Raw genomic sequence first — 72,089 nt, forward strand, 5'->3', positions numbered from 1 at the left:
TGGATTAATCGCCTCGGTGTGGAGAAAGAAATATGGAGGCAGATTTTAAACATCGTTACCAAGACTGTAGATGTAGTTATTCTAATGTCCTTATGATTATCCACCTGACAGTTCATGGATGCTGATGCTTTATTCATGGCGATCTAACATTTTCTACCGGGGATGGGTTCAATACTTTGCTGCACCTGGAAGAGTTTTGAGATTCCGATAAACCGGGCTTTGAACTGAACCAGAAGAGAAGCCTACCGCCCAACTACACTGAGGAGGGAGATAGGGAATGGAGCAAGTATGGTAATGCACCAGCGTCGTACAGCCTTTGAGGAGGGCGTTAACATGTGAAATAATAACAATTAGAAACTGCAGATTTACATATATATAGCAATTTATACAACCACATCACGTGCCAAAGATCTGTACAGCCACTGAAGTGCAGACACTGCTGTAGGAAACATAGAATCAATTATCCACAACATCCTACAAGGAGAAATGTGATAATAGCAGATGATGTTTTATTTTTAGTAATGTTGCACGAGAGACAAACATTAGACATGATACCAGCAAGAACATCCCAGCTTTTCTTAGAAAGAGTGCAACCAATATTGTAAGTCCACCTGAGAGGGCAGACATTCGAATATGACGTTGTATGTGGAGTACGACACTTCCGAAAGTTCAACACTCCCTCCGTATTGGACTAGAGATTTTGAACGCAATACTCGGGAATGGGTCTTAAACCCATGATCACCTGACTCAGTGACGTTAATATTACCACGGGACCACATGTTGAACAATAACAATACCGCCACTGTCACGTAGTGCTTATGTTACTGGACTACACATTTAGGTGTCTGGGCGAATGTTCCAGAAGCATCAGGTGAAACATCACCACCCGGGAAATACAAATTAAATTAGCCAAATGTATCTGAACGTGAAAAAAGACCGGCATGATTGTTAATGAAATCACTGGTGAGTCGTTAAAACCAAACACCCTTCATTGAAACAAATTTATGACCCATATCCAGTCTGGCGTTTAAGTGGCTGCAGGAATATAGTTCACTATTAACTGCCCTCTGAAATGCCCTATCAAGCCATTCCCCCATTCAGTTAACAGAAAGAATATTAAGGGTTAACAATAAATATTGGCCTTACCAACGACATCTGCATCTTGTGAATTAATTGAACAAAACACATTAAGCCATAAGCAGAGGTCAGCTATATGCAAATTGTAGCAGCACTTATATATGGTCCAGAGACAGACAGACCCAATTAATAACAACAGGACAACTTTCTAACTGGCCTTAAAATTTCTCACAGATGTTGCTTTTGTTTGGATTAGCATCGATATGGCGCCTTCACAAAATAACATGTAAAGAAAATACAAGGATGAAAACATAACTGAAGAGTTGCAACTATCAGGAAAGGTTGAACAGGCGGGTCACTTTTCTATAAAAAGATGTGGTTGAACGGGCACACAAGAGCGTCCTTTAAATTCATGAAAGATTTCGATAATGTTGGAGCAAGGTTTCTGCCTGTGGGTGTCCAAAACCAGAGGTCATAAGTGTGAAATTGTCACCAATAAAATCCACCAAAGGATTAAACATAAATTTATTAAACTAGTGACTGGTTGAAATGGGACCTCGATACACTCAGGCTGGCTGAAGCATTAACCATACATGTATTTAAATAGAACTAAATAAAAATCAAACGGCAAAATGGAAAAAAAATACGCTGATTGTATTAGATCAGGTAGTGTGGGAGAAGGTTAGTGTGGAGCCTTAACATCAGCAGAAACCAATCGGCCGAATGATATGTTTCTGCAAGACAATGTTACCAATAAGCTGTCGGGGGCAATGATATGTGCAAATCCTCATTATCTAACCTAAAAGGCACACCTATTGTTAAAAATAATGTCATGGCTGATCTTTGTCGATCAGAGTGACTCTCCCCCCGAGCCAGGTTTTTGTACAACGGGGTCGCTGTTGCTGTCACAGTGAGTGCCTGGATTACACAGAAATAGACCGCGGAGTCTGAAATCTTCGTCCTACTGAAAGCGAAATAGCCTCTCTTCTCGGCGATTTCAAGTACAATCTCCAATCGTCCGACCACATCTTTTCCCTTTCCTGTGCTGCTCATGACCCATTCCAGCCGCCCATTCGGACTCTCCCTGTACCAGAGGAAGGCGGATATCTCCGAGCTGGTGTAGCTACAGTAAAACTGCGCCGGATCTCCCGGCTCGACTGTTCTGGAAAGGGGCGACTGCAGCACTTCATCCGCAAGACTGCTCCCTGGAGAAACATGAAGAACACCTTAATAATGCTTTAACAATTTTGTTGGACTGGAAAACAAGAGGTTGGATTCCAGTCGGTCTGGAAAATTGCAAATCAACAATAGCTCATATGAAGACACAGAATACATTGTTCCGGACCAAGTTCACCACTTAATTTGCGAGATATCATCATAATTTTTTGCAGTGCATCGTTGCAACGCCGTCCCTCTGAAAGACACGCACTAGTTCCCTTTCTCTGCCTTTAGAACAGAGACCACATGGACCCTCTGAAATACAAAAAATGATCTGAGTTGCATAACCCCACAGTCTGAAATCGTTTATTGCAGTTATATATAAATATTATATGTAATATGCATACAATAAATATACATGTACATATACATATAATATACATATAATATATATGTGCATATTGCAATTTTAAAAACCATTGAAAGTTAAAGACAGCAAGAAATTGAATCAGAAAGGCAGGGAAAAGAAGAGAAAGAAACAGAATGAAAGGAAAAGGGGAAAAGGGAAAAGAGCAAACTAAATGAGGGATAAAAAACAATGAATAAAAGCAAGGAAGAACTGGGTTGAACTGATGGTTAATGTATGTTTTTAAACAGTTAATAAAATAATGTACCTCGACACTTTTAATGCCCTTCTTTAACTTCCTTTGAAATCAAGGGCGATTTTCTCTGGTCACTATATTTATAAAAGGAGATGATAAACAGAGCAGGACGATTCATTCTGGTTACTATGTCCAATGGTGTCTGAATTTTTTTTTGAATTTCAACCCTTCTTTCTGATAACAGAAATAATTGAAGTGGAAATTTAGGCTGCTCTGCTACCTTTGTCGCTGTTACAAAGTCAAAGAGGAAATTTTGCCTCTAAGATTTCGTCATTTGACCAAGGCGGGAAATATACTCTAAGCAACCGGTATAACGGAAGGAAAAATGTATCATTTATGATCCATGCAATATATCGGAGAGTGGACACATTCCTCCTGAAGTTTACTGAACAGGGTTGCTAAGAAGGTTTCGAATGTTGAAAATCCATCAAATACGAATGAAGTATATGATTCCCTGGTGACACTTTTTTTTAATTCATTGCAATCCTGACTGCAATTCGAAAGTCGTTCGTTGGTTGCAAAATGATTGTGGGAACCTCTTTCTCCGTTGCTTTCTTCCCCGTGTTGTTTTGCTGTGGCTGGTTGACTGTCATCCAACTTTCCAAGGCTTTTCACAAGGAGGAGATAGGGTATGAAGTCGGGCCTGTACTCAAACATTGTGGTCGATGCAGGGTAATAAACACCCCTTTCACTCTTCCTGGTCGGTGTCATTTACGCTGAAATCTGGATGCTGTGGATTTTAAAACAGCTCCGGCGCTGCTCTCCCTTGAATCCACAATGGGTGTAAACCAGGACCTCACATGACCAGTGGATTGTATGAACGAATGTTGGAGCATACACTGAACCCGGGCTGAATCATGACTGAATTCGCTTCCACTGATAATATTCAGAAAGGTTGAGAATCCTGGGCCAAACACTAAGCATCCTTGCGTGTAATTTGGCAATCTTTATATTCAGACCGTTATGAAAATCCAGTGATTGGAATGAGATATAGAATACTCACAGAATGGTAACAGCAAGAATACGTGAGTTACACCCATGGATGTTTCTCTTATTGTTGGCCGGTGACGACAGGTTGCGGCTCTTTTCTTAACTGATGATGGTTATTTTGGAGACCTCAGCATGTACAAGCATAAAAGCAGATCTAAAGACTCCGCCTCTTACCAGTTGCATTGCGCACACTACAGGATCGGAAGGAGATAAACTAGGAAAATAATATTCGGCATACATCAATAAAATATATTTTGCCGTGTAAAGATTATGGAACAGAAGCAATATTGCTCCCAAAAAGTAATGAGGGATTTTTACATGTGTATGAAAACTGGATGGAGAAATTTACTCTCTTCTGCCCCTTCTCAGTTAGTTGTAGCCTCTTGACCAAGAGAACATATATTTTCAGGTGTAGTTTATGACCATTCGACTTGACATTTAAATTGTTTCACTTTTGTTCAGTTTATAAGTTTAATGTTTACAGATCACTGCTCTGAGTCTGCAACATTTCAGGAAGCTTATGTATCAATCCTGTGAACTTTATCCACGATAGATGACGATAGGACATCGATTGGGAGGTAGGAGGAAATCTGAAAGGAAAAATCAACGTGAACAAGGTCATATTAAGCAGATTGTTTGAAGACAGCGAGGCCATTGCGAGTTAAGGACTAGGTTTCTTTTGAGCTGACATGCCAGAAGCAATGGAAATAGGTTCAACATGCTGTTTACGAATTCGAGCAGTCCGCAGAAACCTCGCATTGTACAGGTGGTAATAATTCGCCAGTTAGAATATTTTTTACACACATTCCTTCACGGGATATGGGCGTGGCTGACAAGGCCAGCATTTTTTTGCACACTGCTATTTGCCATTGAACTGAATGGCTTGCTAGGCCATTTCAGAGGACAGTTAAGAGTCATTGATGTGCCACTGGAGTCACAAGTAGGCCAAACCAGGTAAGAACGGGTGAACCGGGTGATTTCATTTATGACAAAAATTTAAATTAATCGCCAACATTACTGAGACTAATTTCAATTTCAACATTATTGTGAATTGCAATTAGATTCTACTGGCTGTTATTTGAACCCACGCCCCTAGTGCTCCAATGAAGATTCTAAGGAGGAATTGCCGAGGTGGAAATTGAGTCCGGCTCTTCAGTTTCAGGGATGGGAGTTAAGAAGGAAGCTAAAAAATATGTTTTCATTGCTTTTGATCTGGAAAAAGGGATCTGGTGGTGATATTTCAGAAATTTATTGCAAATTAAATGAAGTGGAAATGATTCGTACATTATAGTGTTTTAAATTAAGCAGCAGGGAAAAGTCAAGTGGACACAGATTCAAACTGATGAAAGATAATTTTAGAGCTGCTATCAGGATATTGTTTACAGAGAGAGTGACCGAGATTTGGAATGGCCCCGATTCTCATTTAATTGTGCAGGAAATTACAGAGAGTCATAATAGATTTTCATTGTTAATTTCTGTGACAGGCACAGAGGAAGTAGATGTAAGTCATGATTCTTGTCTTTCCAATGAACTCTGAGATTTGTATATAACTGCTGTCATTTACACTTTGTTCTGACTAGTTTTAATCGATTGTAAACGCAATTTAAAATTACAATCCATTCTAATTTAACGAGTGGGCCTCACCTCTTGTTATTGAGTACTCTGCTTCGTTGCAATTTTAAGAAAATCCCTATGAATCCCAGTGGAGGCTGTGTTACTGTTTCCGTTTATTGGTGTGAGTGCGCCCTTTGGTGAGTGCTAATTGGGACTCTCAGCGTGGGTCTCTTTCCAAGATACGTGATGTTGCTGCGTCAGTTTGGACTCCATGGCACAGAAATCCAGGACAGTGTGAGATCAGTGTGTTGGTGATCTTCAGTTCAGTATTTCTGGTAATTTTGTTAACATAGAAGAGAATAGATCAGTGAGTGACGAGTAGGTTCCTGTTTACATTACCCCTGGTAAGATAAACAATGGATTGTGGAGACTGGCCTTGTTTCTGCCTGTACCAGTTCACGATAGGTCGAGAATTGCTGGTCTTCAAGATACTACTATGTGTGAAATGACTTCCCTCTTCAAACGTTATTTTTGGGAAAGGCGCCTTCGTCAAAACAGACGCGTGGGGAATGGATTTTTACAGGGGGAAAACAATTCTATTATTTCATTGGACGGAGGCGTCACGGGCAAGGTCAGCATCTCTTGTCCATCCCGAACTGCACTTGACAAGGTGCTGATAAAAGTTCCTGAGCAGAGATAGAATGAGCAGTGGAGCAACGCTGCTCAGTTTGATGATGCCTGAGGCTGTAAAACTGCAGTCTGGTAAATACTGCAGTCTGGTAAATCCTATTTCGGGGCAGGAATTCAGATACTCGTCCCACTCTGCAGTAAGTCTAAACAATGTCAAACTTGGATAGCGGCAGCAATCTGTCCAATAGCACAGGAAAAGTAAGCTGGCTCAGATGGACAGCAACAAACGGAAGCTGTGGCTGGTAACATTTGCTATTTCAACCTGTTAGTTGGGACTATTAAGGGAAATATTTAAACTTGTATTGGCATCAGTGCAGATGGCTTTCAGTAAAAGAGCTGCTCACTGACAATTCGAGCTCCCCACAGCCTATATAAATGCCTTGGGATCCGCAGGGATTCGACACAAGGATAGAATGTTTCCAACAAAGCATTTCCATATACATTAGAAGGGAAGTTATTGAGAGGCTGAACCAGAATGCTAGAGTATTAACAGTAGATGAGTTCAATGGTGCTGAAGTAAGCTGCTCATTCCAAATATTTAGAACATATTGACGTTAAATATAACCATATTCACAATAATGTACTAACCATTAGGACAGAGTTCTCAGACCTCCATTTCAAGTTAATGGCTGAGTTTTAATACATTTTCTTAATCCTTTCATAACCATTATTAAAGAACACTGTTGTCAGTCTGTGCCCATTTCTGGCACGCAGACGATCAAACTTAGTCGTCTACTGCAGGTTCAGCCCAGCTCTTTGTCTCTGTGGGTCTCATGGCGCAGTAATACACCGCAGAGTCTCTCAGTTCTGTTTTAAACACTTTCAGCGGGACGGTGTGATTCACATAATCCAAATCTGCTGAAAAACGGTCCCCCGGAAATCTTCCTGTGTCCTCACTGTACTTATTCCTCTGCAGCAGATACTCCATGGATCCGCTGGGATACTGACGGTGCCGGAATAGGTAATAATTGCTAGTGCTTGTAGCTGTACAATTAGAGAACAGCTGAACATCGTCTCCTTCACTCACTGAGACTGCAGCCGGTATCTGTGAAACAGAGTCTACTGCACAATGTCCTGTAAGAGCCCTGAGAGATATTCAATTACACAATGTCACTTCACCCGTTACCCTGAACAATAACCTAAGAAATGAATCAGGGCAGCTAAACATGTATACATTTCCCGCAGCTCAGGGGCTGTACCGGGAAACTGTTTGGGCCGATTAAATGAATCTTCCTTTAACGAACTTTTGGCAACTTGTCTGGAGATCAGTTCCTAGCCTTCGTTTCCTGTAACTTGGAGGGAAAACTGAAAACTGCCTATGGGCTAAAAACGCGAGTGTTTGTCAAAGTCCATGGATACCGATTATTTATTTATCTGGAATCAATCCATTCTTACCTATGTGTTGAGCGAACTGCCCGATTAAACGCAATGTATCATGACGATGAGATACACAGAGCTGTGCAACTTGTGAAATTATCGGTTAAAATAGCTGCCGCTGTGAGGAATAAATACAAAGTAACAGGAGACATGTTTGCACAGAACTCGTGGCGGATTTGGGTAAGAGGGGCTGAAGTTGAAATTGCTTTAGTGAAGAATTGGGAAGAGATTGAGTAACATCCGCCACCCTGCTGATTGGTTTGGTCCTGGAAGCGTCAGCAGTTCACAACCAATCAGCTTAAAACTCTTTTATCTTCAATTAAACCGACGATCTCACAACTCATTGGATCTCCAATCCTTCGGCGTGGGGAGAAATGGACAAAGTGAATTTGTTCACCTCAATTCTGAGTACTGGGCGATGATTAAACCTAATGTTGACTCTTTAACAGATTCAATCTGCAAGGCAAGGACTGAGAAGAAAAACAGTTCACATTGTTCTGGTAGGGAAGCCGGAGCCCCCAATCAAAGGAGCTGCCTCTCTGACTATACCTACACCCCGCTCCGGATACAGGCAGCCAGTGGGGACTGAGGGATTTAAATACAGCAATGCGGTAAATAGAGAAACGCCGCATTTGAAATGAATTATATGGTGAAAGGGAGGGAATTGGCTGTTTGATAGATTTTAGTAGAATTGGAGTGTGTGGACAACGTATTGGTCTTTAGAAATGTTCATAGGAAATGTATATTGAAAATAGCCGAGTTCACATGAATATGTTAGTAAATAAACAGTACCACAGACGTCCATTGGATATTGATTTCTGAATTCAAAATTAAGCGATTAAAAAAACACGTCAAGCCTTCATGCCCGTAACCTCTCTCATCTAGAAGGACAAGGGCAGCAGATAGCTGGGAACACCACCACCTGGATGTTCCCCTCCAAACCACTCACCACCCTGATTTGGAAATATATCGCTGTTCCTTCACTGTCGCTGGGTTAAAATCCTGGAACTCCCTCCCTAACAGCACTGTGGGTATACCTACGCTGCATGGGCTGCAGTTGTTCAAGAAGGCAGCTCACCACCACTTTCTCAAGGGCAATTAGGGATGGACAACAAATGTTGACCCGGCCAGGGACGCTGAATCTCACTAAATAATAAAAATTCCCAATCTGCAATCCGTTTCGACCAAAACCACCAAATGAACCATCCTCCTCCTGCCATCTGGTGGCGAATGTTTGTAAACTTTACGAAGAGAAAGTGGGCGACTCGGAGTGATGTGCACCAATCAAAATCAGGCATAGCTGATATCGTCATTTATCAGGAGAAAATGGCAGACTTTCTAAATAACTATAAAAACAAACAAAAACTGCGGATGCTGAAAATCCAAAACAAAAACAGAATTACCTGGAAATACTCAGCAGGTCTGACAGCATTGGCGGAGAAGAAAAGAGTTGACGTTTTGAGTCCTCATGACCCTTCGACAGAACTTGAGTGAATCCAAGAAAGGGGTGAAATATAAGCTGGTTTAAGGTGTGTGTGTGTGTCAGGGAGGGTGGGGGGGGGGGGGGTGTTGGTTTGGGTGGGGGGAAGAAAAGTGGAGGGGGTTGGTGTGGTTGTAGGGACAAACAAACAGTGATAGAAGCAGATCATCAAAAGATGTCACAGACAACAGAACAAAAGAACACATAGGTGTTAAAGTTTAACACCAACATTAACACCTATGTGTTCTTTTGTTCTGTTGTCTGTGACATCTTTTGATGATCTGCTTCTATCACTGCTTGTTTGTCCCTACAACCACACCAACCCCCTCCACTTCTCTCCCCTCACCCAACCTCCCCCCCCCCCACACACACACACACACACACCTTAAACCAGCTTATATTTCACCCCTTTCTTGGATGCACTCAAGTTCTGTCAAAGGGTCATGAGGACTCGAAATGTCAACTCTTTTCTTCTCCGCCGATGCTGCCAGATCTGCTGAGTTTTTCCAGGTAATTCTGTTTTTGTTTCTAAATAACTATTTAGTTGTGATCTTCACAACTGATCAGATTTATTCCTGGCGTTGGCAGGAAGAGCCACTGCCGTGCGTAGTGGCGAGAGTTTCAGTGCGAATATTGAGCTGTTATTATCATTGTGAGTCTCAAGGAGCATAAATGAACCGAGATGTCGCTCAGCTGCAGCCCAGAGATTGCTGAAGTGTAAATTCTGTCAAACTGTCGACTTGTCCAGAAAAATGTGTTTTCGCAAAATCCGCTTTATCTTCAGAGCTGCTCGGATATTTAATAAGAATAAACTCTAGCTGTGTTTCAGGATGTTGATGGTCTCAATAAAAATTCGAGATGCCGCCCCAGGCAGTAACATAGATAAAGTTTAAAGTCACCGCTTTTTCTTCTATCTTAACAGCAGCCAAGAGGCAGAATCTCCATGACTCAGACCTACATACAGAAAGCGACGAATGTGTGAAATAACATCCCAGCAGGAATTGAAGACGACTAGTCCCCTCACTAGTTTAGGAAAATGATTGGGGGCACATTGGGGGAGGGAGTTAGAACCTCTCCGAATTTTTGAGACAAAATTGGCCGCATGGCCTCCCTCATTCTGAATCATCAAATTAACTGGAACACCATGAGAACCGTATAGTGTCTGAAATGAAAATACAAAATTCTGGAGATGCTCAGCAAGACTGGCAGCAGCTTTGGAGAGAGAAACAGAGTCAACATTTTGATTTATCAGAACTAGAAAGTAAAGGTACAGAAAAAAACTGATTTTAAGCAAGCACAGAGGCCGGTAAAGGCGGAAGGACAAAGCCTGAAATACAGTGCAAGGTGAAGGGGATCATGTCCCAGGAGAAGAACTGTGGGAATGGGAAAAGCAAATAAACAAATGATTATCCTGGCGAAGAAGTAATTATGAAAAGCAGATCCATCAGCAGCAGCAAAAATGCAAATAGGAGACATCAAAAGAAAAAAAAAACAGTGCGTGGAGGTTAGACTTGGAAATTGTCGAAAGGAATCTGGAGGTCGGAAAGCTGACTAGTGCTGGAAATCTGCATCTTGCAGTTCCCTGGCACCGCCACCAGAGGGCAGTGGGAGCCTATACTGTGTTCAGTGAGTGAGTTCAAGACTCTGAAATGTAACTTTATTGATGAAAAAGTGATTAAAAGAGCAGATGTGGAGAGAAAGAATTATTATAACGTTGACAAGAATTTTATATTGTTCAGCGTAATTTAGTATTATGAGCTGTCAGTGTTGTATTACTAGCGGTAGTTGCAAATATTCAACAGAACAGTTTGCATTGCATCCATGTCGGGAAGCACATTGGTTCAAACTGTAACATCAGATTTTAGGATCAATATTAGGGCATTGCTCTTGTCACACTGAGAATGATCCGTGTACAATAAAGCTTCAGCCAGAATGTGGGAGGAAAATACAACGGAATTGTTGGGTGCTGCAGTTGAAATCACGATGTCGAGACTCCATGGATAAAGGACCTATACCAGAGAGGAATAGCGATTTTCACTTGCAACTATCATTTGAACTGTAGCTTGGCGGGAATTCTCATGAATAATTGCAGCATGCAATTAACAGTAGGCACCGCCAGAGAGCAGTGTGAACCAGTGAGAAATATCGAATGTGGGCGGCCCCGTGTTAGCTCAGAGACAGTGTGAGCCGATGTCACTATGAATTAGTGAATGTAGGTGGCCAGACATGACCTCAGAGTCAATGTGAACTCGTGCTAGTGTGAACCCTGAAGCGGGTAGACCACAGGAATCAGCCTCTCTCGTTACTTCGTCACCAAGGCACCTCTGAGTCTGAACTGAAGCGGGCGTTTGGCTCCTTGTTGAATCTTAATATACATCTTCTAGTTCGCACGCGATCTCCGTGGTCAATTGCTTCAGCCGGCATTTCATGTGACCTAATAATGCTCTGGATTTACAGAGTCTGTTTGTTCTTATCCATTCTGATCTCCACTAAAATGACCCGTGAAGATGAGATGACGCAGCCCTCGGTGCGGATATTTGTTAGTAAAGTGGGAATCGTATGCATGAACTGCACCGTCACCAATGTGATGGACATAGTGCGTTGGTACAGGCAGTTCCCCAGTTAATGACCCCAACATCTAGTGATGGCCACAAGAGGAGCTGATCAAAACGGGAGGATCACTGCTTCAATCCGGAGAGACAGCAGACTGAGTATCCTGACTTTGAGGGACACGCGAGTTACAGACACCACCACCTATGTCTGCGCCATGAGCCACAGTGTAACAAGAAAACCGAGAGCTCGTACAGAAACCTACACAGAGTGGGAACTCTGCTCTACTGTGCTTCCACGATTGGCGTTGTGAGTGGCGTGTTAATAATAATTCAAAGGCCGGGTGGGGGTGGGCGAGGGGTGCTGAGTGGGGTTGAGCGCAAAAGCAACAAAACATATATAAAGATTTAAAGTGGATCAGAAATGATAAAATCAGAAAATGCTGGATAAACTCAGCAGGTGTTAGAGCATCTGTGGGGAGAGAAACAGAGTTAACGATTCGAGTCAGTATGACTCTTCCTCAGAACTAAAGAAAAGTAAAAATGTGATGAAATTTAAGGGGGGGGGGGTGGGTGGAGCAGGTGAAGCTGGTTAGAAGGCCAGCAATAGGTGGGGCAATGGAAATATTGACAAAGATGTCAATTGTGCTAGGTGTGATTCCAACCAGTGGAATGTTTCCTCCCTGATTCCCATTGACTCCAGTTTTGCTGTGCTCCTTGATGCCACAATCTGTCAAAAGCTGGCTTGATATCAAAGGCAGTTATCCTCAGCTCACCTCCTGAGTTCAGCTCTTTTTCCAATGTTTACACCGAGGCTGTAATGAGGAGCGGACCTGAGTGGCCCTCGTGGTGCCCAAACTGAGAATCAGTGAGCAGGTTATTGCAAGCCTAAGTGTACTTGAGAGCTATGGCAATGATATTTTACATCGCTTTGCAGATGATCTCGAGAAGACAGATGGGGGCGGCAATTGACCCATTTGGATTGCTCTTGACTTTAGCGGATGGGACATCCTAGGGTAATGTTCTACATTGCGGATAGATGTCGGTGTAGGAGGTGAAAGTGAACAGCCTGGCTCGAGGTGCAAGCAGTTTTGGAGCACAAATCTACAATGCTATTGCCGAAATATTGTCAGGAGCCTTAGCTTTTGTAGTATCCTTGCCGCATTCCGACTTTCCATTGAAACTCACTCTTCCCCCACAACTGCTTCTTACTCTTGTCTGGTAATCCTTGGACATGTTTTATAATCGTTCTACATACTTCACAGGGATTCTGTGAATCCTCACACACCTCCAGGCTCTATCGTTGGGCACCTAGTCAAGAGCCTTCTCTAGATCAACGATTATAATCTTCATGTTGCATTGACCTGCCCGATATTTCTCCATGACTTGTCTCAAACTAAAAATTGACAGTAAGATATTTTTCTGCTAGTGTTAATAAATTCTATCACAGTTATATACTTTAATGTTGTGGATAAAAGCCAAATAAACAAGCTTTGTGTTAAGTAGATAGTGTGACAATTCATTTAATGGCTCCAACACAAGGTTCTTCCTTTTGAATGGCTCTAGCTAACCCCGTCTCCTCACCTCCAGAAGCAATTGTGAGGAGTTCATGGAGCTTCTTTGTCACTAAGAGTTAGATCATAAGATCAGCTTCGTCTGCTGCTTCCATCCCTTCCACTAGCCCACCAGAACAAACTGTATCTGGAGCTCTTCCTTGTCTGAGCCCCGAACTCACATTTCCCTCCAATGTCTTTCTTACCTCCAGACGTGCCCTGTCAGAGCTCATCTTGTCTATGAGGCCCACCTTCTGCTCCATTGACGCTATGCTCAATAACCTGACGACCATCCAAATTCCCTATGTGAGGCGATATGAGTAACAATTCTCTCTGTCTTTTGGTGCTGTCCCTCTAGTCTTTAAATCTAACATCAGCCATTCTGGAAAAAGAAACAACCATTGTTTCCAGCACCTTTGCCGGCTTCCGTCCAATCTCCGATCTCCTTTTCCTCTCCAAAGTCCTTGAACTTGGTGTCCCCCAAGGATCTATCCTCAGCCTACTCCATTTCTTATCTACATGCTGGCACAAGACAACATCATCTAAAAGCACCGTGTTAGTTTTCACATATACACTGACAATGCCCAACTCCACCTCACCACCATCCCTCTCCATTTACCCCATATTGGAGAAGCAGAAATTAACTTCAATTTAAAATTGGGAAGGCTAAAACTATTGTCTACAGTCGCCATTAGAAATTCAGTTCCCTAACTCGAGGGGTCCAACTGTCTCGCAGAGGAGCCTGTGAGGCTGAACCACGCTGTTCAGAATCATCGTACCTACTTAATCCGAAGATGCGCATCCAAACATATATCCACACGATCACTAACAGCACATATTTCCACCTTCATGGTGTCACCCGTCCCCTCCCCACCTCAGCTGATCTGCTGCTGAAACCGCCTTACCTTTAGACTTGACATTGGCTTGGCGGTAGATATTCACGGTCTGATGCATCACTTCGTGGTCAGTTTTGAATAATTTCCTTTTAGCTGATCTCACAAAACATAATAACTTTCTGAGGTCTCCTGAGTCCTGTCTCAGTGTAAAGCTCCACACATGCCGAGACGGTAGTGCAGTGGTAATGTCACTGGACATTATCCAAAAGCCCAGGCCAATGCTCTGGAGACACGTGTTCAATTCCCTCTATAGCAGCTGGTGGAACTTAAAATTCTAATAAGAAAATCTGGAAGTGGTGACCATTGGATTTATTATCAATTGTCATAAAAAAACCTTCCAGCCTCCCCCACGCCACCCCCCCACCCCCCCCCCCCCACCCCACCCACACACACACACACACATTTGTCAAGACGGCTTACCACCATCAGCTCTAACAGATTGGCAACAAATGCTGACCTCGTGAAAGAGTAAAAAAGAAAAGCAACGGCGCTGGAGTGCACTCAAGGCTGAAAGATCTGTGATTGAAAAACGATCATTAGCTTCAGTCTTTCCATAGGACTGTATGAAAATGGGAGCCTTGTTCTGGTTCTGACGATGAAGATGCACGGGCTTACTCACATGGGTGTCGAATATATACAATTTATGCTCACCAAGATTCATTCCAGATATTGGACTGCCTGATTGAACCTCCAGAATTCATTGCTGCAGAAAATATTGCTGCTTAACCATGGAATCAGAATGAAAGAAGGATAGCAGATGGACGAACCAATAGATAGATAGATTAGATAACCTGCTTCTTATCTGTAATGACACTTTGCTCCGGAACCAAAGGAGAAAGCAAAAGTTTATTTGATAGATTGAGAGGGATGAGTGTTATAGCATGAGATATAAATAGACTGGGACAGGTAACCAGGTAGAGAAATTGATAGAATTAAACATTGATAAATAGAGGAGAGTTGCATCAATAATGGAATGGGCAAGCAGACAGATGTAAACATAAATAAGCAAATCAGAAAAAAAATCAAAAATTGAAAACACGAAACGTCATATTGGCAGCAGTCTCTTTAAACTGGAACACTGCGCTTCATCTAGTGTCTCAGTTGACGCTTTTGAACTGAAGGGGCCGGACTTGATGGGTTTCCACCAGCACATTGAGCCCCTGAAATTTCCTACTTCAAACTAAGAGCCCATTTGCATTGAGCTACCGGTGATCATGTTCGTGACCTGTGTGAATCATCACTGTCTGCGGCCCCAGCAAACGGGCTCCCTCTGCTGTTCTGCTTTGCATCTGCCATTTGAGCCCCCGACCCCAGGAATAAGGGAGGATGCTGCCTCATCCTTACCGGCCCAGCAGGCACAATGTCGTGCGCACATCTCAAAATTACTTCCACACAGAAATAAACCGTTCAATTAAAGGTTATCCTTCAAAGGGATTCTCATTCTAATCGTATTGAGAAGCAAATGCTCCCATTTAATGAGGAATACGTTTCTGGATGCGCTTATTGCTGAAATGGCCGATTGCATGGTAATGAAAATATAAAGCGATACCATTGCAGTGTCTCATTCCCAAAGTGTTTCACTGCAGAATCTTTGCTCTCAGAATTTTCTGTTTCCTCTTTCTATGACTGTTTCTCTGCTTGTGTGTTTATATTTGTGCTTATCTGCATGTGTTTCTATGTCTGTGTTTATCTGTTTATGTGCCTCTATCTGTGTTTGCCCGTATGTGCGTCTATGTTTGATTATATTTGTTTGCCTGCCTCTAACTGTGTTTTTATGTCTCTGTGTCTATGTTTATGTTGAGTCAAGTGTGTGTCTACATTTCAGCAGATGTTATTCTGTGTCAGTAACTGTGCTTACATGTCTGCTTGTCTACTTCTCTGTATTGGCATGTTTGATTATGCATTCTGTGCGAGGTTTACAGTGAACAATCTTTGATCACTAATTTTAAGACTTCTGTCGCAAGCAACTCAGCCGAATATATATCAAAAACCTCAAAGACATAACTGGCATTATGTTAGCACACATTTAATTTTATGTCAGCGTGTGTACATACGCCTGCATGTTTTGAAGTGTCCGTGTGTGTATATGCTTTTATGTGTATATGGTTGTGTGTGAATGTGTCCCTGAACGTGGCTGTGTGAGTCCGTTCCAATGTGGTTTTATTGTCCGCAGGAGGGCGCTGTCTGACCACTTGCTGAAGATCACGGTCCGCTTCGACAGGAAGCGACTGTTTAAAAAAATAAGGGTGGGCGGGAGAAGAAATCCTAGCCAATCGTATAAAATCCTCGAACTATTTTTTAATTTCGCCATCTGCAGCTCTGGTACAGACAGTGATCTCTGTTTCTGGAGTGCGGACTGGAACCATGGGGGTGAAACTCTGTCTGACTCTAATTATTGGCCTGATCACAGGTCGGTCTAATTGAACCTCCCTGCTAAATTCCGCAGCCCTCATTTTATTTCCCATTTCCAGCTCGAAGAGATTATTCTCTTTTTGTTACCCCTTCTAAGCCTCTTTGTGTCTGTTATTTATTTTCAGAGATGTGTAACGGAGACTCAGTGTCACAGTCAGAACAAGGAGTCGAAGCAAAAGCGGGTGAAGATGCAGCAATACCCTGCAAGTACTCTGTATCGAGTTCAGCTACAGACTATGGCTTGTTCTGGTATCGCCAGTATTCACACCAAGCTCCTCAGTACCTTCTCAGAGCCGATAGTTATGGGTTTAACGAGACGGCTCCCAGCTTTGAACACTTCAGCGGGGATCTCAACATGACACAAAGCACTTTTCACTTGTCCATGAAAGATTTGAAGATCACAGAGAGCGCCGTGTATTACTGCGCGCTGAGGCCCACAGTGAATGAGGGTCCCTCGTGCCTCGTACAAAAACTAGGCGCAGGTCGTCATCAAGAGTTTGGTATTAGGATAACACAAGGGGAAGAATCCCAGATAAAATATACAGAGATTAATCTCGAGAATACAGGCTGATGCGACCCGGTTTCTTTTCACTTTGAGGTTAAAGCTTGTCCATGTTGGGAAATGCGATATTTTAATCCAGAGCCAAATTCAATCATTTCTCGACCCCATTAGCACAACCCTGCAGATCTCCCGGTAAGTAACATAATTCTAACTGTCAGACGGCATTTTCCAAGTCATTGTGTCCCAAAGGTGACACATGTTGAAGTTTCTGGGGGAAAAATATTGACTGACTGTATTGAGAAATATCCCGGTACAAGGTGATCCCCAATGCTACCGTGTCTGAGTTTGGAGCCGGGTGGCGACTTATCAAGTCCCTTGTAAACTTAATAAGGGATCTATTAACTGTGCAAATGACTGCACTGTGTTCATCAAGACATGGGAAAGAGACTAATTTTCAATTATTTCACTTCTCACCTCACTGAGAAAATGAGATCTACCTTTCCGGAAAAAAAGAGACATTGAATTGTAAAGAAAGCGCGTTAAAACAAGAAAGAGACAAAACAACTGCTAATGTGAGACAGAGCCAGGCAGTGAGATCGGCAGACAAACACTTGCAGGTATGGAATGTGATTGGAGAGGACGGGCTGTGTTTAATCCTGAACGAAGAGTGATTGGTCTACAGCTGACATCAGATTTGAGAGGCCAGCCAATTGCAGCACTGAGAAACACCCCTCAATTACCCAATAATTAAAACCTGCCTCCGGTCTGAGTTTATTCTTTGAGATAAGACTATAAGCAGCAACATATTTTAAACAGTCTGCTGTTTACTGTCGAGTCATGAACCATATGTTCCCTGTTTGCTTGACTGATAACAATGGTCGTGCTGCCGAGTGAGTCTGAGCTAAAATCCACAGTGTGTGTTCCATGAGTTATACTTACTGCCAGATTTTTGACACATTCGTTATGTTGCCACAGGAACGAGTGGCCAAGATTCAGTTTCCCAAGAGCCGCCTCAATATCGGTTCAGGAAGTTTGGACGATAATATATTGAATTGCAGTTACAGAGAAAATTGCGCTGTGCCAATTCTATTCTGGTATGTACAGTATCCCCGGGGAAGCTCCGAGATCTTTACTGAGGAGGTTCGGCAATGGGCAGAGAAATTGTCTCCAGATTTTCCTGACCGGTTTTGTGCTGATTTAGACCAAGATATGAAAACTGTTCCTTTAAATATCGCTGGAGCGCTTGTCTCTGACTCTGCCGTGTTTCACTGTGCGTTGGTCCCACACTGTCACAGAGGCGCTGCCAGTCCGTACAAAAACCAGCAAGGCATTCTCACCTCCTCTCACTGAATCAGAGCGGTGACCTGGACTGTGAATGTTAATTTAAGATAAATCACATTATCAAGACCAACTTGTCAGAATTATTTCTTTCTGTGCTGCAGAATTTGTGGAATTCAATGTGAAACCCCTCTTAATATCAGCTGTGAGTATATTTTATGGTAATCGAGAAGCTCTTTTAGTGGGAGACTTCGAACACTGATCACAAATCAACCTTAACTCTTACCCATCATCAGTCCACATCAAAGATTGACTCTCTTAAAGAAACAATATCGGCTTCAATGTAATTCATTATTCTCTACTCCAGAGCGTAGTTGCTGAGTTTATTTTAGACTGAGGTTGATATATCTGTGAATATTAAGGGAAACAAGGGATTTGGGGCATTGTGTAGGAAGGTGGATGAGCTTTAGGTAGGTAGGTTAGAGATAGGTGATGTTGCAGCGTCGAGAGACCAAATGCCCGACTCCAGCTCTTGTTTCATATGTTCTTCTGCTCTCGCTCCTTATTTCGAGCTCTCTGACATCACTGATTGAAGGAACTGTGAGCTGATTGGGTGAACTGAAGGACAAAGAGCTCTGAGCTCAGTCAGGAATAAACCAAACGGGCGCGAGGCCGGCTATTACTCAACATCTTCTTAACTCTTCACTGAAACAATGCTGCTTGAAGTCAATCTACACAAATCTACCATCGGCTCTGTGGACATGTTGACTGTTCATTCTTCACAGTTGCGATTCTCTTAACTGGTAAATTCCCAAGTTACACAATTTTCATTTTGCAGGTTATACTGGCTCAGTGAACTTCCTTTTAACTATGTTTTCCCTTTATTTGTAAAGGGCCCCGTTAACTTGATAACCCTGATTGTAACAGTGATAATAAAAAGTTGAAGTTCTGTACTTTGAATTTTCTGCAGACTCGGTGTTACAGGAGCCGGTTACAGGGGCACAGTTTGAAGAAGACTTGCTGACCATTAATTTCAGCTATTCGGCCACGATTGCAACGTAGTTCCTTGCAACTGTACCGTCAGGAGGACGAGAAAGCCCCTACAATATTGACCTATATCCATTCCGCTGGGGGTGTTTTCAGTGCAAAGGGCGTGGGTGCTCGATTATCTGCATCTCTCGACACTTCCAGAAGTGAGGGGAATTTCACCATTCGTGACCTGCGGCTGTCTGACAGCGCAGTGTACCACTGCGGGCTGAGAGACACAGTGACAGGAACCAGAGGGAGCCTTCCTCGTGCAGAAACACTGCAGAAGCATGACCAGGTGAACGGAATGGCGGGTAGAGTGGGGAGAAACAAAGACTTTCAAAGCATATAACCGGAATGTGCTCATTGAAAATAAATCCAAATAAGTAACACGCCAATAGCAACAAATGCGGCATTTTGAAATGTTCCATTTACTACAAATACATTCTGCACATAATGTAAAATATGTTTAGAGAATTCATCCCATTTTGCAACTTAAAGATACAATGGCAGAAATGTTGAGCAAAATAGCTGACCTTGTGTTCCAGCCGTTTCAGAGGGCATCCACAACACAAATGCAGCATCAGTTATATGTCACTGAAGGGACGCGTAGGAAAAAAAAACAAAGGCTTTGTATTTGCATAAAGCCTTACCTGGTGTGTTCAGATTTTGCAAAGTTCTTCCATTGTTCAAATTTTCTGACACTTTAAAAAAAAATAAGCTTTAGTATTCAATCGGTTTTCTGGTCATCTGTTCCAGTGCCTCAAACACAGCAGCCTGTCTTTGCAGACTATTCAGTCTATTAATTAATCATCAGCTTCTAATCATATCTTGCTAATAACCTATTTCTGCCTCTTTATATTATAGAATATTAATTTCAATGTATGGAAGTAACTTTAACTTTGAGAGATGTTTAATCAATTCATTATATTTTTTCGGATGCTCTTCATCTGGTGGCCTTATGTCTACACTATTGGCGATTTCAATCTAAAAAAACACATTTGTTCCTTTCACAACAAAATCAAAAATAAAAATACCTGGAAAAAACTCAGCAGGTCTGACAGCATCTGCAGAGAGGAATACAACTAACATTTTGAGTCCGTATGACTCTTCAACAGAACTAAGGAAAAATAGAAGGGAGGTGAAATATAAGTTGGTTTAAGGGGTTGGGGCAGGGGGTGGGACAGGTAGAGCTGGATAGTGGGCCAGTGATAGGTGGAGATTGCCAAAAGATGTCATAGACAAAAGGACAAAGAGGTGTTGACGGTGGTGAAATTAGCCAAGAAATGTGCTAATAGGTGACATTAAGGGTAGAATGCAGGACGAGCAAGGTACAGATAGCCCTAGTGGGGGGAAGGAAATATGGCTGTGAAAGCGAGTTTAAGTAAACACCTTTGCAAACACCAGGAGAGAAATGGAAAGCAATGAAGGTGAACAAGGCAAAAGAGAGAGGCGAAAATCCTGTAGGAGAGAAGAGCAATACTCCTTCAAGGTAGGCATTCCTTGAAAAGAATTGGCAGTCAATTAAACACTAAGTTAAAAGCAAAAAACTGTGGATGCTGGAAAAAGGATCTTGTTCCTTTGCCGTGAGTTTTTTCATGAACAGCAGTGCACGGATATAAAGAGACCCCGGCCACTTTCATGTGTTGCATTTTCAATGTCAGTGGTGAGTTCTCAGACATTCGCAAATAAACAGCAGGATTCTGCCCCACACATTTAATACAGTAATCAGACTGAATCAATATTAAATGTGAATGATTTTAGATGGTGCTTATATGGATTGTGCTCCGAGTCTGCTCACAGAAGAATGGATTCACGTGTCAGTGTCTGACCCGCTGTTATAAACGGCCCTCAGCAGACAGCAGCTGTGACCCAGAAAGCTGCAGCAGTTATTGTACGAGGTTGTCACTCGTTTCCATCACTGTGAGACTCTGTGCACAGTAATAGACCGCGGTGTCAGACAGCCGTAGCTCCGAGATAGTCAATCGGTGCGACTTGTCTGTCTGCTGGACAGTATCAGAAAACCGATTCTGAGCGAAATCCGCCTTAAATTCAGAACCTCCACCCTTGTCCATCTGGACTGCAAACTCGGGCTGCCTGCCTGGATATTGACGGTACCAGAATAAATAATAACCATCGTCGGTATAGGTGCAGGTTAAAGTGGCATCTTCTCCCTCTGTCTGTGTGAGTAAGGGTTCCTGTTTAGTAACAGAACCTCCATCGCTCAGATCTGGACACACGGTAAAAGAAAGCGGAAATCAGCGATTAAAACTTCAACTGAACAGAACTGAGAGTGAGAATTCACAATCAGTGTGACATAAATTAAATGTACTTTCGAGAGCACAACAGCTCATTCGGTCCAAATGGTCCATCTACGTGTTTCCAACCCCGAAGAGCGTCCTTCCCCACTCTTCATTTCACTGTCTCAGCAAACCCTACCACCCTTTTCTCCCTCTTCCGCTTATCTCGCTTCCCTTAATTACAGCTAGACTCTTTGACTCAACTACTCCTCGTGTCATTGAGCTCCTTATTTTAAAAACCAAAGGTAATTCTCCTGAATCCCCTTTGGAGTCTTTTCCGTGACACTTATAAACCATACTTTGGGAATCCTCGACAAGTCGAAATATATTTTCCGTCGAACTCCTTCATCATTTTGAAGACCTTTATTTGCTTGCCCCTCAGTTTCTGTTTACCAGAGGACAAAACCCCAGTCTGTACAGTGTTTGCTGAAGTCTAACACCATCATTGTAATTCGGTTTCATTTAATTTCCTTTTGCGACTTGTATCTGTCTTATTAAAGACCAGACCATTTCGCAATAAATCCAAGTGTGGTCCGATCAAGATCTGAAACATGGTTAACATGAATTTTCCGCTTTTTAAATTTATTCCCCCAGAAATTAAGCCCACTTTTCAAGTTTTAAACTTCTTACCGACAATGAATGTGACCCAGAACACAGCGAGAACGGAGAGCCGCATTGTTGCTGTTCCGGTGGATGTTTTGTGTCTCAGAAGTCGGCAGAAGGTCGGAGAAGAAAAGCTGAGTCAATTGGCTGAGGCGGATCTGATGTCGCTTCCTGAGGATATTAGATCAAAAGAGCTGAAATCACTGGATCTGATTGGCCTGCTGTGACTCCAGCAGTCACGAGTCGGTGTTTATTACAGAGAACCGGGACATTAAGGCCGCATTCTCTCTCTATGACCTTATGAATTGGCAACGGGTCAGAAGCTTTCTTTCATCCATGTGGGACCTGGGTCCAATCCAGGCCATGGAGAGGTTGATGGTCTCCAATCTGTGGTCGGTTACAGGGTGTGGCAGTGGGTCAAACACTGACCTTTCCCCCTCCATGAATTGGGTTGGAAACCAGTGGGTAGAGAAAGGATGGACATTTATTATTTGTGATGGGCACAAAGCACATCAGTGGGTTTAATGCTCCCATTTCTCCTGTGCTTAAATAGAGCACATAAAATGAGTAAAGTCCACTTTGGGAATTGTAAACGAACGCCATACTATTTTGCGGTGTGTTTGAAACCTTTTTTGTGGTTGTTCCCAGAAATAAACGACTTGAGCTGTTTGCATTCTCTGCACATTATGGGCCAGAGCAACACCTGGATCCGCATTCGCCTAAAGACTTGTTTTTAAACCCGTCTGTGAGCGAGATTTGGGGGAGAAACAGATTGAGACTCGGGAGGAAAATTGAGGGGGAGAGACAGTTGAATCACGATTGAACATCCGCAGTTTATATTTGGATTATGGTTTTCATAGCCATTTTCATGAAACGGCTATTACAATGGATGGTTAAGAGTCACCCATATTAAATACAAACCAAGGAGCCGGATTATTAAACCAGTTGTCTCAGATTACCAGTCTTGGGACAGAACCACTGAATTCGCGGACCCGTACCTGCTGCAGTGCACATATACGATGTGTGCGCTCCCTCTTGTGGTGATGTGTGGCAAATGGTCTTTTCCTGGCAGTTCACAGAATTCTCAAATTAATGAATGATGTTCTTGCTTAATTATGCCTCTTTCTTCTTGTCCTCTTTACACCTATCATAATATCCTTTAATGCAGGTGAACCTATGCACGGAACCAGTACCATATGGCCCTTGGTGCAGTGAACTGCGGTAAAGCGACCATCACTGTTCTGTGTAATACAAATGCACAAGAGAGACTAACACTGACTGAAGTTCTGGGACGCGCGCATGGCCTGTAGGCTCCTCAGTGACACCAGGAAACATGAAAATTGGAGAAACCCGGGGATTTCAATAAGGAAAATAGCGATGACGCTGAAGGAAACAATGGAAAACAAAGGCAAAAATTAACAAACAGCAATGTAGATGGAGGTTTATTCTTCCATGTACTGTGCTGTTTCGGGCCGTGGTAGAGCAGAGCTCAGCTCTTTAATAGAACCTGACATGTGACTGTAACAGCCCATGATATGAGAGAGACTTGCCAGGATTCCCTGGACGCTGTGCATTCTGCTTCTGGGGTTTGAAAGAAAGGGGCAAAGGTAGAAGTCCTTTTATTCTGAAGTAACACTGGATGACGAACTGGCTCCTTCATCCAAGGGCCTTGAGTTTAAACACAAGCTGAAGAAACCTTCAGGGAAATGGAAACGCATTAGGAAAATGCAGCGGTGAGATGGAGCCTAGGAAGAAATAATTCAAAAAAGTCCAAATTAGTCCATCAGCATTCAACATTTGTTAGCAATTTCACAGAGAATATTTTAGAATATTTTTCTAATAATTGACACAAAGTGTTTATGACAACTGGACATCACCTTGAGAAGAAAAAGCACATGGGAACAGAGAAAAGCGGGGTTCAACATAGGGAGAAGGGAACAATTGAGAAGAAAACCAGAGAAACTTTACTCCGAGACATCTGGAATATTGAAACAATGGTGATAATCTAAGATACATTCCTATTACAGCCACAACCATCTCACAAATTTCAAACAGAGAGACCAAATCTCGTTTATGGGGTTCCTCTGTTAACTGAAGACATTTTACTTTAAGAATCATCAAGAGGACATATTTATATTCATTGCTTAAGGATCTTAATGAACGTATATGAGAAATGCACGGTGTTGTCCGTTGAACGCGTCATGTGCTAAAGGGAAGAAGCAAAGTTTTATGGCTTGGGGAATTTATCTCAGGGTTTTGTCCACGAAACATTAGGGGATTTTTCTAACTGCTTCAGCCAGATTGAAATGTGAGTGGATTGAATCTTTCGCCAGAGTAATGGCAGCCCTTTGGGAAATGATGAAGAGGAACGGGATGATGAATTTAGAAGCCGTCGTCCAGAGGTTGTCTGTCGTTTCCTCATTGTCTTCAATCCAGATGTGGTCTGGGAAACCTACGAGAGTGTGGGGGAGAAAACATAATCAGATGGTTTGTTAATTCAGGGCACGATATTATGATTGTAGATTTTCGTTCCTTCTCCTACAGGTGATTGTTTCTCCTCTACTTTACTAATCACTCTCAACAACCTCTGTTTCTCTCTCCACTGCTGCTCTTCCTGAATGATCATCAAAGTCACAATGAATCAATGGGAAAGGCGGAGCGATTGAAAGGTTTGGGAGATTGGGAAATGGATACTAAACTGTGGAGGAAAGATGCACCCTGAGACCTGGTTACTGAAGGCATTTACTGTACAGAGTCTGGATATGTGTTATCAAGGAGCCAAGGACAATTCAAAACCTCCTTATTTTGTTTCTTCCCCTGCACCACATCTTTACCTCATCTGAATGAGAATTGTAAGACCAGTATTTCATGCACTGCTGGCCTTAAACCCTTGTCAGTGTACATTCTCCCTGCACCTCACCCTGGGGGCGTTGAGCCCTCTTCCCGCGATCTGTTAAACAGAGGAGTGTAAACAGCTGCAGAGAATCGATGTGGCACAATCTCTTTTCTGCCTCTTGTAAATCCAAGGTCTGAGGATGCTGGCTGTTTAAATATACCCTGACCGTCACAAAGGACAGAGCTCACCACATGGTTTTAAACACAGTTTTAAATGCAAACCTCAGTCTGGTTCGGTTCTCGAGACATATTTCAAATTAGAAGGAGAGCTGTTTCTCTGAGTTTGGTCAGTAATAACAGATATCTCGTTATAATATCACGGATCTAAAAATCACTGAGACAAAATACAGAATCAGTCTTAGCACAATAGTGAACTGACACTTGATAAAAACCTCACTGGAGTCACTGTTCCCGGTCTCCTGACATTCAGATCAATCTTGTGTTTCCCGGTTATAATAAACAGCCACGGTTTTCATCCCCGCTCCCGGTCTCTAAATCTGAGCTATTCCCCCAATCAAGACACTGACTGTAGTCCAGCTTCGGGTGTTTCTATTCATTGAGAAGCAGCTCACTATCTACCGCTCTCAAAACACCACTGGGGGCACAGGAAGTGAGGTGAGAACATCCTGAGCCTCGACAGCAGATTATTGAGGGAGGGGTTTGGAACGGGTGTCTTCAAATATCCAACTCCCCTTTTACAAAACTGACAGCGACAATGCGGCTACTCAGCATCTGGGTTGTGTGGGGATCATTTCTGACGGGTAATTGCGATCCAGTATATTTAATCTTTTCTCTAACTTTCCAAACACACTTTGAATCTTAAACAGCCGCTGGACTGACCTTGTTCTGTTTGAACATGTTTTTCAGATCTGAGTCACGGAGATTCTGTCACTCAGCCGCTGTCCTTAGATGTTAAGACAGAAGGAGAAGCGGTGACTCTAAGCTGTACCTATGATACTACACAAAACAGCTATTCTTTATTCTGGTACCGGCAACACCCAGACTCGCAACCCGCGTTTATATTGAGGAAGGATTCAAACGGTTATGAAGATAAAGCTGATTTTGCCAAAAGCCGTTTCTCAGTAGATCTCCGGATCTCTTATAAATTCACCAGTTTAACCATCTCGGGTCTGCGGCTGACTGACGCTGCCGTGTATTACTGCGCTCTCAGACTCACAGTGATGGAAAGCAGTCTGACCCCTGTACAAAAACTGCCTTTAGACTGTGGATTGGAGCTCCTTTGGGTTGGGGCTTGTGTAGAATCTCGGGCAGGTGCAGCCACAATGTTCAGCGGCGCTGTCAGACTCAAACACAACCCGAGAGGAAACGCATTAACCTCGATTCAAACCGTCACAAAATTGTTTCTAGGAGCCGCCGACAAAACAAACTGCAGAATCGAATCAGACCGGTTCAGCACAAAATCATAAACAAAAACAGAATTACCTGGAAAAACTCAGCAGGTCTGGCAGCATCGGCGGAGAAGAAAAGAGTTGACGTTTCGAGTCCTCATGACCCTTCGACAGAACTTGAGTTCGAGTCCAGGAAAGAGCTGAAATATAAGCTGGTTTAAGGTGTGTGTGTGGGGGGCGGAGAGATAGAGAGACAGAGAGGTGGAGGGGGTTGGTGTGGTTGTAGCGACAAACAAGCAGTGATAGAAGCAGAATATCAAAAGATGTCAACAACAATAGTACAATAGAACACATAGGTGTTAAAGATAAAGTTGGTGATATTATCTAAACGAATGTGCTAATTAAGAATGGATGGTAGGGCACTCAAGGTATAGCTCTAGTGGGTTTTTTTTTTTTATTTTATATAATGGAAATAGGTGGGAAAAGGAAAATCTTTATAATTTATTGGGAAAAAAAAGAGAAGGGGGAAACAGAAAGGGGGTGGGGATGGGGGAGGGGACTCACGACCTAAAGTTGTTGAATTCAATATTCAGTCCGGAAGGCTGTAAAGTCCCTAGTCGGAAGATGAGGTGTTGTTCCTCCAGTTTGCGTTGGGCTTCACTGGAACAATGCAGCAAGCCAAGGACAGACATGTGGGCAAGAGAGCAGGGTGGAGTGTTAAAATGGCAAGCGACAGGGAGGTTTGGGTCATTCTTGCGGACAGACCGCAGGTGTTCTGCAAAGCGGTCGCCCAGTTTACGTTTGGTCTCTCCAATGTAGAGGAGACCACATTGGGAGCAACGAATGCAGTAGACTAAGTTGGGGGAAATGCAAGTGAAATGCTGCTTCACTTGAAAGGAGTGTTTGGGTCCTTGGACGGTGAGGAGAGAGGAAGTGAAGGGGCAGGTGTTGCATCTTTTGCGTGGGCAAGGGGTTGTGCCATAGGAGGGGGTTGAGGAGTAGGGGGTGATGGAGGAGTGGACCAGGGTGTCCCGGAGGGAGCGATCCCTACGGAATGCCGATAAGGTGGGTGAAGGGAAGATGTGTTTGGTAGTGGCATCATGCTGGAGTTGGCGGAAATGGCGGAGGATGATCCTTTGAATGCGGAGGCTGGTGGGGTGATAAGTGAGGACAAGGGGGACCCTATCATGTTTCTGGGAGGGAGGAGAAGGAGTGAGGGCGGATGCGCGGGAGATGGGCCGGACACGGTTGAGGGCCCTGTCAACGACCGTGGGTGGAAAACCTCGGTTAAGGAAGAAGGAGGACATGTCAGAGGAACTGTTTTTGAATGTAGCATCATCGGAACAGATGCGACGGAGGCGAAGGAACTGAGAGAATGGGATGGAGTCCTTACAGGAAGTGGGGTGTGAGGAGCTGTAGTCGAGATAGCTGTGGGTGTCGGTGGGTTTGTAATGGATATTGGTGGACAGTCTATCACCAGAGATTGAGACAGAGAGGTCAAGGAAGGGAAGGGAAGTGTCAGAGATGGACCACGTGAAAATGATGGAGGGGTGGAGATTGGAAGCAAAATTAATAAATTTTTCCAAGTCCTGACGAGAGCATGAAGCAGCACCGAAATAATCATCGATGTACCGGAGAAAGAGTTGTGGAAGGGGGCCGGAGTAGGACTGCAACAAGGAATGTTCCACATACCCCATAAAGAGACAGGCATAGCTGGGGCCCATGCGGGTACCCATAGCCACACCTTTTATTTGGAGGAAGTGAGAGGAGTTGAAGGAGAAATTGTTCAGCGTGAGAACAAGTTCAGCCAGACGGAGGAGAGTAGTGGTGGATGGGGATTGTTCGGGCCTCTGTTCGAGGAAGAAGCTAAGGGCCCTCAGACCATCCTGGTGGGGGATGGAGGTGTAGAGGGATTGGACGTCCATGGTGAAGAGGAAGCGGTAGGGGCCAGGGAACTGGAAATTGTTGATGTGACGTAAGGTGTCAGAGGAATCACGGATGTAGGTGGGAAGGGACTGGACAAGGGGAGAGAGAAGGGAGTCAAGATAACGAGAAATGAGTTCTGTGGGGCAGGAGCAAGCTGAGACGATCGGTCTACCGGGGCAGTTCTGTTTGTGGATTTTGGGTAGGAGATAGAAGCGGGCCGTCCGAGGTTGGGCAACTATCAGGTTGGAAGCTGTGGGAGGGAGATCCCCAGAGGAGATGAGGTCAGTGACAGTCCTGGAAACAATGGCTTGATGTTCAGTGGTGGGGTCATGGTCCAGGGAGAGGTAGGAGGAAGTGTCTGCGAGTTGACGCTCAGCCTCCGCGTGGTAGAGGTCAGTGCGCCAGACAACAACAGCACCACCCTTGTCAGCGGGTTTGATGACAATGTCAGGGTTGGACCTGAGAGAATGGAGTGCAGTAAGTTCAGAGAGAGACAGGTTAGAATGGGTGAGAGGAGCAGAGAAATTGAGACGACTAATGTCGCGCCGACAGTTCTCAATGAAAAGATCGAGAGAAGGTAAGAATCCAGAGGGAGGGGTCCAGGTGGAGGGAGAATATTGAAGATGGGTAAAAGGATCCGTTGAACTGGGAGAGGACTCCTGCCCAAAGAAGTGAGCCCGGAGACGAAGACGGCGGAAGAAGAGTTCAGTATCATGCCGAGCCCGAAATTCATTGAGGTGAGGGCGTAAGGGTATGAAACTAAGTCCTTTGCTGAGCACTGAACGTTCAGCATCGGAGAGGGGAAGGTCAGGGGGTATAGTGAATACACGGCTGGGGTTGGGATTGGAAGATGGGGTGGGGACGGAGGGACAGGCAGGGGTGGAGGGTCCTAGATGGGTGTTGGTGTCGATGAGTTGTTGGAGCTTGCGTTCCTTAGCACTTGAGAGAAAGAGAAAAAGTTTCTTGTTGAGGCGTCGGATGAGCCGAAGGATAAAATGAAACTGGGGGCACGCGCAGCTTTGAAAAAGGGTACGGCGGTGCTGCTGGAGGGAGAGGTCGAGTGTGTTCATATGGCGGCGCATGGCACTGAGAGTGGATTTCAGAATGTGACGGGAACAGCAGTCCGAGAAACGTTTTATGTCCCGGAGATACCTGTAATCCTGGGTGGGTTCGAAACATGAGGGGTGGAATTTCAGTTGAAATCCATGTGGGGTAAGTCGGAGACGGAGACAGTCACTGAGAAAGGAGATATGGCTGTGAAAGCGGGTTTTAGTAAACACCTTGTCAAACACTAGGAGAGAAATGGAAAGCAATGAAGGTGAACAAGGCAACAGAGAAATCCGGAAATCTTGTCGCAGAGAGGAACAGAACTTCTTCAAGGAGGTAGGCATTTCTTGAAGAGCAGTGGCAGTCAATTAAACACAGAGATAAAAACAAAAAAACTGCGGATGCTGGAAATCCAAAACAAAAACAGAATTACCTGGAAAAACTCAGCAGGTCTGGCAGCATCGGCGGAGAAGAAAAGAGTTGACGTTTCGAGTCCTCATGACCCTTCGACAGAACTTGAGTTCGAGTCCAGGAAAGAGCTGAAATATAAGCTGGTTTAAGGTGTGTGTGTGGGGGGCGGAGAGATAGAGAGACAGAGAGGTGGAGGGGGTTGGTGTGGTTGAAGCGACAAACAAGCAGTGATAGAAGCAGAATATCAAAAGATGTCAACAACAATAGTACAATAGAACACATAGGTGTTAAAGATAAAGTTGGTGATATTATCTAAACGAATGTGTTAATTAAGAATGGATGGTAGGGCACTCAAGGTATAGCTCTAGTGGGTTTTTTTTTTATTTTATATAATGGAAATAGGTGGGAAAAGGAAAATCTTTATAATTTATTGGGAAAAAAAAGAGAAGGGGGAAACAGAAAGGGGGTGGGGATGGGGGAGGGGACTCACGACCTAAAGTTGTTGAATTCAATATTCAGTCCGGAAGGCTGTAAAGTCCCTAGTCGGAAGATGAGGTGTTGTTCCTCCAGTTTGCGTTGGGCTTCACTGGAACAATGCAGCAAGCCAAGGACAGACATGTGGGCAAGAGAGCAGGGTGGAGTGTTAAAATGGCAAGCGACAGGGAGGTTTGGGTCATTCTTGCGGACAGACCGCAGGTGTTCTGCAAAGCGGTCGCCCAGTTTACGTTTGGTCTCTCCAATGTAGAGGAGATCACATTGGGAGCAACGAATGCAGTAGACTAAGTTGGGGGAAATGCAAGTGAAATGCTGCTTCACTTGAAAGGAGTGTTTGGGTCCTTGGACGGTGAGGAGAGAGGAAGTGAAGGGGCAGGTGTTGCATCTTTTGCGTGGGCAAGGGGTTGTGCCATAGGAGGGGGTTGAGGAGTAGGGGGTGATGGAGGAGTGGACCAGGGTGTCCCGGAGGGAGCGATCCCTACGGAATGCCGATAAGGGGGGTGAAGGGAAGATGTGTTTGGTAGTGGCATCATGCTGGAGTTGGCGGAAATGGCGGAGGATGATCCTTTGAATGCGGAGGCTGGTGGGGTGATAAGTGAGGACAAGGGGGACCCTATCATGTTTCTGGGAGGGAGGAGAAGGAGTGAGGGCGGATGCGCGGGAGATGGGCCGGACACGGTTGAGGGCCCTGTCAACGACCGTGGGTGGAAAACCTCGGTTAAGGAAGAAGGAGGACATGTCAGAGGAACTGTTTTTGAATGTAGCATCATCGGAACAGATGCGACGGAGGCGAAGGAACTGAGAGAATGGGATGGAGTCCTTACAGGAAGTGGGGTGTGAGGAGCTGTAGTCGAGATAGCTGTGGGTGTCGGTGGGTTTGTAATGGATATTGGTGGACAGTCTATCACCAGAGATTGAGACAGAGAGGTCAAGGAAGGGAAGGGAAGTGTCAGAGATGGACCACGTGAAAATGATGGAGGGGTGGAGATTGGAAGCAAAATTAATAAATTTTTCCAGGTCCTGACGAGAGCATGAAGCAGCACCGAAATAATCATCGATGTACCGGAGAAAGAGTTGTGGAAGGGGGCCGGAGTAGGACTGCAACAAGGAATGTTCCACATACCCCATAAAGAGACAGGCATAGCTGGGGCCCATGCGGGTACCCATAGCCACACCTTTTATTTGGAGGAAGTGAGAGGAGTTGAAGGAGAAATTGTTCAGCGTGAGAACAAGTTCAGCCAGACGGAGGAGAGTAGTGGTGGATGGGGATTGTTCGGGCCTCTGTTCGAGGAAGAAGCTAAGGGCCCTCAGACCATCCTGGTGGGGGATGGAGGTGTAGAGGGATTGGACGTCCATGGTGAAGAGGAAGCGGTAGGGGCCAGGGAACTGGAAATTGTTGATGTGACGTAAGGTGTCAGAGGAATCACGGATGTAGGTGGGAAGGGACTGGACAAGGGGAGAGAGAAGGGAGTCAAGATAACGAGAAATGAGTTCTGTGGGGCAGGAGCAAGCTGAGACGATCGGTCTACCGGGGCAGTTCTGTTTGTGGATTTTGGGTAGGAGATAGAAGCGGGCCGTCCGAGGTTGGGCAACTATCAGGTTGGAAGCTGTGGGAGGGAGATCCCCAGAGGAGATGAGGTCAGTGACAGTCCTGGAAACAATGGCTTGATGTTCAGTGGTGGGGTCATGGTCCAGGGAGAGGTAGGAGGAAGTGTCTGCGAGTTGACGCTCAGCCTCCGCGTGGTAGAGGTCAGTGCGCCAGACAACAACAGCACCACCCTTGTCAGCGGGTTTGATGACAATGTCAGGGTTGGACCTGAGAGAATGGAGTGCAGTAAGTTCAGAGAGAGACAGGTTAGAATGGGTGAGAGGAGCAGAGAAATTGAGACGACTAATGTCGCGCCTGACAGTTCTCAATGAAAAGATCGAGAGAAGGTAAGAATCCAGAGGGAGGGGTCCAGGTGGAGGGAGAATATTGAAGATGGGTAAAAGGATCCGTTGAACTGGGAGAGGACTCCTGCCCAAAGAAGTGAGCCCGGAGACGAAGACGGCGGAAGAAGAGTTCAGTATCATGCCGAGCCCGAAATTCATTGAGGTGAGGGCGTAAGGGTATGAAACTAAGTCCTTTGCTGAGCACTGAACGTTCAGCATCGGAGAGGGGAAGGTCAGGGGGTATAGTGAATACACGGCTGGGGTTGGGATTGGAAGATGGGGTGGGGACGGAGGGACAGGCAGGGGTGGAGGGTCCTAGATGGGTGTTGGTGTCGATGAGTTGTTGGAGCTTGCGTTCCTTAGCACTTGAGAGAAAGAGAAAAAGTTTCTTGTTGAGGCGTCGGATGAGCCGAAGGATAAAATGAAACTGGGGGCACGCGCAGCTTTGAAAAAGGGTACGGCGGTGCTGCTGGAGGGAGAGGTCGAGTGTGTTCATATGGCGGCGCATGGCACTGAGAGTGGATTTCAGAATGTGACGGGAACAACAGTCCGAGAAACGTTTTATGTCCCGGAGATACCTGTAATCCTGGGTGGGTTCGAAACATGAGGGGTGGAATTTCAGTTGAAATCCATGTGGGGTAAGTCGGAGACGGAGACAGTCACTGAGAAAGGAGATATGGCTGTGAAAGCGGGTTTTAGTAAACACCTTGTCAAACACTAGGAGAGAAATGGAAAGCAATGAAGGTGAACAAGGCAACAGAGAAATCCGGAAATCTTGTCGCAGAGAGGAACAGAACTTCTTCAAGGAGGTAGGCATTTCTTGAAGAGCAGTGGCAGTCAATTAAACACAGAGATAAAAACAAAAAAACTGCGGATGCTGGAAATCCAAAACAAAAACAGAATTACCTGGAAAAACTCAGCAGGTCTGGCAGCATCGGCGGAGAAGAAAAGAGTTGACGTTTCGAGTCCTCATGACCCTTCGACAGAACTTGAGTTCGAGTCCAGGAAAGAGCTGAAATATAAGCTGGTTTAAGGTGTGTGTGTGGGGGGCGGAGAGATAGAGAGACAGAGAGGTGGAGGGGGTTGGTGTGGTTGTAGCGACAAACAAGCAGTGATAGAAGCAGAATATCAAAAGATGTCAACAACAATAGTACAATAGAACACATAGGTGTTAAAGATAAAGTTGGTGATATTATCTAAACGAATGTGCTAATTAAGAATGGATGGTAGGGCACTCAAGGTATAGCTCTAGTGGGTTTTTTTTTATTTTATATAATGGAAATAGGTGGGAAAAGGAAAATCTTTATAATTTATTGGGAAAAAAAAGAGAAGGGGGAAACAGAAAGGGGGTGGGGATGGGGGAGGGGACTCACGACCTAAAGTTGTTGAATTCAATATTCAGTCCGGAAGGCTGTAAAGTCCCTAGTCGGAAGATGAGGTGTTGTTCCTCCAGTTTGCGTTGGGCTTCACTGGAACAATGCAGCAAGCCAAGGACAGACATGTGGGCAAGAGAGCAGGGTGGAGTGTTAAAATGGCAAGCGACAGGGAGGTTTGGGTCATTCTTGCGGACAGACCGCATGTGTTCTGCAAAGCGGTCGCCCAGTTTACGTTTGGTCTCTCCAATGTAGAGGAGACCACATTGGGAGCAACGAATGCAGTAGACTAAGTTGGGGGAAATGCAAGTGAAATGCTGCTTCACTTGAAAGGAGTGTTTGGGTCCTTGGACGGTGAGGAGAGAGGAAGTGAAGGGGCAGGTGTTGCATCTTTTGCGTGGGCAAGGGGTTGTGCCATAGGAGGGGGTTGAGGAGTAGGGGGTGATGGAGGAGTGGACCAGGGTGTCCCGGAGGGAGCGATCCCTACGGAATGCCGATAAGGGGGGTGAAGGGAAGATGTGTTTGGTAGTGGCATCATGCTGGAGTTGGCGGAAATGGCGGAGGATGATCCTTTGAATGCGGAGGCTGGTGGGGTGATAAGTGAGGACAAGGGGGACCCTATCATGTTTCTGGGAGGGAGGAGAAGGAGTGAGGGCGGATGCGCGGGAGATGGGCCGGACACGGTTGAGGGCCCTGTCAACGACCGTGGGTGGAAAACCTCGGTTAAGGAAGAAGGAGGACATGTCAGAGGAACTGTTTTTGAATGTAGCATCATCGGAACAGATGCGACGGAGGCGAAGGAACTGAGAGAATGGAATGGAGTCCTTACAGGAAGTGGGGTGTGAGGAGCTGTAGTCGAGATAGCTGTGGGTGTCGGTGGGTTTGTAATGGATATTGGTGGACAGTCTACCACCAGAGATTGAGACAGAGAGGTCAAGGAAGGGAAGGGAAGTGTCAGAGATGGACCACGTGAAAATGATGGAGGGGTGGAGATTGGAAGCAAAATTAATAAATTTTTCCAGGTCCTGACGAGAGCATGAAGCAGCACCGAAATAATCATCGATGTACCGGAGAAAGAGTTGTGGAAGGGGGCCGGAGTAGGACTGCAACAAGGAATGTTCCACATACCCCATAAAGAGACAGGCATAGCTGGGGCCCATGCGGGTACCCATAGCCACACCTTTTATTTGGAGGAAGTGAGAGGAGTTGAAGGAGAAATTGTTCAGCGTGAGAACAAGTTCAGCCAGACGGAGGAGAGTAGTGGTGGATGGGGATTGTTCGGGCCTCTGTTCGAGGAAGAAGCTAAGGGCCCTCAGACCATCCTGGTGGGGGATGGAGGTGTAGAGGGATTGGACGTCCATGGTGAAGAGGAAGCGGTAGGGGCCAGGGAACTGGAAATTGTTGATGTGACGTAAGGTGTCAGAGGAATCACGGATGTAGGTGGGAAGGGACTGGACAAGGGGAGAGAGAAGGGAGTCAAGATAACGAGAAATGAGTTCTGTGGGGCAGGAGCAAGCTGAGACGATCGGTCTACCGGGGCAGTTCTGTTTGTGGATTTTGGGTAGGAGATAGAAGCGGGCCGTCCGAGGTTGGGCAACTATCAGGTTGGAAGCTGTGGGAGGGAGATCCCCAGAGGAGATGAGGTCAGTGACAGTCCTGGAAACAATGGCTTGATGTTCAGTGGTGGGGTCATGGTCCAGGGAGAGGTAGGAGGAAGTGTCTGCGAGTTGACGCTCAGCCTCCGCGTGGTAGAGGTCAGTGCGCCAGACAACAACAGCACCACCCTTGTCAGCGGGTTTGATGACAATGTCAGGGTTGGACCTGAGAGAATGGAGTGCAGTAAGTTCAGAGAGAGACAGGTTAGAATGGGTGAGAGGAGCAGAGAAATTGAGACGACTAATGTCGCGCCGACAGTTCTCAATGAAAAGATCGAGAGAAGGTAAGAATCCAGAGGGAGGGGTCCAGGTGGAGGGAGAATATTGAAGATGGGTAAAAGGATCCGTTGAACTGGGAGAGGACTCCTGCCCAAAGAAGTGAGCCCGGAGACGAAGACGGCGGAAGAAGAGTTCAGTATCATGCCGAGCCCGAAATTCATTGATTTGAGGGCGTAAGGGTATGAAACTAAGTCCTTTGCTGAGCACTGAACGTTCAGCATCGGAGAGGGGAAGGTCAGGGGGTATAGTGAATACACGGCTGGGGTTGGGATTGGAAGATGGGGTGGGGACGGAGGGACAGGCAGGGGTGGAGGGTCCTAGATGGGTGTTGGTGTCGATGAGTTGTTGGAGCTTGCGTTCCTTAGCACTTGAGAGAAAGAGAAAAAGTTTCTTGTTGAGGCGTCGGATGAGCCGAAGGATAAAATGAAACTGGGGGCACGCGCAGCTTTGAAAAAGGGTACGGCGGTGCTGCTGGAGGGAGAGGTCGAGTGTGTTCATATGGCGGCGCATGGCACTGAGAGTGGATTTCAGAATGTGACGGGAACAACAGTCCGAGAAACGTTTTATGTCCCGGAGATACCTGTAATCCTGGGTGGGTTCGAAACATGAGGGGTGGAATTTCAGTTGAAATCCATGTGGGGTAAGTCGGAGACGGAGACAGTCACTGAGAAAGGAGATATGGCTGTGAAAGCGGGTTTTAGTAAACACCTTGTCAAACACTAGGAGAGAAATGGAAAGCAATGAAGGTGAACAAGGCAACAGAGAAATCCGGAAATCTTGTCGCAGAGAGGAACAGAACTTCTTCAAGGAGGTAGGCATTTCTTGAAGAGCAGTGGCAGTCAATTAAACACAGAGATAAAAACAAAAAAACTGCGGATGCTGGAAATCCAAAACAAAAACAGAATTACCTGGAAAAACTCAGCAGGTCTGGCAGCATCGGCGGAGAAGAAAAGAGTTGACGTTTCGAGTCCTCATGACCCTTCGACAGAACTTGAGTTCGAGTCCAGGAAAGAGCTGAAATATAAGCTGGTTTAAGGTGTGTGTGTGGGGGGCGGAGAGATAGAGAGACAGAGAGGTGGAGGGGGTTGGTGTGGTTGTAGCGACAAACAAGCAGTGATAGAAGCAGAATATCAAAAGATGTCAACAACAATAGTACAATAGAACACATAGGTGTTAAAGATAAAGTTGGTGATATTATCTAAACGAATGTGCTAATTAAGAATGGATGGTAGGGCACTCAAGGTATAGCTCTAGTGGGTTTTTTTTTTATTTTATATAATGGAAATAGGTGGGAAAAGGAAAATCTTTATAATTTATTGGGAAAAAAAAGAGAAGGGGGAAACAGAAAGGGGGTGGGGATGGGGGAGGGGACTCACGACCTAAAGTTGTTGAATTCAATATTCAGTCCGGAAGGCTGTAAAGTCCCTAGTCGGAAGATGAGGTGTTGTTCCTCCAGTTTGCGTTGGGCTTCACTGGAACAATGCAGCAAGCCAAGGACAGACATGTGGGCAAGAGAGCAGGGTGGAGTGTTAAAATGGCAAGCGACAGGGAGGTTTGGGTCATTCTTGCGGACAGACCGCAGGTGTTCTGCAAAGCGGTCGCCCAGTTTACGTTTGGTCTCTCCAATGTAGAGGAGACCACATTGGGAGCAACGAATGCAGTAGACTAAGTTGGGGGAAATGCAAGTGAAATGCTGCTTCACTTGAAAGGAGTGTTTGGGTCCTTGGACGGTGAGGAGAGAGGAAGTGAAGGGGCAGGTGTTGCATCTTTTGCGTGGGCAAGGGGTTGTGCCATAGGAGGGGGTTGAGGAGTAGGGGGTGATGGAGGAGTGGACCAGGGTGTCCCGGAGGGAGCGATCCCTACGGAATGCCGATAAGGGGGGTGAAGGGAAGATGTGTTTGGTAGTGGCATCATGCTGGAGTTGGCGGAAATGGCGGAGGATGATCCTTTGAATGCGGAGGCTGGTGGGGTGATAAGTGAGGACAAGGGGGACCCTATCATGTTTCTGGGAGGGAGGAGAAGGAGTGAGGGCGGATGCGCGGGAGATGGGCCTATCTCTCCGCCCCCCACACACACACCTTAAACCAGCTTATATTTCAGCTCTTTCCTGGACTCGAACTCAAGTTCTGTCGAAGGGTCATGAGGACTCGAAACGTCAACTCTTTTCTTCTCCGCCGATGCTGCCAGACCTGCTGAGTTTTTCCAGGTAATTCTGTTTTTGTTTTGGATTTCCAGCATCCGCAGTTTTTTTGTTTTTATCAGCACAAAATCATGTTTGTTGACACGAATTTTAATCCTCGAAAATCTGTTGTCGTGTCTCAGGAAGCTGTTCATTTCCTGGTGATCGCAGTGGCGTGCTGAGCTGACTGTGAGTAAGTGGAAACACCCCAAGCTGTGATACAGTATTGGAAGGGCAGTCGTTGCTCTTTTAGAGACCAGACCTGGTTAGGGAAGTAAATCCTTGTTTGCTTATTATCGCCAGCGAGCTCAGGGTTGTTAATGGAGACATAAAATATTCCAACATTAAGGAGACATCCTGAAGCAGGGGGCAATGGAGGACTCTGTGTTTGGGGCTTATGACATCTGTCCATTGTTCATGAGCTGTCCCTGACTCAGAAGCACACTCTGATCAGGCCGAGGTCAAAGACTGTGGGAAGGTTACAGGGGAGATGGGGACAGCGCTGCTCAATATCAAAGGCAGGGACGGAAAGAGCATCAAAGGACAAACATATATTCTTGCTCCGCAAGTAAACCAACGCTGATCATTTTTAGTGCAAATGCGAGTTGCAATCAACTAATTTAATCCCAAATTACCCCTTGTTTGTTCTTGTTAAATGTTTTGTTTTATGATCTTTTGGGCAGGTCCCTGCGAATCTTTGACTAAATTATCGCTTCCGATTAGCAGTGTGAGAGCGCCCGCTGGTGGTCAGCAACTGGAACTCTCAGTGTGAGTTTTAGGACTGTGTCCGCTACATCTCTGCAGTGGTGTGGACTCCATGACACAGGAATACACGGCGGTGTCGGGGAGACAAGGACACCAGCGACATTTAAATGGACCGTTTCGTTCTCGTTGTGCAAAACAGCTGCTCAGTAAATATATCGGAGATTCCCCGGAATGGAGGATGTGGCAGAAAAGTGTTGGGCAGTTTATGTTATCAAGTAACTACAGCCCAGTGTTGTGCTCTGTCCTTAGAGAACAGTTAATTCAGACTAAGCCTGGAACAATTAATCAACAGCACGAGTTCCTAAAATGTAAATGTAGAATATTTCAAAAATCAGAGTAAATATGATCCATGAAAAACACACCGGCTAATTAGTACAGACTCAACGGACGGGAAGACAATTATTATAAGTTATTTACTGTCTGGGTTAGAGTAATAGAAAGTATCGGAGTTCAAATTATGAACTATGGAGTTGAAATAGCAATGGTTACATTTTCAGAAGTCGATGTCCATCCTGTTCTGCTCACCGTTCAAGCGACTGAGAACAAATAAAGTGGGAGGCGCCATGATAAGACCGGAATCATGGAATCATAGAGCACAGAATGAGGCCATTCGGCCTATCAAGAGCCTATGCCTCCTTGAAGTAGCTATCCGATTAGTCTTTCGGCTCCCGTATTCCCACATAATCCGTATTTCCCCATTTCCAGTTATAACAACTTCCTTTTAAAAATTGCTATTTCATCTTTCTCCTCCACCGTTTTCGACAGTGCATTCCAGATTTTTAAAAAATCGCCCGGGTCATAAATGAAGTGAATCTTTCTCTATGTTTTTTACTCTTATTCTGGGTGCTTGTATTTTCCAATTCTCTTCCTGTGGAGCCGGCTATTGGTGACCTATTCTATCAAACCACTGATAATTTTGAGCAACTTAACTAAATATTTCTGTTAACGTCTTTGGTATCAAGTAAAGAAACGCAGTTTCTACCGTCTGTTCACATAAAAGCCCCTCATCCCTGCCTCAGGTTTCCAAATAGTCAATTGATTAGTACAGAACTTGAGTATTGCTGAAAAAAAGAGATGTCGAAGTTTTTCATTTTGCACTCATCAGGACAGTTTTGTAAGACACCCGCGGCAGGATAGGAAACAACTTGAAAAACTCAGCACGTGAGGCAGCATTTGTGGACAGGGAAACAAAGCTCATCTATCACCTCCAGAGCCTTTCATTAAAACCGGGAAAGGTTAGAAATGTAGGAAGTTTGAAACAAGTGAAAAGGAGGTGGGAGGAAAGCGCTCTGATTGGGTGGAAGTCCGGAGAGATTAAATGAGAAAAGAGTTTGGGTGCATGGTCTCAGAGTGAGGTAATCACAGACTGATAGAATGATTACATCACAGAATGAGGCGATTCGGACCGTCGGGCCTGTGCCAGCCCTCTGTAAGAGCAATGGAAAAAACAAAGGAACAAAAGATATGCCTGGAGGGACTGTCAATGGCAGATTGATGAACAACTGCCGCCCGAAAATGAAAGAAAAGTGTAAATGAAGAGATTCTGTTCCCCGGGTGCAAGTTGAGTTTCTTTCGAACTCAACAGGAGGCTGAGGACCCGGAGGTTAGCATTAACATCCAGGTCACCAGTCATTTCAATTCTCCACTTTGACTCCGTGGATTAGTTGTTTCACGTCCCTATGAAGTTAACATAGATCTTGGGCATCAATTCTATCCGAAACTCCTGCTCAGACACCATCTCTCTTACCAAATTTACACTCCAACATAAATTCACCAAAGTCTCTGGAACTTTGATACGCGCTGCATAGCAATTGGATTCAGGCATGTCTGACTTCCCTGAGCCTTAATTCCCTATCAAATGGAATGCTGAATTGGGTGAAATGACTCACACTCTGCTAAGTGTAACTCCTAGAATACAAATAAACTCTGGCCAAATGAGAAGGAAGCTGTGGGTTTCCAGCTCTGTCAGTCCTCCTATTGTCTCAGACAGGATTACAATTGGAGACACACAGCCAGCTGCCTGAACCCGCCAGCATGGGGTCACCTGAACTGATGAATAGGAATAAAGTGAGGGCCAATTTACATGGGCAGACCTTTTGAAAATGTATCTTATTTATTTTTGCCCGTGGGTTGAGCTGATCGTTTCCTTGCAGCGTTTGCTCAGGTTCTTAAAAGCAAACCCCGTAAAAACCAATCCCGCCATCTGAACCGCAAACAAATGAAGAAAACGCAACCCGCCAGGAAACAACATCAAAGGTCTACGTCCGGGATTGGAACGCGGGATCTCTCGCATATTCCCGATTGAAACACCCAAAGCGAAAATCACACCCCTAGACCAACGAGCCGACGGAAGGCCAATAAATCAACGAAACCATACTTTCAACGGCATTCAAAACCCATCAGACATCTGCAGTGAAAACCGAAAATGCTGAGAAGACTCAACACGTCAGGCAGCATCTTTCAGCCCCTTGTCCTTTCACCAAAACCAGGAAAGTTAGGACTGTAGGAAGTTTTAAATCGGCGAAATCGAACAGGGAGGAAACAACAAAAGGAAAGGGCTCTGGAGGGTGGAAATCAGGACAGAGGAAATAACAAAACAGTTTGCGATGCACGGCCTCAGGGGGAAGTACACATAGAATCAAGGAATGATTGCACCACAGAATGAGGCCATTCGGACCGTCATGTCTGTTCCAGCTCTCTGTAAGAGCAATGGAAGAAACAGAAGGTGTGTCTGGAGGAGCTGTCAATGGCAAATTGATGAACAATTGCCGCCGGGAAACAAAAAAGAATGTGTAAACCAGATAGAACCTAAATCTGCAGTGTCAAGGAAAACAAAATGGGGACAGCATTTACAGTGTGAAATTATTGAACTCAGTCTGGGTGTGAAGGCTGTAAAGAGCCCAGCTGAAATATGAGGGGCTGTTCCTCGAGTGTATGTTGAACTTCTTTCGAACACTGCAGGAGGCCGAGGCCCGGGATGACCCTCGCTTTCAGATCCGGGTCACCCGTCATTTCAATTCTTCACTTTGGCTCTGTGGATTAGTTAGATCGTTGGTTGGATGTGGAGAGGATGTTTATTCTTGTGGGAGAATCAAGAAGCAGGGGCCGCCTATTTAAAACGCAGATGAGGCGATCTTTTTTCTCTCAGAGGGGCCTGAGTCTTTGGAATTCTGTTCCTGAAAAGGCGGTGGAGGCAGAGTCTGTGAATATTTTTAAGGCAGAGGTGGATAAATTCTTGGTAAGCAAGGGTGATAGGTTATCCCGCGGGGGGGAGGAGGGGCTGTGGGGGGGGGCGGTGATAGGGTGGGGTTGGGGGCGTGTTGGTGGGATGCAGGTTTGAGGTTACCTTCAGATCTGCCATGATTTTATTAAATGGCGGAACAGGATAGAGGGCCGAATGGCCTCCTCCTGCTTCTTGTTCGTATGTTCGTCTGTCCCTGTGAAGTTTATGTAGACCTTGGGCATCAATTCTAACCAAACAAACCTCTGCTTAGACACTATCTCTCTGAACAAATTTCCACTCAAACATACATGCGCCAAAGACTCTGGCGCTTTGACACTTGCTGCCCAGCAATTGGTGTCAGTCCTGTCTGACTTCCGTGAGCCCTCACTCCCTATGAAGTGGAATACTGAAGTGGGTGAAATGATTCACACTCTGCTGGGTGTAACTCCTAGAATACAAATAAACCCTATTTAAATGAAAACATACGACCATCTACCTGAACCCGCCAGCGTGGGGTCACCTGAATTGGTGAATAGAGATGAAGTAAAGGTCCAATGACATCGTCAGACCTTTCGAAAATGTGTCTTAATTTTCCTGCACTTGGGTTGTGCTGATAGATTCCCTGCAGCATGTGCTCAGGTTCTTAAAACCAAACTCCATGTAACCGATCCCGCCATAGACACTGCAAAAAAATGAACAAACTACAACCTGTGACATTACCATTAAGAATTAAGATCAAAGGGCTCGCCTGGGATCTCGCATATTTATCAATAGAAACACCCAAAGCGAGAATTGCTCCCCAGACTAATGAGCCTATAACAATCAGCCACCTCAACCAAAAGACAGACACAAAATACCCGTTCAAATTCTGCCATTCCCTTGTCTTCCATTATCAATTCTTCAAGTGCACTATCTAGAAGAACAACACTAACTTAATTACTCTTTTCCTATTTAAATACTTGTAGAAGCTCTTATTATCTGTTTTTTTATTATTATTAGCCAGCTTTCTTTCATGACTTCTTTCTCTCTTTTTTTTCAGTCATTCTTTGCTGGTTCTTAAAATTTGGCCAATATTCTGACCTACCACTAATCTTTGCAGATTTGTACAGTGTTTCTTTCAATTTAGTACCGTCCTTAACTTTGTTATTCAGCCAGGGATGATGCATCCATCTCAAAGAGCCTTTCTTTCCAACTGGTATTCGCTGTGAGTTATTAACTATCTGCCACTTAAATTCTACTGTCCTAACTTTTAACCCAGTTTCCCAACTCACTTTCTCTCCACTGCCTTCATACCCTTATAATTACCTTTATTCAGGTTTAAACCTTAGTCTTCGAATCACAATTCTCCCCTTCAAACTGAACATGAATAGTTTCATTCCTCATTACTTTGCTGGGTTTTATTTTTGCATTTTGCTTTATAAAGGCATCCAGTGCACATTGTGTGAACTCCGGTCCGTTAGCGCCCTTATGTACTACTTCCAGTGAAGTAATACTAGATAATGCAAGCCCCATGATTATAAATCTGTTTGTTAGTAAATCCCGTAAATTGTCTGCAAATTTCTTTCTTAACTCCCTTCAAGACACACATGAATTCAAGATAGAGATACGGAAATAAAGAGCTACAGAGTGACACAAAGACACACAAAGAGAGCGAGGAAAATACACATTGAGAGAGAGAATCCCGATAGTGAGTTTTATTCTATCGGTAAATACTGCACTCAGTATAATGAATTCAGTCCCATCTTCTGGTTCCGATTCTTTCTCTGTCTCTGAAAAACAGCGCCTTTCATGACATCAGAACTTTACAAAATACTTTACAGCCAAAGAAGGCTTTCGAGTTCCTTTATGTGGGAAACATGACAGGCAATTTACCACGTCAAACTCCCACAAACAACAAGGTGATAATGACCAAGTTATCTACTTCAGTCATGTTGATTCGAGGGGTAATGAAGAATGACAAATGTCGAAGAACCTGTCAGACTGTCATCGAAGCTGCCATTTCCACTCATAGGGTGCTGAGATGTAAATTCCTGTGCATTTTTCAGGCGGCTGCCTCATGTAACTTCACTGTTCACATGGAGGGTGGAATGTGCCCAATACCATGTGGCCCAGGATTTATGAAGTTATTGCTGTGGGCCTGAGCCTCTGCTGCTGGTGTGTTTCTTAATCTGATAACATGCTGCCTTTCATCTGTTTGACACCAATATTCACAATCATTCAACCCACTGAGGAAATGGGGCTCGTGTTTCAGGATCCACCGAGCATCACGGTGACTTACAGAGACAGTGTGACTTCCAACTGCAATTATTCGACATCACACATTTATCCTTCCTTTCTCAGGTATTTTCAGTACCCAGAGCGAAAACCTCAATATATATTGGAAATAAAGTGAGTTCTGGAAAAAAATGACACAAAACTATAACAACTTTAATAATATAATGGTGGTTTATTGTAACGTAGGTTTATGGGGGTGGGTGTGCACAATTCTGTCTGTATGATATAATTAAATGGGAGTCAGATAGACTGCAAGCTTGAAATTATCAAAATGAGTGAGGTGTAGAAGGGTACGTGTAATGTTAATGAGTAAATATGGATGAGGTCTTAGCACATACAGTGTGAAGGAAAGTTGCATTTTAGATAAGTGAAGGAATGGTTTGGATTTCAAAGAGATAGTCGGATGTTTACAACTGGCAAGATAACCAAGACATGCAGCGTGCTTATTTTTTCCAAAAGGAAAGATGTCACGTAGGCAACATGAAATGTTTTATATTATGGTAAAAGTAAATTTGCAAATACGTATGGAACAATGGAATTTACAGATCAAGGCGAGAGAAGCATATATAAAAGGGACTAAAAGACTTTGTTGGGGGAGGGGTGTAAGATCTAACAGCATTGTGTGAAACAGCCTTGGGGAAGCCTCCAGCCACATGAGAAAAAGTCTACTCTGTCCAGTAGCTAAAGTTGGGTAAAGGCCTTTGGAATTCTATTGTCGACTGGGTGATTTGCTGGCTTGCTTTTTTAAATTTAACATGTTTCCCTAAAGGGAGTGTGTACTTGGAAATCAGGTAAATTCGGAAGTTTGATATTTGTTAGAGTATTAATTGACTCTAATCTTATGTTTGTGCTTGAAATTTTTCATGTGTTAATAAATGCTTAAATTTAGTTTTTTCTTAATCTCTAAAGGTGCTAGTGGACTCATTACTTCTGAATTCAGTGAACAAAACTTCTCACAATAAAAACAAAGTGCAAAACAGTTGTGATATTGTGGCCAAGTTTCCCTTGTGGATTTGGTCTGCCTGACACACATCACCTGCCACGTCATAACAAACGCCTTTGGGAAGCGTCTGCTATATGTTAACTTACATAAAGCTGCAAGAATGGTCCCCTTTACCATTCACTAGGCGAAGTTGTCTGACAAACTGTGTATAGCTATGTCCTTAAAAACACATCACCAGACCATGACATGCCCCTACAAAAAGCTCTCCCTGTCTTTCCAATGTGACATCCTGACTCCACACAATATGTAGTTGTTTGGAAGCCTCCCCCCCACCCCACCACCACACCCCCTACCTCCCAACCACCACCCCCCACAAGCTAAGTGATGTACCTTCGGTTAAAGTTACTCAGCAGTTATTTATATCTAGTTCTGTTTCTCGCCAGTTAGTCTTTCTCCTCCTCTCCAGGTATGTCCTGCTCATCTCTCTCTGTGTGACTTTCTTCATGCCTGTCTGCATTCTCTCTCTGAAATAACAATTTAACGAGTCTCATGACCCAGACATTCCCCAATAACCTTGGTATTTGATTTCCTTCAGCTGTTCATGTAATTGGGTTTTGAAAGGCATGTTCGAATCTGCCTTTTCCACATGCTTGTCTGATTGTGGTCTGAACGTCGCTTTCCTGCCTGCCTCCTATAACCTTTACCCCCCTTTAGGTCAAAAACCAGTCCAACTCAGCCTTGGGTATGTTCAATGACACTGTCTCTACTACTCTCTCCGTAGAAAACTGTCAATAAACGCCTCTAAGAGAGGAAATCTTTGCTCAAAACTGTTTTGTTGGAGACCTTCTATTCTGACTTTGTGCCCCAGTTCTCGCTTCCCCGATCTCAGCATCTATTCTCTGACTCTGCAGAGAATCGCCTTTGTTTCCAAAACATCACCTCTCATTCTTCAAATCTCCAATGTGTATAGGCTCAACCAGGTCAACCTTTCGTCAGAAGTTAGCTCCTTGTTACCTGGAAGCACCCTTTTGAACCTTAGCTGAACAACCTCCATGCAGTTATGATGCTCCTTAAATACTGACATCAAAACTTTACAATGTACCTGAAATGTGATCTCATCAACTCCCTGTACAGTTGCAATATTCTACAACATTCTCTCCAATGGTCACATTTTGTGACGCATGTACAAGGACACCCAGACAACTCGGTAGTGACATTCTGTAGTTTCTCACCAGACGTTCTGATTTTGTATTCATACCAGAAATGTGAAAGAGAGACAGAGAGAAAGAAAGAGAGAGGCAGTGGGAAAGAAAGAGAAAGACAGAGAAAATGAGACAGAGAGAGAAAAAGATGAGGTGAGAGACAGAGAAGGAAGCAGAGAGACAGGGAAAAAGATATATATGTCATTAAGTAGACATGCGTCTGATCAGTGAGGGCATGTAGTGCGAACAGAACGAGGGTAATGGTGTGATGAAGAGAATAATAAATTTTGTGGGATGCATGGACGGATGGGTTGTCGGATGGACAGAGGGACGGAAGAATGGACAGAAGAATGGATAGATTGATGGATGGATGGACGCCTGGATGGATGGAACGATGGACGATTGATGGACAGATGGATGGGCCATTAGACGGATGGACGGATTGATGGAAGGATGGATAGATGAATGGATGGACAGTGAGACAGATGGGCGTATGGGCGGATTGATGCATGGAAGGATGGGTGGATAGATGGATGGACAGAAGGATGTAGGTGTGGGCGAATGGATAGATGGATGGAGGGATGGATGGATGGAAGAAAGGATGGATGGATGGATGGACGGATGGATGGATGGATGCATGGATGGATGGGTGGATGGATGGATAGAGGGATGGATGAATGGATGGATAGATGGATGGAAGGATGGATGGATGGATGGATGGATGGGTGGATGGATGGATGGATGGATGGACGAATGGATGGAGGATGGATGGATGGATGGATGGATGGATAGATGGGTGGATGGATAGATGGATGGATGGATGGATGGATGCATGGATGGATGGTTGGATGGATGGATGGATGGATGAATGCATGGATGGATGGATGGATGGGTGGATGGATGGATGGATGCATGGATGGATGGATGGATAGATGGATGGATGGATGGATGGATGGAAGGGTGGATGGTTGGATGGATGGATGGATTTATGGATGGATGGGTGGATGGATGGATGCATGGATGGCTGGATGGGTGGATGGATGGATGGATGGATGGATGGATGGATGGATGGCTGGATGGATGGATGGATGGATGGATGGGTGGATGGATGGATGGATGGATGGATGGATGGACGAAAGGATGGACGGATGGATGGATGGATGGATGGTTGGTTGGATGAACGAAAGGATGGACGGATGGATGGATGGATGGATGGATGCATGGATGGATGGACGGATGGATGGACGGATGGATGGATGGATGGATGGATGCATGGATGGATGGATGGATGGATGGATGGATGGATGGATGGATGATGGATGGATGGATGGATGCATGGATGGATGGATGGAAGGGTGGATGGATGGATGGATGGATGGACTGATGAGTGGATGGATGGATGGATGCATGGATGGATGGATGGATGGATGGATGGATGGATTGATGAGTGGATGGATGGATGGATACATGGATGGATGGATGGGTGGGTGGATGGATGGATGGATGGTTGGATGGATGGATGGATGGATGATGGATGGATGGATGGATGCATGGATGGATGGATGGAAGGGTGGATGGATGGATGGATGCATGGATGGATGGATGGGTTAATGGATGGATGGATGGATGGATGGATGGATGGATGGATGTTTGGATGGATGGATGGACTGGTGGACGGACGGATGGATGGGTGGATGGGTGGATGGATGGATGGATGGATGGACTGGTGGACGGACGGATGGATGGGTGGATGGGTGGATGGATGGGTGGATGGATGGGTGGATGGATGGATGGATGAATGGACCGATAGATGGACGGACGTTCTGATGCATGAAAGGATGGCTGGACGTGCAGATGAATGGACAGGAGCGAAAGGGAGTGAGGGATGGATAGCTGGATGGATCTAATCGCTTATTCATTTTAATTTGGATGAAGCTGACAACTGCCTCCCTTAACCTTCGATACTTGGGCCAGTGATTTATGCATAATAATTATATGTAAACCATAATCCACTAAACAAAGAAACATAGAAAATAGGAGCAGGAGAAGGCATCTGGCCCTTTGGGCCTGCTCCGCCATTCATGATAGTCATTGCTGATCATCCAGTTCAATAGCCTGCTCCCGCTTTCTCCCCATATCCTTGAATCCCTATCATCCCAAGAGCTATATCTGACTCCTTCTTGAAAATATACAACATTTTGGTCTCAACGAATTCCACTGGCTCACCGCTCTCTGGGTGAACAAATTTCTCCTCATCTCAGTCCTAAATGGTCTACCCATTTCCTCAGACTGTGATCCCTGTTTCTGGGCTCCCCCACTCTTGGGGACATCGTTCCTGCATCTACCCTGTCAAGTCCTGTTAGAATTTTATAGATTTCTATGAAATCCCTCCTCATTCTTCTGAACTCCAGTGAATATGATCCTAACGGACTCAACCTCTCCTCAAATGTCAGTCCCGCCATCCCAGGAATCAGTCGGGTAAACCTACGCTGCACTCCCTCTATAGCAAGTATATCCTTTCTCAGATAAGGAGACCAAAACTGCGCACAATATTCCAAGTGTGGTCTCACCAAGGTCCTGTATATGTGCAGCAAGACATCCGTGCTCCTCTACTCGAATCCACTCGCTATGAAGGCCAACATATCATTTGCTTTCTTTACTGCCTGCTGCACCTGCATGCTTGCCTTCAGCGGTTGGTGTACGAGGATACCCAGGTCCTGTTGAACATTCCCCTCTCTCAAGTTATAGCCATATAAGCGTAATAAGGTAATAACCTATCCGCTGGTATAGTTGCTTAGACGTTGCACATGATAGGTGTCTTGGTTTGTAATAAACAATGAGGCAGACGGTAACAAACCTCAGGAGGATGTTGAGATTACAATTTGCCAGGCACATACCAGATGGAATTTAACCTGGAGAAGTGTAAAGTGATGCATTTTGGTGGGATGAATGAGGATACCTGATATGAACTAAATGATGCAAGTTGATTAGCGCTGTAGGAACAGAGATGTATACGATGTAATGTGCACAAACGTTTGAAGTTAGTAGTGAAGGCTGAGACTTCCGTCAAGAAAATTTTAAATTCTTGGCTTTTTTCAAGAGGAAAAGGATGCTATGCTATGCTAAACATTTCTACCAAGCTGGTAAGGCCTCAATTGGACTGCTGTCTACAAATATTGCAACAAAACTTGATGAATGCTTTGAGCATCTTGGAAAAGGTGCGGGAGAGATTTATTGGGAAGGTACAGCTGATGAGGGACTTTAGCTTTGTGGTGAGACTGGAGAATTTGCGGCTGTTCTGTGTAGAACAAAAAGATTCAGAGGAGGTTTGATGGAGATATTGACAAATATGAGTTGATTTGGTTGAATAAATAAGGGAAATTGCATCCAGCGGCGGGAAACTCGGTAATCAGAGGACTTGGATTGAAATTAAATTACAAAAGAATCAGAGGCAATCTGAACAGCCATTTATTTACACTCTGAGTTGTGTTGCGGAATGCACTGCTGGATAGATTGAAGGAAGCAGTTTCAATGTCATCTGTCAAAAACATAATTGGATAACTACTTGAAATGGAAATTTTGCAAGGCAAAGGGGAGTGAACAGTGGAGTGGGTGCAATCTGCTATCTCTGCCAAAGAGGCTACACAGACACGATGTACTGAATGGCCACATTTTATGATGGTGTGATGAAGGAAGGGAACGAGTCTCCAGTATCTAAAAATCCATTTGTTTTCTATTCATTCACTATTCGAAGGTCTGTGCAGAGCATGTGGGAGGCCGAATCTCTTCAACACTCCGAGTGTCTGGTTGTTTTTTCAGGTTAACGCTGACACATGTAGAGCTGAGTGACAGTAGAATTTACTACTGTGTGCTGAATATTCACAATGATACAAACTGATACAGGCCTCGTACGGAAACTATGGCTGGATTGCAATATAACCTGAATGGTGGGAGTTCAGCTTGTGAACACTGAATCTTCACCTCTGACAGCACCAGAATCAGAAACCGAAGGTTTCGGGCTGTAAGTTTGCAGCCGGACTTTATAAGGTTAATTGGCAAAGAGTCAAGTTTGCGAATATTTCAGATTCTGAACAAAAAAGAAAGAACTATAACTTTCGATTGGAAACAATGAGAGAAGAGCCTGCCGTAGGAAAAGCGAAGGACAAGGAAAAGTAGAAAGAAAGATAGAAAGAAAGAGACAGAGGGAGAGAAAGGGAGGAAAGTATGCCGAGACACTGAGAAAGGTACAGAAGATGGAGACAAAAATTGACGAAGAGAACAGAAAAACTGTGCGTGTGTGTTTTTGAGAGAGAGAGTGAGAGAGAGGAGGCGAGAGAGATTGCGAGAGACAACGGAGGGAGACATAGCCAAAGGCAGAAATTTAGAAAGAGGAGATAGCGATTGACAAAAGGAGAGGCGCAGACAGAGACAGAGACAGACTTAGAAAGAGATAGAGGCAGAGAGAAACTGGCAGACAAAGAGAGAGAGCCCGCAGCTCATTCTATAAAATCCTCCGGTTCAATTTCTGATATCCAGCAAATTGTGTTTTAATTCTGTCCCATTTTCTGATTTCAATGTGACTAAATCCGGTGCTGCTGACCAATGAACTGTCAGCGACCGCACTGCTCGTTTAACTGTTCTGTGTGGATTAAGAAACTGAACAGTGAAAACGGTTGACAGCTGCACGTCTCCCAGGCTTTGAGGTCAGAAGGTTAGAAAATGTGGTTGTTAAGAGCAGCAGTCTATAGCATTCCCCCCTCATCTCCTTTTATTTATTGGTTTTTCTTATTGAACCAAAAGAAAATGGGGAGATGTAGCGCAGAAATAGGAGGGGTTCATCCACCCGTCCATTTTGTGACATTGTTTTGTTAAATACTACAGTATTTAATCTTTTTAATCCTAATTGTCTTCAATTAAATCCCAATTGTCTTCAAGCATCAATAACTGGCTTTCCAAGATCGTCTTCTAAACCCCTCAACTCATTCATCATTGTCACACACTCTGCCAAAATGTCTTTTTTTAAATAAATTGTTCGTTATATCCTTGTCAGCCCATCATTCTCTTTTTCTGTGTCTCTGAATCTCCCCGGCTCTGCATCTCTCTCTCTCTTTCGGCCAAAACCTACCTCAGCATCTGAAGACATGATATTTCTGTATAGGAACAGGCGGTGGCCATTCAGCCCCTCGAGCCTGCTCGGCATTTACAAAGATAATCGTTGATTTGCCCATTAACGTCATTAACTTACCATTTTCCATAATCAACAAAAACAGGAGCAGCACTGGTAAACAAACTCCCAGCAATGGAGTTCAAAAGCACGTGAGCATTCGTTTATTGAATTTCATGTTCATTACCCCAATCACTCGACCTTCACTGGAATTACCTACCCACCGTTCAGTCAACCAGATGGTTAGTTGGTTTCCGCCAAAGCTTTATCCATCCCTATCCTCCTCATCTTAAAGCATATTATGTTATGGTCAGCAATGCCAAGGTGTTACCCTGCCTTTTCTTCTCATCCTAATTTGTTTCATGCCCCATTACCTTACTGTTTTCTTTTACATTTGGCTTTAAAAAGACAACAATGCACATTGTAGGAACTCAATTCACTTCGCCCCTTTACATACTTCTTTTGGGGAAATAATACTAGGTAGTGCAAGTCCTATTATTAATATTCTGTTTGCTACTATATTCTTTAATTTGCCTGCATATTTCTTTTTTCAACTCCATTCAAGACACACATCAATTCAGTGATAGAGAGATAGAAATAAAAAAAGCTTCAGATTGACACAAATACAAAGAGAGCGAGGAAGAGAGAGAGAGAGAGAGAGAGAGAGAGAGCGATGGGGCCCGTGTTTCAGGGTCCACCGGGCATCATGGTGATATGGAGGCTGTGCAATCCCCACCATGTTCAGGTTTTTGTACAGCTCTCTCCGTGCTCTGTATCACTGTGTGTCTATATTCCCACCATGTTCAGGTTTTTGTACAGCTCTCTCCGCGCTCTGTATCACTGTGCTTTGCACCGACTCAGTACACAGTAATACACAGCAGAGTCGCTCAATTGTAGTTTGGATATCTTTAACCAGCTGATTTTCTCGGCAGGATCGATAGAAGCAGAAATTCTACCCCCGGCAGCGTTTTCTTTATTCTCCTCTCCTGAAATGTGCCTCTGAACCATGTATTCCGGAGCCAGTCCTGGGGACTGACGGTACCAGTGTACTGTGTACTGACAGAGCCCTGAGTATTCACAGCTTAGAGAAACGGTGTCACCGGCAGCAGCGGTTTGGAAATACGGACTCCGGGATACCAGAGAACTGGAATCTGTAGGGTAAAAAATAAACATTATTCGTTGGCTTAACCACTGTTTACCCGGGGGAATTTGTTAATGGCTCTTGGTTTTGCGGTAATTTTCTTGACTTGGTGCCTGTTCGAACAGTATTGGTTATTAAATGTGGTCAAGATGATACATGAGGTTGATCACTTATTTTACAGAGCAAATTCTTCCGACCTGGATGCAAGGTGAGAATGGGTGGTAGAAGCTGATTTAACAGTATCTTTCAAAAGGATGATGGATCTGTACTGGAACAGAGAAATAATGAAGTACTACGGGGAAAATGCCTGGGTAGTGGGGACAATTGGGTTGTTCTTTTAAAGGCGAAGCCCATACACAAGTGCCCGAATTCCATCCTTCCCCGCTATATGTTTCACTGAAGAACATTAAATTTCTGTTTCTATTTTTCTTGGTGAGAGACAAACCCGAAGGAATGTTTTATTATCAATGACGCAATCAGTTTCCAAAAATAATTGACCGAGAATGACAAAGCTGCAAGATTCAACAAAAAAGCGATGAGATCCATGATCCGATTGGGCCAAACTGATCGTGAGCATCAATGGTCAAAGGTCAATTATTTACTGCAGCTTAACACTGCTCTGGAGTTTCAATCTGCCTTTTGTTCCATTTCCTTATTTTCATCCATCAACAGGGTCCAATTTTCTCCATTTCCGTTTAATTTGAAATATTTACATTCAGTTCCCCTTTATTTTTACATTTACGTTGTGCTGTTTGCGCTTCGTACAATCTTGGGAACTTGTCCCAAACTCTCTCAGTTGTCGGTTGGGTTCAGTCTGTTCAGTTTCCGCAGTGGCTTTGTTGTTACTCACTGGGAGCTGCCGCTTCCCGCCCTCTAACAATTTCAATTCTTTCCGTCCATTGACTAATTCTCTCCGCATTCTCTGAGCGGAGTTTTCTCTAAATTTTACATTGTACAGGTTCTGCATGAGATGAAAACGCTATTCGGTCCAACTGATTCATGGCTGTGTGTACACTCCAGATCAACCTGCGCCAGTCCGAAATTTGACTCCCGATTTCTATCCAGCTCCCTGTGTCTGTCTGTTCCGCTTTCCCTCATGTATTTTCAAGCCTTTCCCCACATACATCATTACTATCTGCTCCCGCAGGCAGCAACTTTCAAATTCTGAAGGGTCATTGTTTAAATTTATTTTTCTTAACATCCTGAATTTTTTTGTTAGTGAGGAGTATGTATTTGATGGCCCATTGCTCTGGAATCACCCACAAATAAACAGTAGCTCAACATCCACCCCAATGGACCCATTCATAATTTAAACGATTTCCCGAATTCTCCTCGAGGTTTTATGTTTTCCAGAGTATAGAGGTCCAGCCTGCTCACCCTCTCCCGAGAGATATCGATTGTTCCTTATTTCTTTTCTCAAAAGTGGAAGAAATCAAAGCAGATAATATAAGAAATAGAAGTTGGAGCCACCATGACACCTTTCAAATCTGCTCTGCCATTCAATAATATCGTGGCTGATCTCCTTCCTCAACATTACATCCAACACTGTCCCGATATCCCTTGATTCTATCAGAGTCCAAATATCTATCGAACACTGCCTTAGATACACTCACCACTGAGTGTAATCTGAAACTGTGACCCCTAGTTATAGGCTGCCCAGCCTGGAGAAACACCAACCCAGAATCTGCCAGTGAAGTCCCTTAAGAGTTTATGTTCCAATGATATCAAATGTTATTCCTCTAAACTCTAGGGAATATATGCTTCTACTACTTAATCTCTTCTCATAGGACAATCCCTTTAACTCAGGAAGCAGTCTGATGAACCTTTGTTCAGTTCCTTCAAAGTGTGTAGATCGTTTCTTAATAATGAGCGCAGAATTTGACACAGCATCCAGACTGGAGTCTACTACAGCCCTTGCCGCTCTCAATGCTTCTTCCAATTGATGATCAATAAGGGACAAAACTGATTCATCTGTTCAGCTGGAGATAAATGGTAATCAGCAGGAAGTTTCCTTGCTCATCGTTGAGCAGATGCCACTTCATGGGGCTTGGAGCCAAATTGAGGACTCCCAGGGGCAACTCCCTGCATACTGTATATCACTGTGCAACTGCCTCTGGGCCTGTCCTGCTGGTGGCACAGGACACACACAGGGATTGTGAAGGTGGTCTATAAGGCATTGTCTGTAAGGTATGATTCCGTGAGTGTGACCCCATCAGGCTGTTGCTTGTTAAACTGTGAGACAGCACTCCTAATTTTGGCACAAGTATCCAGAGTTTGGAGGACATTGCTGGGCTTGGCCATGGTCATTTCGGGTGCCTGGGTCGATGGCAGGTGCTATGCCGAGTGGTGGGTCCAGGTTTCATTCGTTTTTATTTCAGGCTTCGTAACGATTTCATTCATCTGAGTGACTAGGCCATCATTTCAGGGAGCATTGAAGAGTAAATCACATTGCTCTGTGTCTGGAGTCGCATGTGGGTTAGACAAGGTTCCATTCGCTAAAGGACATTAGTGAACCAGCAATGGTTTCATGATCATGAGCTTTAAATTCCACTAGTTTATATTATTTGATTTTTAATTCGGCCAGTTGCTGTTGGTGAGGTTTGAAACTGAGATCCCAGCTCTTGGGCCTTGGTCTCTGGAATACAAGTCCAATGACATAACAACTAGACCACCCCCTCCACAATGTGAGCATTAACCTGGATAGTCTGTAACACATAACGGTTTGGTGTCACTTACCGGCAGTGACAGTCAACACTGTCCCAGATCCGTCTTCATAAGCATCTTTTGAAACGGTGCTCCCACATCTGTATCTGTACTGAGCTTTACAGTAATAGGTGGCGGTGTCTTCAACTCTCAAATCTTGAATTTCCAGCGAAAATGTCTTTTCTGCTTTATTCACCGACAAAACAAATCTCCCTCCGCTGGAGATCCGTTCCCACTCTGTCCCAGTCTGGGTTTGTTTGAAGAAATGGCCGTTCTCTAAACTATGAGAATTACCATAGAAAACGCAGGTGATGGTGAGAGACTGACACTCCTTCCTGGTTACCGCTGCCGGGGTCTGTGTCACTGAGTGACTGAAAGAACCTGGAAATTAAACAGAGAGAGTTTAATGGACCATCAGAGCCGAACCACAGAACGGGATTAAAACCCCAGACAATGTCTGTAATTAGGATGGACTCGGGCAGCTTTACATACACTCACACAGTTTCGGTTTGTTTGATCAGTACTCACGAGATAAAGAGACACACAGGGTGAAAACAAAGGAGTATTCTTATCGTTCTGCTGGCCGGAGCTGAGGGTTTATATGACGGCGAGTAGGAGACTGCAGCCCTGGACTGGTCTGGGAGGCCGGACTTCAGAGCTGGACTGCAAGACCTTAGAGGGTAGAGTTTCTTTGCAGAAGACGGTGTCCCACGGAGCATTGACGGGCCACACGGTTCCCATCTGTCTGGTTCTCTGTTGCTTGATAAAGTGACATATTTAGAAAAGGAACCTGCAGTTTCATGCTGCTTCATTGGGGTCAATAAGCCTGATGTGAAGCCCCCTCTCTTATTTTTCTGATATACAGTGTCCTGCGGGGTTGGAGAGGTGAGGTGGGGTTGTTTCCGCTAGTGAAGTCTACCACCCTCATTCCCCCACAGTAATGAGCTGGTAGGTTCGTCCATGTGTGTTTGGTAAGTGGTATTTTATGAAGGTGGGATGTGGGATATTCCCTCCTTCCCCAATATTATTCCAACTGTCATGAAAAAACAAAAAGTGCTGGAAAAAAACTCGGTAAGTCTGTCAGCATCTGTGGAGAGTGAAACAGAATTAACCCTTCTTCAGCTTGTCTGTGCCGGAGATTATTAAATATCTCTCTGAAATACCTGGTGGGACTTCAGTTGAACGTCTAATCCAAGCGAAGGAGCCTTAGATTCCAGCAACTGAGGATCAGGTTTCAATGTGAGACAGTCCAGTGACTTTGCAAATATTCAGGCAGTAGTACATTATGACCACAAAGAATAAACTCTCCACATAATTGAAAGAAATGCTTGCTGCACTCCTCCCTCTGTGATTTACATTTGAGGGGATGATTCCAGTAAGCAATGTTTGATTTTCAGCTTTGAATTATTCAGTTTCCAGTTGCAGTGTTAGAACATGAAGGCGCACTCAGAGGGACAGTGAAATGGGGGTGGACACTGTGTTTGGGAATCGTTTTAAAGGTCACACTCACTTCCTTGTGAAATATTGTCATTGTGTATAAACTGTCCCGGATCTAACAACACATTCTGCTAAAATAAACTTTACAAGCCGGACGCCATCAAATACTCCTGGAAACTGACAGGGACAAGGACATGGGGCTGCTCAATAATCCAGGCAGGTACCCAAAGGGCAGAAAAGGGCCAAGAAACGTCTTCACGAGAACAGAACTTCACAATAATTTTGTCGACTGTACGTCACTCAAACGTGGTCGATTGTTGAATCGACCTTTGAGTAGCTGCCGCTGACCCCCAATGTGCCATCAAAGCCATAAATCTCATCTGATTCATCGAAACAGAAAATAAAAACCTGAAAAGACCTCTTTGCTTCACACTCAAGTTTTGCTCGTTAAATATTGTCCAATTTCCTTCTGATTTTGAATGCTACTGGCCTGATTCAGCGCAGAACAGCGCATGACTTAAACATGTTTTGCCTCAGAGCTACCACAAATACAACTTGCATTTTAAAGCACATTTAGTTCAATGAAAGGTCCCATCAGCAGGTACTGACAGTGATCTTCATGAAGCTTGAATCCTGAGAGAGCGATGTGGCCGATCACCCGAGTCACCGTCTGCATTGTGGGAACGCGGATACATTTTGCTATCATAATTATTAATGCTTAGAGTGTAGCAGTTTAATTTTAAGAGACCACGATTCTTTAAAAGTAATCGGAAGGAGAAATATTGACTGAAAATTTTTCAATCAATATTTGATTGAAAAAGATATGATTTCTTCTATCAATAGTTTTCATTTTTCTCCGATTCCATTTATTTTGATGTATTTACATTTAGTTTGATTTTATTTCGACATTTCCTTTGTACAGTTTTCGTTTCTTGCATGAGAACATTGCAATCGTGGGAACTTGTCCCTAACTCTCTCAGTTGCCGGTTGGGTTCAGTCTGTCCACTTTCCGCATTGGTTTTACTGTTACTCACTGGGAACTGCCTCTTCCAGCTCTGGGACAATTTCAATTCTTTCCGCACATTGACTGATTGACGGGCTCTCTGGGCGGAGCTTTTGCTAAATTTCACTTGACACAGAATCATCCATTCGGCTCAAATGATTTATCCCTGTGTGTTTGCTACGGACCAACCCCCATCCGCCCGAAATCTGATTGACCATTCCAGTCAGCTCCCTGAGTCAGTCTGTCCCGTTCTCCCTCCTGCCTTTTCAAGTCTTCCCACAAATGTATCAATACTATGTGCTCCAACCACTCCCCGCGGCAACAAGTTCCACATTCTGACCTGCCTGATTTTTACATTCCTTCTTCTTAATGTCTTTATTTGTTATTTTAGTGACTATCTTATATTTAAGGCACATTGCTCTCGACAAATAAACAGCGATTCCACAACCACCTCATTGAAATGCATTAATTATTTAAACGATTTTGTGAATACTCCTCCTGCTTCTCTGTTCTCCAGAGACAAGAGATCCGGCCTGTTCAACCTCTCCACAGAGATGTGGATTGCTCCTGATTGCTTTTCTCAGAAATGTAAGAAATCAAAAGTTTAATATAACGAACAGAAGCAGAAGCGGCCATAATCATCTTTCAAACCTGCTTCGCCATTCAATAATATCCTGACTCATCTCCTATCTCAACATCAGTATGTCGCAATATCATGATATCCCTTGATTCTTTTAGTATCCAGAAATCCACTGAACACTTCCTTTCATACACTCAACCACAGCATCCACAGCTCTCTGAGGTAGAGAATGTCAGCGATTCACAACAATGGTTTGACTGAAGAAATATCTCTTCTTCTCAGTTCTAATGGCCGAATCCTTATTCTGAAACTGTTATCGGCTAGTTATCGGCTTCCATTAGCCTGGGAAAACACCCACCCGGAATCTATCTGGGATGTTAGATATTCTCATGAAATTACATCTCATCCCTCTAAGCCCGAGCGAACCTAGGCCCAGACTACTCAATCTCTTCTTAAAGGACAATCTCTTTATCTCAGGAATCAGTCTGATGAACCTTTTTTGCATTCCCTCCAAGGCAAGTAGATCCTCTCTTAAATAAAGAGACCAAAACTTTACTCAGCATTCCAGACTGAAGTCCATCACAGTCATTTCCTCCATACACGTCACCCAACTCCCTGCGCTCGGATTGTACGTTGAATGGCACAGAGACCATCCAATACTTCTCTCCCTTTCGATGAATTATTTATTGCTGCTTCTAAATGAACATTCCTCCAGTTTATAATTGTTTCCTTATATTAAGTTTATTCTTTATATGATTAGTACAACATCCTTACTGTCTGACTGCACTGTGCCGCTTTAATTCACAGTAATCAGGGATACAGATAAATTATAGCAATTCCACCTCTCAAACATCGGCAGGCAATATAGAGAAATGTCTGCAGTTCCAAACCTTCACATTTCGGTTTGAGGGGGGAAAAGGAGGCAAGTGTTTGGTTATATGAAGATAATTGAAAGAAATGGCGGGGACAATGTCACTAATTTCAGTCACTGATCGCACAATAATAACATTCCATCTGGACCCACATCAGGGTCTCTTATATTTGAAGTCCCTTGTGTCACTCTTCCGTTTTTCTCCCGTGTCAGGTCTGGATCGAGCCACTGCAGGTATCCGAACTGCCCGCAGTTGTGTTGAGTTTATTCACCCGGTACCTCATTCACATTGCGCGGCTCGGACTGCAATCTGCTGCCCAGGAGAGAGCTCTGTGACCCCGCTCCCGGGCTCTAAGGGACAGACAGAGCTCCCTTGGTCACAGTTAACACCGGGAGTGGAGTCCGATTGTCCACAATCTCCGCTCATTGAAAGCGATTCAGAGTATGAGATTCCGTGATGTTTATGATGTCCGCGATGTGCCCGTTAAACCAATAATGGTCCAGATTCCGTCAACTCCCACATCCCACTCAAACTCCAAGAATATCAATAATTAACTGACAGTGAAGATTACCCGGGACAGGCTATAACCCGGCGGTGTTTGGAGTCACTTACCAGCTGTGACAGTCACCACAGTCCCGGGTCCATCCACATATTTAGTATGCCACCACAGTGACACCGCTCTCAGTCTCCCCTGAACAAGAACCACCGACACCTCAACCTGCTGGGAAATCATCATTGGACAGTAGAAACTGCCCAATTATTCAGGTGTTTTAAATAATAAACAATATTCAATGTTTCAAAGTCTCTGTCGGTTCAAACTGTTCTTTGCGAGGCCCTGAGCTCTGACTAAACGGTCCCGGGACCGAGAAGCTCGCTTCATATAAACCGAGAAAAATAACAAAGAAAGATAACTGAATGGTGGAAATTACAATGAAATTTAAACAGATTACAGTGATATTAACATCAACCGGACAATTCACTATCCGGGCCCGGAGAATTTATATTGTGATCGGACGAGGTATTTGCTCAGGTCTCTCCCACTGTGACTGTCCCGAAATAACACAGTGTTACAAGTCAGTATAAAATCCCCCAGGCACTTGCTGAGATGTGGGGACAGTAGTTGAACAGCGGGGACTGCGGCTCGCAGTTCCAGCTGTTTGACCAGGATCACATCTGGTGTTCGTGGTTTGGAACTGGGATCAGTCATTCCCAATCCCCATTCACTGACAGCAATCCCGGGAAAGACACCACCATCCGCACACACTCGGCAGTTATAAAACTCAAAATGTTAACGGCAATTACGCAATCTCATTATAAACTAGACTGAGGCAGACAGTGTGAGGTGGAACTGTAGGGGTTTAACTGCAGATTAACTCCACTTTTTCATTTGTTTCTGTGATAATCTGCAGTGAGAGTTTTTGTATCGCGGGAAGCCGAGGCCCATCACGGTGTATGTGTAGTATCTGTACTGAGCTTTACAGTAATAGGTGGCGGTGTCCTCAACTCTCACATCCCGAATTTCAAGCGAAAATATCTTTCCCGCTTTATTCACCGACACAACAAATCTGCCCCTGCTGGAGATCCGCTCCCACTCTGTTCCGGTCCGGGTTTGTTTGAGGAAATTCCCACGCTCCATATAGACAACAGAGTATCCACGATACAAAATACAGGTGATGGTGAGAGACTGACACTCCTTCCTGGTCACCGCTGCCGGGATCTGCCTCACTGACTGACTGAAAGAGCCTGGAAATTAAACAGAGAAAGTTTAATGGACCATCAGAGCCGAACGACAGAACGGGATTAAAACCCCAGACAGTGTCTGTAATTGGGATGGACTCGGGCAGCTTTATATTAAATCCACTCAATGTCGGTTTGTTTTATCGGTACTCACGGGGTAAACAGACACACAGGGTGAAAACAAGGAGGGTTCCCATCGTTCTGCTGCCTGAAGCTGAGGGTTTATATGACGGGGTCTGGAGACTGCAGCCCTGGACTGCACTGGCAGACCAGACCTCAGAGCTGGTCTGAAATACTTTGGGGGATCGAGTTGATTTGCACAGGGCCGTGTCGCTGAGACTATTGATGGGCCACACGGTCCCAGGGTCGCTGTCCAAGTGTTGTGTGAATAAGAGACAGGTTTATAAAAGGAGGCTGCAATTTTCTGACTCTACATTTGGATTGTGATCCGGATGTGAAAGCCCCTCCCACAATACTCTGGTGCACAGGGGTGGGGGAGGGGAGCTTTTCTTTCTGCCAGTTGTGCTGTCGCTTTCCTTTCCCCACAGTAATGAACTGGGAGGGCGGTGTCTGTGTTTGTATTGGGTGGTGTTTGTTAAAGATAGAATGTGGGCCCAGGACACCAGGAGAATCCCCCCGCCCCGCTCTTATCCCAATATTCCGGGCATTGTTGAACATCTCCCTGAACGGACTGGCGGGACCTCAGTTAGACTCCTGACCTGAAGGTCAGCGCCTCAGACCCGGCATTTTCCCTGGCCCAGCAACTGGGGGTCAGGTTACAATATGTCATCCAGTGACATTGCCAATATCTTGGCAGATGTACACAACATACGCAATCACTAAATGGGAGCTGGTTAGTTCAGTTAGCTGGATTGCGAGTTTGTGGTTCGCAATAATGCGAATTGAACGTGTTCTATTCACTTTATGGCTGAGAGAGGCTTGGGACCTGCCTACTCCTGCGAGTGGAAGGCAATGGTAAATCACCACAAACCACGCTGTCAAAAAAAAAACATCAATTCAGGAAGAAACAACTGCAGAAAATCGGCAGAGCATGCTTAAACGAATACAAAGAACAAACCCTCCCCGTCATTTGGACAAAAGCTTCCTGCACCACTCCTGCGGTGGGTTACCTTTAAAATTATGTGCTATTTCATTCATGTTTGATTTCCAGGTTGGGAATATTTAGAATTTCCTTTTTGCAGTGACTCCGAATGAAACGACATTCGGAAGGACAATCGACATTGGTGGAACCTTGTGCTTGTGGCTTGCTTTAAAGTTCGCAGTCACTACCTACTGTTCTGAAATCTGTTCATGGTGTATAATTATCTCTTAACCAGCAACAGCAACACCCGACTGAATAAACTCTGTGACAAGGCCGATGTCAAAGACTTCATAAACCTGACAGCGGACTTAGGGAAAATGCTGCGGAACGGAGAGGCCATTAAAGGACTAAAGGGACGTTAAAAACCGCAGCAGATCGCCAAAATACGGCCGAGCGTACGTCACATAGACGTGGCCGATTATTTGAACTACAGTGGACAAAATCACAAATATTTTTGTATGTCGGAGCAATTGCTCACAGTTTCTTAATGTAAATAAACAGTCATTTGAAGCTAATATTGAATGTTAAAGCACAGTCTAAAATAAAATTTTAAATGTGTAGTACAGTGTAAACACATTTAATATAAATAGGGATATGATCTAGAATAGTATTAAGAAAGACAGAGCCTGGTGTAATATAAATTGAGACAGGCCTGTGTCAGTAATCATTGAGGCAAGGCCTGGAGTAAAAAATCTAGAGATGGCGTCGAGTGTAACGTAAACAGGGGCTTGAGTTAGAGTGTTCAGAACAAAGGCAGGGCTGACTAAAAGCTAAACAGAGTCAAGAGTAGTGTTTTACGTTCCTCCTTCTGGTTCATCTCTTGATATTCAAATATGCTTGAGAAGTTTTCTAAGTGTTCTAAGGTGAAGACAGACACAAAGCCCGTTCAACTTCGGCCATTTCCTTGTCCTCCATTATCAATTACACTATCATTAATAATCACAATCAGCACACTATCTAGAAGAACAACACTAGCTTTAATTATTCTTTTCCTATTTAAATACTTGTAGAAACTCTTGCTATCTGTTTTTATATTATTAGCCAGATTTCTTTCATGATTTCTTTCTCTCTTTTTCTTAGTTATTCTTTGCTGCTTCTTAAAATTTAACCAATCTTTTGACCTGCCACTAAAATTTGCAGATTTGGACAATGTAACTTCCAATTTGATACTATCTTTAACTTACTTATTCAGCCATGAATGATGCATCCATCTCAAACAGGGGCAAGTATTGGCTGTGAGTGATTAAATATCTGCCACTTAAACACTACCATCCTAACTTTTAACCTAGTTTCCCAATTTTCTTTCTCGACATCTGCTTTCATACCCTTTATTCAGGTTTAAACATTAGTCTTCGAATCACAATTCTGCCTTTCAAACTGAACATGCAATTCTATCGTGTTATGATCGCTGTCAGTTAGAGTGGCCTTTGCAGTCAGGTTATTGATTAATCCTGTCTCATGCTTATTATCATCTCGAAAATGGCCTGCACCCTGGTTGGCTCTAGAATGTACTGCACTAAAATATTGTCCATGAAATCATGTTCCAGATCACCCCTGCCGATCTGATTCGTTAAGATACGTGTAGATTAAAGTCACCCATGATTATTGTTGTTCTTTCTGACATGACCCATTTATTTCTTCCTGTATATCCTGTCAGGCCATGTAACTAATCTTAGCGTGCCGATAGACTACTCCCAAAAGTGACCTCTTATTTCATTATTTCTTATCTCTCCCAACCTGATTCCACATGTTAGTATTTGGAGCCCAGGACATTTCTCACCACTGTACCAATGAAAACTTCTATTAACAAAACTACCCCACCACATGTTCCTAGCTCCTTATCTTTTCGAAATGTAAAATACCCTTCAATATTTAGGTCCCAGCCTTTCTCATCCTGCAACAATGTCAGTGTAATGGCTCTGGGGTCAGGTGTAGTTATTTCCATCCATTTTTTACGAATCCTCCACGCATTCAAGTACGCTAACTTTGTCTTTTTACCATTTCTGCTCACTCTGCTGGTGCACTCTTAAGTTTCTACTCTATGTCCATTTCTGTCACAGCCTTGATTTCATTATTCAAATCTCTATTCTGCTCTATTACCTTTCTGTTTCTGTTTGATTTAGCATGCCTCCTCTCGCGAGATTCCTTTCTCCCAGTATTTAGTTTAAACCCTCTCTATCACTCTACTTATAGTGCTCGCTAGAACAATGGATATAATAACAAGTGAGGCAAGCTCTGGTTTAATACCAACAGAGAAATTACACAATGCAGCAATAAGTGAGCATTGCTTAATTCTTGAATCACCGGTAGCAGCCAGGCACTGAGCTGATGCACCATTGCAGGCGTCACTCGCCTGTACAGCAAAATTGCTCAGATTATCCTTCCATTCAATCACATCCATTTTCCTTCACTGCAAGTGTCTGCTTTATTAGAACCTGCTGGTTGATTTTATAGTGTCTCTCTGTTAATTTTTCCCTGTTTCCCAATATTTTCCCCAGCGTTCATCCCCCTTTTCCTTACCAAAATCCGCATAATTCACTAATTCACATCTTTCCTGGTGACACTGAGGAGTCCACAGTCTGTGTGTGCGTCCCTCAACTTCACTCAGTGGTAGCTTCTCTTCTGCGTTTCAATTACACAGAGTAGTGATGATCCCTTCATCGCAGCTCATTGCACCAAGAGTCATTTTAACGGCAGAATAGCAAATATCTGCTGTTTACTTTCTGTGTCTTTATATTTATAAATATATCACTGCGCCAATATCCTTTTCCTGTTCCCTCTCTTTATCACTAGTTGTCCTCAGTCTCAGATTTATTTACCTCACTCTATTACTGTCTTTCACCACACTCAGTGTATTCAATCTCACCTTCATCTATGTCCATTTCTTAATGCCTCTCTGCATACGCTCATCTTAATCAAACTCCCGATATTAGTGTTTCTCTGCCTCGTACTTAATCTCAACTTAGTCTACATTCTGCATTGTGTAGGTGTCTCAATCTTTCCAGACAGACACTGAGCTAATAAATAGACGAGTTACACATTCACGTGTCACAGACCCATGGATCAAATCTTTAACCAGGGAGAGTATGCGGCAAGGAATGAATTCACTGTGTGATTTCAACGCCCGTCTTCCCAGGCAAATCTCTCAGGTATTTAACTATTCAGAGCAGACAGGGATATGGCTGATTCACTGAGGAGAGCCTCACTCTGCTACACAGGCAAGAATTACAGGTCTTTAACCATTGAGGCCACGCAGGCACTGAGCAGGCATATTGACTTCGGTGGTGGTGGAGGTCGCAGTGGTGGAAGGAAGCAGCTCACTCACTATCACAGGAACCTGGTTGAGGTTTTAAGCATTGAGTACATACATTGAGATAGGACTGATCCATCGTGGGGCAGGAGTCACTTACTTGCACAAGTACGTTGTTCAGATCTTTCTTTCAATAATCTCATTGCAATATTCAATAATTTTAAACCCACTCTTTCCTTTTTTGTTTCCTGACTGGATTTTTAAATCTATATTTATTTACATCTTTTCTGCTTTCATTTCTGCTTCTTTCCCACCATCTCCACTTCCCCTTTACGATCTACAGATTCCCTATTGCCAGTGTGTGGGAAATTCTGCATGCATCACTAACTTGGCTGGACTTCAAATGAAGAGCTGAGTGTGGGCTGTTGGGAATCATTATATAGAACAGCAGCAAATGTTTTGCATCATTCATCTGAAGGACTGGAAGACTTCCTAAATGCATATATTTATGTGCAAATATGGGGGACGAGTGAAAAGGGAAAAGATGCATAGAAAGGTCATCCAAAGTCAAAGCGGAAGTTAAGGTGCAGAGTTGAAATTGGGAAGGTTTCTTAATGCAAATACCAATTATCCACGAATATAATCAAACAAGTCAAACTCAAGAGTTGTTTTGTATTTTTGCTCCTTTAAGCATGCTCCCTCTGAATCTTAGAGTGGAGGCAGATAATTTGTCTTTTTTTAGCTATGGGAGCACCCTCTGCTGAGAACTAACTGACCCTCACAGTGTGGAATATTGTCCGAGATTCACTGTATCGTTGCCACAGCCTGGCGCTCATGGCACAGAAATACACGGTGGAGTGGCAGATCAGGACCTGAGCTCCATTAGACTGATCGTTGCATCAAAAGTAGAAGAGAAGCAGACAATGATGTCGGTCTTCTTCCTCATATTTACACAGATAAGGTGAACCAGGAGGCGTGGATCCGGGCTTCTGACTGTGCCAGAACGTATAATGGTTAGGGAGACTTATTTTCAAGATGCATATCAGTGTGATGTTAGTTTCCTCTTTGTCTAACGTTTCAGTTCCGGACTCAGCCACTGCGCCTTGTCGTGCATAAACATAACGTAAAGTAATTGGGATAGATGTCATTATTATCGGGATCGACATCACCATCATCTCAATCAGCATAATCATCAACAGCGCCACTTCACAAATAATATCATCTGGGTAACAGCAATCAGGGGGAGAACGGACTTTTATCTGGGAAGGGAATACTTACTAAGAAGTGATATAATAGTGACGAACGATATGATGCACTTCCACTTGAGGCTTTCTGAGTCCGTAACTCTGCAGTCCATCAAATCCTCTGTCGGAACTGAAATGTAGATCCTCAGCTCCTGTGCTGCTGATCCAATGAACGTCAAACAGGAAAGAGCAGCAACCATCTCTCCAATAAAACTGGGAAGACAAAGAAGGCAAGAGCGAGAGTATCAAACGGAATCTGTGGGCAAGGCCGTGCTAATTCGTCCACAAGAAATCATTTACCTTTACCTCGCTTTACAGAATGCATTACATTCACATTTATTTCAAATCTATGGTAAACAGACTCAAATGAATGAAATATAAGTATTATTTTATAGTTACCAATACCTTCATGGTTGAAATCGCTTAAAGCAAGAGGCTGAACCTGTCAGTGGGGAATAGCAAAACTGGGCATCCCATCCCAATGTACTGGAGCCAAACTGTTCATTAACATTGAACTAACCTTCTCAATGATAGGTCTGTTAGGAAGCGTTACAGTAATGAGCATAAATATGAGATCAAAAGCATTTCACCTGAAGTAATAATCAGAAAATTGTCTATCAGTATCGAAATATAACAGGTGCTGGGAATCCACTATTTGATGAGCCACCTAGTGGCCGCTAGAATGAAGTTTATATCAGAATTAATTTCAGAGAACACGGTCACGGTACAAGTTGTCCAGAAACCGTTCTCACGAGAACTCAGCACAGAGTCAAACACGGCTCTGTCAGTGAGCTGCAGCCCAGTCAAGGTGAAAGCAGTATATTATTTGAGGACGACCGCAAAACGAACCTCAACGCAGTTCTTTCCATAGGAAATTGCCTGAATTATGAAAGTGGGGGTCGTGATCTGGTTCTGACAATAAAGCTGCACGAAATAGCTATGTTCAGAAGTTGAATAAATACAATTGGTGCTCATCGAGATTACTTCGAGGCTTTGGGCTTCTGTTTGCTCCTGCCTAACTGAATCTCCAGAACTCGCTCCTGCAAAAAATGTCTCCCGGTTAGCTGTGGAGATAGATAGGTAAATAGGTAGATATTCATGTTTGCTTGGATGGAGCAATGATGGAATGAATGGATAGTTGGATAAGTGAATTTTTTTTTTTAAGGACCAGTGAGTGGATAGATGGATGGATGGATGGATGGATGAATGGATGGAGGGATGGAGGGATGGGTCGATGGATGTGTCGATGGATGGACGGATGGATGGATAGACCGATCTGAAAAAAGCTGTTCCACGTTTTCAGCTTTACGATTGATTACTTCATAACTTGCAGGAGGTCCTTTATTCAATTTGTGTCAGTCTGGTACTTTCAGCCCTTCCTGATTTCCTGGATCATTTCAATCCCTTGGCTGTCGAGAACTGATGAGCTGAAGGTCACCAAGTGCAATCGCGATATCCTTGTGGTACTGATGATCTTTCTCCAGAGATGGTGAATCTTCATCTGAAAGATAGAACGCGTTTTCATGACTAGGATGAGAAAGGATGATTGTAATAATTGCAACGTGCAACCTTTTCAAGGGCAACAAAGCACACGATGTATCCTCGGTCAAATTACTTCAACCACAGCAGAAACATAGCAGATCATTTGATAGATTTGTTTTCCATTTCCTTGGTAATTTCTTGCTGCTCTGTGATACTGCTGCAGTCACACCATTCTAAATGCCCGGAGGGGTGGTGGTGGGTGGGGGTGGGGGGGGGGCGGTGGTGGGGGCTGATGGAGTGCATGAGCTGAGACATTTTTCCAGCAATATATTCATTGAAAATGGTTGTCACAATGGAATATATTTGATGGGTATTACACATTGTTGTCTCAAGTTCGAAAGCTCTTAACTGCTTTAAACACATTCCCCAGAGGATTTCCATTCAGTGCGTTCATGCAGGGAATCGATTCTTCACGTGTTGGATGGGTGGGGTCAGTGCTTCAATGAGATATTCTCAGGGTCACCGTGAGGGAGATTTCTGGTTACAGTGCACATCAGCTGGACAGAGCTGAGTCGGTGAAGTAGCTGAAGTGATTTGAATCACCGTTTCGAACATTAATATAGGTTCAATGCTCTATGGAATAATGCAAATCCAAACTTCTGCTTTTCACACTGTTGCACTTCTGCTGTGAGGCTTGTTTGGGGGGTGGGGGGTGGGGGCGGGGGGGGGGGGGGGGGGGGAGACCTGACGTGATGATATAAAGTCTCCAACAAGTCAATGTGGGAATGTTCAGTAAGTACTTTTCCACACAAATTTCTGCTCTGAATTTATACCTTGACACCATTTCCGAATGTTTGAAGGGTTTTTACAGTCATTCATTGGCTGTGGGCATCGCTGGATGGGCCAGGATTTCTTGACTAACACTCGTTGCTCTTCGGAGAGCTGCCTTCTTGAACCACTGCCGTCCGTGTGGTGTAGGTATACTGCTAGGGAGGGAGTTCCAGGATTTTGACTCAGCAGCATTGAAGGAACGACAATATATTTCCAAGTGAGTGACTTGCAGGGAACATCCAGGTGTTGTTGTTCCCATCTAACTGCTGCCCTAACCTTTTAGATGGCAAGGGTTGAGGGTTTGGAATGTGCTGTCTAAGGAGCCTTGGTGAATCCCTGCATTATATCTTGTAAATGTACACACTGCTGTTGCTGTGCATCGGTGGTGGAGGAGTGAATGTTTGTGGATGGGGTACCAATCAAGCGGGCTGCTTTGTCCTGGATGGTATCAAGCTTCTTGAGTGTTGTTGGAGCTGCGCCAACAAGTGCAGCAAAATAAACTATAAATATTGTTATTAATATAACAATTTTTCGGCAAACGGCGCTGAGTTACTGGATACGTGGTTGATCTTCCCTTATTTTGCAAGAGGATCTCTCCCACTACCTAGGACTACCAATCTAGTCGCTGATCGCTGCCATTCATGTTCAATGGACCACTATCAGGAGCAACCTTCTGTGCTCCAGCTAACTGAAACAGTGACAGATGAATGGAGAGGCAGTTACAGATCCATAGGTATTCCCAGGCTGTCATATTGCAAAACAAATGACATTTCTGAATATTTTCTGCCTTTTATCGTTTTTAAGAAATATTAGATGTGCCTCATTCCATTCATGGTTTGATCTATTGATAGTTCCAAACCTTCAACTTTCCGATACAACCAATTGATTGCAAGCGAATGATATCTCTCACTCTATAAAAGACTCTCAATCCTTTCACCACTCCTGAGATATCGATGTTTCACAATCTATCAATGATCGCCAATTGTGTAATGATTTAAGGTCCACTGCGTATTCTTCTGTTTAAGGAAATGACCCAGTCTGTCCAGAAATCCTGCGAATTTCAGGCTAACCTACAAAATGGTTGGGCCTTAGAGTACAGTTCACACAATAGCAGAGCTAATCTACAACAAAAACAAAAATACCTGGAAAAACTCAGCAGGTCTGATAGCATCTGCAGAGAGAGAGAGAGTTAACTTTTCGAGTATGAATGACTCTTCATCAGAACAAAGGAAAAATAGAAAAGAGGTGAAACATAAGCTGGTTTAAGGTGGGGTGGAATAGAGGTATCCAGTGATAGGTGGAGATTGCCAAAGGATGTCATAGACAAAAGGACAAAGAGGTGTTGATGGTGGTGATATTAGCTAAGAAATGTGCTAATGGGGACATTAAGGGTAGAAAGCAGGACGAGCTGGGGACAGATAGCCCTAGTGGGGGTGGGGTGTGGGGGTGGGGGGGCGGGATTGAAATAGGCTAAAAGGTAGAGATAAAACAATGGATGGAAATACATTTAAAATAATGGAAATAGGTGGGAAAAGAAATATATGTATAAATTATTGGAAAAAGGGAGATCGGAAAGGGGCTAGGGATGGAGGACAGAGTTCATGATCTAAAGTTGTTGAACTCAATATTCAGTCATCTTCTGACTAGGTACTTTACAGCCTTCTGGATTGAATATTGAGCTCAATAACTTTACATCATGAAATCTGTCCTCCACCCCCAGCCCCTTTCCGATCCCCCTTTTTCCAATAATTTATACATATATTTCTTTTCCCCACTATTTCCATTATTTTAAATGTATTTCCATCCATTGTTTTACCTCTACCTTTTAGCCTATTTCGATTCCCCCCACCCCACCCCTCTCCCATCTGTTCCTTGCTAGTCCTGCTTTCTGCCCTTACTGTCCCCATTAGCACATTTCTTAGCTAATATCACCACCGTCAACACCTCTTTAGCATTTCACTTGCCTTTTCTACACTTAGCTCATTTGATAATTTTAATCTTGCAGCCTATCCCTCTCTAATTTACTTAAACCAGTCACACAGGCAGAACCATTCACACACACACACACACATAAGCCTACTTTGCAATACCCCACAATAATGTTATGAAAAAGATAATAGTTTCATGACATCTCGATCCTTATGGAAAATGAACCATCATAATTTTAAAAGACGGTTTCATTCTCTCAACCTATCTTACATTATTTACTATATTTATCTAGAAACACAAACTATTACATTACCGGGTGCACGCATTAATATAACAAACTATACACATTTTTTTTATCAGCAAAGAACACTTCAGTCCAGTGTCAATGTTTCAAATGTCCAATTTCCTTTGAAATTTAACCTGTCAACAAAGCATCAGCAATTATTTTTCCTCGTACTGCCACATGTATAATCTGTAAATTAAACAGTTACATTAAAAACCTTCACGTGAACAGTCTTGCATTTCGGCCTTGACATTTGTCCAGAAAATTTAAATGATTGTGATCTGTATACATAATTGTTTCTGATGATTTGTTTACAACATGAACCTTAAAATTCTGCAACGTTCACTAGACTTCGAGTCTATTTTTCGGTGGTTGAGTTTGCTTTTCTGATAACATTCAGCTTCCGTGAAAAACGTCCTGTCGACTTCTCCGTTCCAGATTCATCTTGTATTAGTAGATTTCAGAAAGTGAAGGGTAGAGCTTAAGAAAGCAATTAGGAGAGCAAAGAGAGGTTATGAGAAAGCTCTGGCTGGTTAACGTAGGGAAAATCCCAAGACAGTCTATAAGTGTATCAATGGGAAGAGGATAACCAGGGAAAGAGTAGGGCCCATTAGGGACCAAGGGGGAAATCTATGGGTGGGGCCAGAGGACATCGCTAGAGTGTTGAATACTTCACATCCGTCTTCACCCAGGAGAATGAGGATGAAGGTATGGAACTCGGGGAGAGACTACGAGGTTTTTAAGCAAATTGATATCGGGAGTGACAAAGTTTTGAAGGAGTTGGTAGGCTTCAAAACGGACAAATCTCCAGGCCTGGCTGATTTTTGTCCCAGACTGCTGAGGGAGGCAAGATTGCAGGAGCTCTGAACCGAGTTTTTAATTCCTCTCTGGCTACGGGGGAGGTGCCAGAGGACTGGAGAACAGCAAATGTGGTTCCGCTTTTAAGAAGGGCTATAAAGATAAGCCAGGGAACTACAGACCAGTGAGTCTCACATCAATGGCAGGGAAACAATTGGATAAAAGTCTGAAGGAGAGAACCTATCTCCACTTGGAGAGGCAAGGTTTGATCAGGGACAGTCAGCATCGCTTTGTCAGAGGGAGGTCATGCCTAATAAATTTGATTGAATTTTTTGAGGAGGTAACCAGGTGTGTAGATTGGGGTGGCGGGGGGGGGGTGGGGGGGGGGGGTGCAGTTCATATAGTATATATGGATTTCAGCACAGCCTTTTACAAGGTCCCACATGGGAGACTTATAAAGAAAGCAAATGCACATGGG

At 44.1% G+C, this 72,089-nt stretch overlaps 1 protein-coding gene and 2 gene segments (V, D, J or C); 1 reads left to right on the plus strand and 2 right to left on the minus strand.

Annotated features, from left to right (window-relative positions):
• Positions 1-21,093: 21,093 nt before the first annotated feature.
• On the minus strand, positions 21,094-22,185 carry LOC121270136. The segment is given in 2 exon segments: positions 21,094-21,434; positions 22,135-22,185. Coding segments are annotated over 2 exon segments (387 nt in total).
• Positions 22,186-25,717: 3,532 nt separating this feature from the next.
• Positions 25,718-26,429, plus strand: LOC121270137. The segment is given in 2 exon segments: positions 25,718-25,763; positions 25,870-26,429. Coding segments are annotated over 2 exon segments (606 nt in total).
• Positions 26,430-52,056: 25,627 nt separating this feature from the next.
• LOC121270138 lies at positions 52,057-60,889 on the minus strand. Its single transcript, XM_041175454.1, has 3 exons — positions 60,847-60,889; positions 55,097-55,444; positions 52,057-52,370 (listed from the first exon to the last, which is right to left on the minus strand). The coding sequence occupies exons 1-3, from the start codon at positions 60,887-60,889 to the stop codon at positions 52,057-52,059; spliced, it is 705 nt and encodes a 234-aa protein (XP_041031388.1).
• Between the last annotated feature and the right edge of the window lie 11,200 nt (positions 60,890-72,089).

Source organism: Carcharodon carcharias, chromosome 27 (assembly GCF_017639515.1).
Source record: "Carcharodon carcharias isolate sCarCar2 chromosome 27, sCarCar2.pri, whole genome shotgun sequence".
Classification (NCBI taxonomy): Eukaryota; Metazoa; Chordata; class Chondrichthyes; order Lamniformes; family Lamnidae; genus Carcharodon; species Carcharodon carcharias.

Bases quoted from the DNA above. Each gene is read 5' to 3' on its own strand.
- LOC121270138 (XM_041175454.1), bottom strand. From the start codon at position 60,889: ATGGGAACCCTCCTTGTTTTCACCCTGTGTGTCTGTTTACCCC. The intron at 55,445-60,846 runs GTGAGTACCGAT...TTTAATTTCCAG, and splicing joins CCTGTGTGTCTGTTTACCCC to GTTCTTTCAGTCACTCAGTG. The intron at 52,371-55,096 runs GTAAGTGACACC...TTTACCCTACAG, and splicing joins AGTGTTGACTGTCACTGCCG to ATTCCAGTTCTCTGGTATCC.